Raw genomic sequence first — 72,089 nt, 5'->3', positions numbered from 1 at the left:
TGCTCTCCCCCTGATATTCATACTGATTGCACCACTGCTCAAGTTGGTTTGTGGGTACACAGGCTTTGACATCATCTCGTGTATATCAGCCAATAATTTGGAAACCACACACTTGAGCGCACACAGATAATTCATCATAGAAATAAAGAATCATTTAAGACTTGACTAGAGGGGAAAAAACACTGTTGTTTCCTTCCTTTGGTGAATATAAATCCACTACTCTCCATGGGATAAAGGGGAAAGGAGCGATAAATAAAGGATTGTGAACTATAAACTACAAATGGGAAATGCAGTTTCAGGTCAGGGGTGGAAAAGCAACTGACTCGCAGTAACAGAGAAGCAGAGAGAAAGAGAACTGTTCTTTATATTGCTGTGTTTAAATAAAGCCATCAAATCTCTACTGAGTTTCTGGCACATGAAACATGAATAATAACGCTTCAATACATTTCTTACCCCTTTGCCGAACTAATGTGTGTATATGTATGTGTTTGTGTGTTTGAGTGTTAAGTGTTTGAATGTCTCATAACACAATAACTTTATTTGCAATTCCCAAAATATGATGACTTGCAACGTTTTGTCACATGCTTAAGACGTGTGTCAACAATGTAGCAAAAGTTTAATACTATTGCATTATAGATGGTTTATTTTAGGTAATAGGTTAAAGATGGTTAACTTGAGACTTGGATGTGGTTAATGTTGTTGGCAGCCGTACCAACATGTACCCTGGCTCTGTCAAATGATGGAAGCTAAGTAGGTGTGGGCTTGGCTAGTACCTCCGGAAACCTGGGAAACCCCCAGCGAAAACTTTAGCTGGGCCGGAAATGCTGTTGCTTGGCCAGTAGGGGGCAGTCTTCCCGCTGATCCCAATTTAAAAAAAACAAAAACAAAACAACAACAAATATCAAAATCCCAATGCCCTAGTGCAGTGACGGGGACACTGTGCTGTAGGATGAGGCGTTAAACCGAGTTCCTGACTCACTGTGGTCATTAAAGATCCCATGACACTTATTGCAGAGAGTAGGGGGTTCCTCGGTGTCCTGGCAAAATTCCTAACCTGGCTCTCTCCATCTGGCTACCTAATCATCTCCTCATGTAATTGGCTCAACTATTCCTCCCTCTCCACCTCAAGCTGATGTGCGGTGAGTGTTCTGGTGCAAAATGGCTGCTGTGCATCACACAGGTGGGTGCTACACATTGGTGGTGGTTGAAGTGAGTTACCCCCTTCAATGTGAAGTGGTTTGGGTGTCTAGAAAAGTGCTATATAAATGTAATGGTTATTATTATTATTAGTAGTAGTAGTAGTAGCAGTATTACTATTATTATTAATGTTAGGATAAGGATCTGACAGACCAATTGTTAATCATAACAATCCATGTTCAACCATGTGTCTTTTGGGTAGTGGATTTCCCCTTGCTGTAGTATATTTCAATTTCCTCAAATAACTCTCACCTGCAATTGGTCACTGATGCCACATGATTTATTTTGTTTTTGTGTCACATGGGCCGCTTGTTTGAACAAGCAAGTTACTGAAGAACATTGGTTGTTGAAAACAAGGTTGCAAGTAGCATGGACTTGCGCTTGTTGTCATATTTAGTATGCTGATACTGCACATGCATCTAACAGCAGTCACACAGTACAAAACATTTCACACATTCACATTCAGTGAATTTTGGGAAATGCCAATAAGTTGTGCATGAACATTTTGTCTCTGAGATTGAGTTTGAATGTGAGTATACTTTAAATTAATAAGCTTGTGTTGTTTGTGTATGCTAGGTTACAACTTTGCATGTTGCACGTTGTTTGCTAATTTGTTATATGTGCATGAGTAATACACCTTTGTATGTGCTTGAATGAGACCTATTGCATGTGTATAAACAAGCAAATAACCCACTGAGCACAAGACCCCATTTCAATGTGGCGGCTATATGTTTGCTGTTATCTAGCCAATAATATATGTGGTTAAAAGCAGCCCCCTTTCAGATCAAACTGTTAATCTGTGTTGACATATTAATGTTATGCCCATGCAACTTTAAATGTCTTAATACACAACACAAGTCTATATATTGTGCCAGAATTTTTGATCACTATTGTTTTGGGAGCGGTGACCTAGTTTGGGGCTAGGTGAGATTTAGATTTTCATGACAAAATTTAGCCTGGTTTTAGCCCAGACAGTGCATACCATTTAGATGTCTTTTAGATAACGTTGTAGGAAGTGTATTGGGATAGTATAGATTTTGTGTGTGCTTTTGTGTAATTATATCCTGACAAGATTGTATACTTGTATGCATGGATACAACAGTGTATCCCTGTTTGTGCCCTCTGGCATGTTTACATGCTCATGTTCAACTATGAATATCTGTTTGTGAGTATTTCTATTATCAGAAGAAGAGAAGGCCACTTTATTTTTTCAGTGTATTTTTACAATGAACTTGTTCTCTGCATTTAACCAATCCTATTGTTTAGGATCAGTGGGCAGCAGCTGCAGTGCCCGGGGACCAACTTCAGTTCTTCTTTCTGGTCAGGGACACAGTCAGGGACAGGGACACAGATAGGAGTATTAACCCTAACATGGATGTCTTTTTGATGGTGGGAGGAAAACGGAGCACCCGGAGGAAACCCACATAGACACCAGGAGAACATGCAAACTCCACACAGAAATGAACTGGGATGTCCTGGGGTTCGAACCCAGGACCTTCCTGCTGTGGGGCAACAGTGCTAACCACTGGGCCATCATGCTACCCCCAAAAGTAAATGTGTTTTTATGTTTGCCTGAGTTGTTGTATGAGCATACTTGTGACAGTGTGTTTGTAGGAGTCATGGCCAAGTCCATCTTGTGTTGTCAGGAGTAGAAAACTCTTCATCATCCATCATCCCTCAGCCTCTCTGTGGCTTTCAGGTTGAAAGCAATTAATCACTGCCAGCAGTTCAACAAAAGGTTTTAAAATTTACATAACATAATAGTTGAACATCTGCATTTAGAAAGCAGAAAGAATACTATTGCCTTTCCAAGGCTCTCCTTGGCCTCCCTCTGGGCTGTTTGTGTATATGTGTGTACAAGGGTTTGCAACAGAAAACTGCCAGATCCAACTCCAAGGAGAGTATCCACCCTGAAGTCACAGAGGTGGTGAAACCTTTGTCTCTGTAACTATAGCAACATGTCAGAGTCCTTTGATGTCTGGAACCTACTGTAAATTCAGAAAGCATGCCCCCTCTCTCTAAAAACATCAATGACCTTTATTTGTCTGATGAGATTCATTCTGGGGTGTGTGTGTGTGTGTGTGTGTGTGTGTGTGTGTGTGTGTGTGTGTGTGTGTGTGTGTGTGTGTGTGTGTGTGTGTGTGTGTGTGTGTGTGTGTGTGTGTGTGTACACACAGGGTGTTGTGATGCGTCTAGTGCAGCAGCGTGTAGTTGGAGGGAAGGTGCATGTGTTCTTCCAACCCGCTTGTGTCCCTCCTGCCCTTAGCTTGCTGTCGCTGGCTAGCCTTTGTGGCGAATAGGGAAGCATCCTAGCGTGTAAGCCTTCCCTTGCCAGTACATAGCCTCTCCTTCACCAAGACTCCTGCCAGGCCTCCCCGTGGCCACACGTGGTAACTGGGGTCTTGCGGCCCCGGGCTAACTTGGCAGGGGATCTCGGAGCAGCAGTGGGCCCCAGAGATATGGTGTGCAGGCCCACCCTGGTGGACATGCCCTGGCACCTATCAACCACTGCCCAGCTGCCTTGTGGGTGAGTCTGGGAAGACATAAGGCTAAGGGAGCTCACCCCAACAGAAAAGCAAGCTGTGGCGGCACGCTTCGAGGCGGTTTCCGAAAAACTGGATTTCCGGCAGCCCCCTGCAGTTGTGTGGAGGTGCCGGTCGTCTAGGGATCCCCCTTGCCATCGGAACCATCTCCTCTACAATCAAGTCATGTGGCGTTGGGAGAAGCGCACCCCCCATGCCACTTTAAAAACCATCTCTGCGCAGGTATCTTCTGCTATCTGAGTCCTCAAAGGACCCACAAATAGAAGAAGATGGTCATCATCGGGCACGATGGACAACCAGCAAGCAAGTGTGTGTGTGTGTGTGTGTGTGTGTGTGTGTGTGTGTGTGTGTGTGTGTGTGTGTGTGTGTGTGTGTGTGTGTGTGTGTGTGTGTGTGTGTGTGTGTGTGTGTGTGTGTGTGTGTGTGTGTGTGTGTGTGTGTGTGTGTTGCTGCTTAAAACTTGCTATAGCTTTAAAACAATGTGTGGCATGGTGGCACAGTGCCTCACAGCAAGAAGGTTCTAGGTTCGATTCTTGCCTGGGGCAGTGTTGACAGTGGGACTATCTTGGAACCCGGAGCAAAGTTGCCAATGGCCAATATTTTGGGGCTTCCGGTGTGGCTGCTCTCTTCCATTTCCTATGAACCCTCACTCTTCCGCACGCCCATCATTGTTTACAGTATGATTACCAACTTCAGATGAGAGAATTGAGTTGGAGTTGAAAGACAATGTCTATGACAAGATCGTTTCAGAAGTAGTCGGCACAAGTCTAACGTTTCTCCACACATTACACAAACACCAGTACTTTTTGTAGGTGTTTTAGTTCCAGATGACATTTCAGCCAATGCTTTCTGCTTATCTCTCAACTGGAGGTCTTTCTGTGTGGAGTTTCATGTTGACCCCTTCCTCACATGGGTTTCCTCCAACATAAAAAAAGGCATGCAAAAACACTCTCATGTCCTGTACCTGACTACAACATGGATGTCCACCCGGAACTGGTCTCCAGGCAACGAAGAAAAGGGCTGCCCGCCGCTCCTGGCTGCCCCTCGAGGAAGGACAGCAGGATGGGAAAAATGTAAAAGGAACATTTCTTCAGGCACCACTTCCTGCATGTGTTTGTGTTCTTGTGTGTACGAATAAAATCTCTTTTCTCTGTTTGCCAGTCAGAAATGTTACTTTATTTGTTGTTTTACCTATTTTCTAATGTCACTATTATTATTATCTTTTTTTCACATTTCCTGTTTTACATCCTGTAGAGCTGGGTCCAAACTATGGACCTGAGGCACTATAGGGCAGATGTCACTTGATTGACAGTTCTCGTCGTAATATGTGGGCTGTTCCGAGTAGGGCGATCTTCTGGACTGCACAGATGTTGATGTTTCCTGGTTTACGGTTGGTGAACTCTTCCATTCCCTTCTTCATCAGTCCTAGAGCTCCGATGACCACTGGTGTTGTGTCGGTCTTCATTTTCCACATCCTGTTGATTTCAATCTCCAGGTCTTTGTACTTGGTCAGCTTCCCTGTGACTTTCACTGAGGTGTTTTTTTCGGATGGTATTACCATGTCAATGAGCATGCACCTCTTTTGCTTCCTGTCCTTGATAACGATGTCGGGCTTGTTGGCTTTTATCTCTCTGTCAGTGTGGATGGGCATGTCCCAGAGGATGGTGACATCATTATTCTCAGTGACTGTTTTTGGCTGATGTTTGTACCACTTCTTAGTCGTCTTGATCTTGTAACTCCTACAGATCTTCCAGGGCAGGTATGCTGCTGCCTTGTTGTGCCTGTATATGTACTTGGTCTCTGCCAGTTCCAGGCAGCGTGAGACAATGCGGTCGATGGTTTCTTCGTACGTTCCACAGATTCTGCATTTTGGGTCTGTTCCATCTTTGATGATGTGATGGTGATAGGATCTGGTTACCAGGCTCTGTTCATGTGCAGCGATTATCAGGCCCTCCATCTCTGCTTTCAGCCTGGTGCTCCTCAGCCACTGATGTGTCTTTTGTTGGTCCACGTCTGCATCTTTCATTCTTTTTGGTTACTTCCTGTGCATTGCTTTGTCCTCCCAGGTTTTTTGCAGTTGTTGCTGGCCATGGTGTTTTGCCTTCTGCTTCACTCGTTTAGCATAGATGGTAAAAATAATAATAATAATAATAATAATAAATCAATCTTATATAGCGCTTTTCTAGTACTCAAAGTCGCTTTACAATAAATGGAGTGAAACAAGATGACAGATGAACATAACACAGACATACAGGGGTGGATGGGAAGGGGGGGTATGAGAGGGAGAAGCGGCAGCCACAGATGACGCCCGCAGTACTCTCCCACTTGGACAGATATAAAGGGAAAGAAAAACAAACATCATAAATCACATAAATCACAGATGCAGGTCAAGTGCTCAGTCCCCAGCCTGCCCCAGACCAGGAGATTAGAGCGAATGGGGGGGGCACGAGAAGGCAATGGAAAAAAGGTGTGTCTTGAGATGGGATTGGAAGAGTGGGAGGGATTCTGAGTCTCTAATGATTTGGGGAAGTGAGTTCCAGAGCCTGGGAGCTGCTCTGGAGAAGGCTCGGTCACCAAAGCCACGGAGGTTGGACCTGGGGGTAGAGAGAAGGGAGGCTGGGGTGGATCTGAGGGACCGAGAGGGTTGGACAACAGAAAATTAGGTAGTTGCCTCATTTCCTGTTGGTGGGGTTTCTGTGACATCAAGCTCTTTCTTGAATTGCACGGCTTCTTTATTGATGGAGTAGATCTGATGTTTTAATATTCGGAGGAGTGGGTCATCTGTTTTTGTCAGGTATGCATCCAACCCGATAGTGGTAGTGTTGAAGGTCAGTTCAAGTTGGACTAGGCCTCGTCTTCCTGAAGCTCTTGGTAGGTACAGTCTGTTGACATCTGCTTTCGGGTGGTGCATCTTCTCCATGGTCAGCATCTTTCTTGCCTTGGTGTCTAGTCTCTTGATGTTGTTCAGTTTCCAACTGATGATGTTGAAGTTGTACATAACTACAGGTATCACTAGGTTGTTGATAGCTTCAATACTGTTAGCCGCATTGAGTTCGCTCTTCAGTACCATACGCACTCCCCTGTGGTACTCTTTCCGGATCTTCTCCTTCATGGTTGAGTGAAGTATGCCATCTTCTTCATTCACTCCTAGGTACTTGTATGTGCTATCTTCGTCTAGCTCTTTGATTACGGTGTCAGTATCAAGGTCTAAGTCTGCAGTCTTGGTAAGTCTTCCTTTCTTGAAAGTGGCTTTGGCACACTTGTCAATTCCGAATTCCATCTTGATGTCATCACTGAAGGTCTTAACAATGGTGAGTAGACTCTTCTGCTGATTGTCATCCTTGGTAAATGTCTTGAGGTCGTCAATGTAGAACAAGTGGGTCAGTTTGCTATTCTGTGATTTGTACCCATAGCTGCTGTTGTTCAGTAAATTGCTGGGTGGTGCTAGTGCAAGACAAATGAGGAGTGGTGATTGTGAGTCCCCTTGGAAGATTCTGCTTCTGATGTTAATCGGTCTCGATGTTGATGACCCCTCTGCATGCTGGGGATTCAGGGTGGTCTTCAAGGTCTCCATACTCTCCGTGATGAATTTGAAAGTTGTTGGGCAGACTCTGTAGATCTTAAGGGTTTTCTCTATCCAGGCGTGTGGCATGCTGTCAAATGCCTTACTGTGGTCAATCCATGCTGTTGACAAGTTCTTTTTCTTCGATTTGACCTCTTGCAATATGGCTTTATTGATGAGTACCTGGTCCTTGCATCCATATCTACCTTTCTTACATCCCTTCTGTTCTGCTGGTAACAACTTGTTTTTGTCGAGGAAGCTATATGTCCTCTCTGTGATGATGGAGGTGATGAACTTGTACATTGTTGGTAGGCAGGTGATGGGTCTGTAATTCTTTGGGTTCTGTGTCTGCTCTGTCTTTGGGAGCAGGTATGTGGTTCTCCATGTGAGCCACTTGGGACATTTCTTTGGATTCTTGATATAATTGTAGGCCCATGCAAGGTCTTCATGAATGCTGGGCAGGTTCTTGATCCAGGAGTTGGCAATTCTGTCTATCCCTGGTGCCTTCCAGTTGTTGGTCTTGTTGATGGCAGCAGTGGTCACAGTGGTGTTGATGTTTGACCATTATTGGTGCTGTATATGTTTGTATTGATCCTGCTGTTGCTGGATCCATGTAGCTCCCTCATTGTGTCTTTTGTTGTTCTCCCAGATCTTACTCCAGAACTCCTCGACTTCTTTGATTGTAGGTGGTTCGTTGATGTCTATCTTCTTCTTGCTTAGCTCAAGATATAATTTTTGGCATCTTCTTTGAAGATCTTGTTTTGCCAAAATAACTTCCTCCCCTTGTCGAATCTCCTCAGTCTCTGTGCCTTTGCTTGAATCTATTGTTTTAGCATCTCTTTGACTATTGGTATATCATTCTTCTGTTTGATGCTGAGCTTTCGTTCCAGTTGTTTCCTTTTTTCTCTTTGATGTTGGAGTTTTTCTCGACTTCACTCAGGAGTGATAGTTGTCTCTGCAGTTTCCTAATCTCCTTCTCAATTTTCTCCTTCCAAACCGGTTGTTTTCTCTTCTGTTTCTGTTGTTGTCTTGGTCTTGTCCTACTGTGTCTGTTATGGCTGAAGCGGCCACATATATGAGCTGGTTGATTCTGTTAGGTTCAATAGTCTTGTCATCTCTCCCTTGATGTTTTGGATGGCTTCGTTGGCGAGTCTGATGGCTTCTTTGGAGTGGTGGTCTTTCTTGATCTTTGGGATTATTAGTCATTTTTCGATAGGAATTTCTTTCAGGGTTTCCCATCTCTGCAGGATACTTACTGTCATCTCTGCTTCTTTCTCATTGTATTTTTCCTGGACTGCCTCTACTCGGTGTTGTACTTCTGGGGGGTCCGTGATGGTGGTTTCTGCTTGTTCTTCTTCCTCTTCACCAGTTGCTGCTGTCTCATCTGGTTTGTTGATATTTAGCTCCTCGATGTACGTGTTGGGGATGCCCTCTCTGATCTTTTCTCGTATGTTTTCGAGATCCAGGTCTGTTAGTCTTTGGTTTTTAATGATGTTGCGCCTGACATTGGAGAGTTTGTTGGCATCCAGATTCAATATGTCCGTGGGGTGTTTTTCTCACCAGATGTTGTAGGCAGCTTTGGACATTGACATTAGTGTCGGGTTTAGCGAAGCAGTGTAGAAGGCTTCCATGACATCTTTATACTCTTCTCTAAACCATTTCTATCTTGTTCTTTTTGTTGGGTTTTTAGTTGTTGTACATAGAAGGCCACTGTGAGGAGTGTCCTCAGTGTGGTGTTCCTCTAGTATTTGGTGGGTAGAGTTTGTTATTATTATTATTATTATTATTATTATTATTATTATAATTATCGGTGTGACAGAAGAATGCCAAATCAAATATGTGGCTCACAAAACAGATTTCCATACCGCATCAGTCGAGGCCCAGGTTACCAAAGACCGCCACCGGTACAGTTGGCCAGCAGGGTGCCGGTGGAAACTATGCTACCATTGGGCAAAGGAGAAGGAGAGAGGGAAGGCATGTCCAGAGGCAGCAGGATAGGAGGAAGGGTCGGAGTGTGGAGGTGAGAGTCGGAACTTTGAATGTTGGCACTTTGAGTGGTAAAGGGAGAGAACTGGCTGATATGATGGAAATAAGAAAGGTAGGCATACTGTGTGTGCAAGAGACCAGGTGTAAGGGGGGTAAGGCCGGGAGCATCGGAGGTGGGTTCAAACTCTTCTACCATGGTGCAAATGGGAGGAAAAATGGGGTAGGGATAATTCTGAAGGAGGAGTATGTCAAGAGTGTGCTGGGGGTGAAGAGAGTGTCAGACAGTGATGAGTATGAAGCTGGAAATCAAATGTATATTGATGAATGTTATCAGCAGATATTCCCGCAAGTTGGGTGTGAGATGGAAGACAAAGAAAAATTCTGGAGTGAGTTGGATGAAGTGGTGGAGAGTGTACCAAAGGGGGAGAGGGCAGTGATTGGAGCAGACTTCGATGGGCATATTGGTGAAGCGAACAGAGGTGATGAGGAGGCGATGGGTGTCAAGGAGAGAAATGTGGAAGGACAGATGGTGGTGGATTTTGTGAAAAAGATGGAAATGGCTGTGATGAATACACATTTCAAGAAGAGGGAGGAACACAGAGTGATGTATGAGAGTGGAGGAAAGTGCACACAGGTGGACTATATCTTATGTAGAAGGCACGATCTGGAAGGGATTAGAGACTGCAAGGTGTTGACAGGGGAGAAAGTAGCTAGGCAGCATTGGATGGTCATCTGTAAGATGACTTTGGAAACCAAGAAGAGGAAGAGAGTGAAGGCAGGGCCAAGGATCAAATGGTGGAATTGGAAGAAGGAAGACCATTGTGTGGCGTTCAGGGAGGAGTTAAAAGAGGCACTAGGTGGTAGTGAAGAGTTGCCAGATGGCTGGGCAACCACTGCAGAACTATTGAGGGAGACGGCTAGGAAGGTACTTGGTGTATCACCTGGACAGAGGAAAGAAGACAAGGAGACTTGGTGGTAGAATGAGGAAATATAGCAAAGTATACAGAGGGATAGGTTGGCAAATAAGAAGTGGGATAGTCAGAGAGATGAAGAAAGTAGACAGGAGTACAAAGAGATGCAGCATGAAGTGAAGAGAGAGGTGCCAAGGGCAAAGGAAACGGTGTATGGTGAGTTGCATGAGAGGTTAGACACTAAGGAAGGAGAAAAGAAGTTGTACCGATTGGCTAGACAGAGGGACCGAGATAGGAAGGCTGTGCAGCAGGTAAGGGTGATCAAGGATAGAGATGGAATGTGCTGACAAGTGAGGAGAGTGTGCTAAGAAGGTAGAAGGAGTACTTTGAAGAGCTGATGAATGAAGAAAAAGAGAGCGAGAGAAAGTTGGATGATGTGGGGATAGTGAATCAGGAAGTGCAGTGGATTAGCAAGGAGGAAGCTATGAAGAGGATGAAGAGTCGAAAGACAGTTGGTCCAGATGACATGCCTGTGGAGGCATGGAAATGTTTAAGAGAGATGACAGTGGAGTTTTTAACTAGATTGTTTAACACAATCTTGGGAAGTGAGAGGATGCCTAAAGAGTGGAAAATACGTATACTGGTGCCAATTTTCAAGAATAAGGGTTATGTGAAGAACTGTAGCAAATACAGAGGTATAAAGTTGATCAGCCACAACATGAAGATATGGGAAAGGGCAATAGAAGCTAGGTTAAGAGAAAAGGCGACAATTAGCAAGCAGCAGTATGGTTTAATGCCATGAAAAAGCACTACAGATGCGGTGTTTGTCTGAATTCTTGTGTAAGAAGTCGGGTTTGACATTCTTCTGTAAGAAGACGGGCTGTTGTGAAGTGTCTAGTGTGTTGGTGTAGTGTTCTGTGCCTGTCACGTCTCACTCTCAACCTTCACTGCTAGTTAGTAGAAATGTGAACAGGAGAGCTGAGCGTGTAAGTCTGTCCCTGCCAGTAAACCCCTACAGAAAATCAATTTCTACAGCACTGTTGTTTTTTTTGTTTTTGTTTTTCTTGCCCCTTTTTATCTGTTTAAGTCGGAGAGTACTGCTGGCATCGCGTGAGGCTGCCGCTTCTCCCTTTTATACCCCCCCCCTTCCCATCCACCCTTGTATGTCTGTGTTATGTTTATCGGTTGTCTTGTTTCACCGCCGTTTATAGTAAAGCAACTTTGAGTGTTAGAAAACCGCTATATAAGTTCGATTTATTATTATTATTATTATTATTATTATTATATTACATTTCGGTGGGTGTCAAACTCCGCCATGGTTGTTCCTTGTCTCCGATTCTGTTTGTGATATTCATGGATAGGACCGCAAGGTGCAGCCAAGGTGAGGAGTGTGTCAATTTTGGGAACCTCAGAATTGCATCTCTGCTCTTCGCAGATGATGTGGTTTTGTTGGCTTCATCAGAACGCGACCTCCAGCGTGCAATGGGGTGGTTTGCATCTGAGTGTGAAATGGCTGGGATGAGAGTAAGCACCCCCAACTCTGAGGCCATGGTTCTCTACCGGAAAATGGTGGACTGTTCCCTCCGGGTTGGGGATGAGTTGTTGCCTCAAGTGAAGGAGTTCAAGTATCTCGGGGTCTTGTTCATGAGTGAGGATAGGATGGAGCGGGAGATTGACGGGCGGATTGGTACACCATCACCAGTAATGCGGACGTTGTACCGGACCATTGTGGTGAAGAAAGAGCTGAGCCGGAAGGCAAAGCTCTCAATTTACCAGTCAATATTCGTTCAAACTCTCACCCATGGTCATGAGCTTTGGGTAGTGACCGTAAAGGTGAGATCAGGGATAAAAGCGGCTGAAATGAGTTTCCTCCATAGGGTGTCTGGGCTCAGCCTTGGAGATAGGGTGAGGAGCACGGACATCTGGAGGGAGCTTGGAGTAGAGCCGCTGCTCCTTCGCGTCGAAAGGAACCAGTTGAGGAGGTTCGGGCATCTGATTAGGGTGTCTCCTGGGTGCCTTCCTTTGGAGGTTTACCGGGCATGACCAACTGGGAGGAGACCCCCAGGTAGACCCAGAACTCGCTGGAGGGACTACATGTCCAATCTGGCCTGGGATGCACCAGGAGGAGCTGGAGGGCGTTGTTGGGGGGAGAGACATTTGGAGTGCCCTACTACGGCTTGCTGCCACCAAGACCGAATCCCCGGAGAAGCAGCTGATGATGAATGAATGAATGAATGAATGAATGAATGAATGAATATTATTATTATTATTATGTTTGCTTTGAGAATGTTGATTGAGGAGTATAGAGAAGGTCAGAAGGAGTTACATTGTGTGTTTGTGGATTTAGAGAAAGCATATGACAGGGTGCCGAGAGAAGAGGAGTAGAATTGTATGAGGAAGTTGGGAGTTGAAGAGAAGTATGTAGGAGTGATACAGGACATGGATGAGGGAAGTGTGACAATGGTGAGGTCTGTAGTTGGAATGACAGATGGGTTTAAGGTGGAGGTGGGATTACATCAAGGATCGGCTCTGAGCCCTTCCTTGTTTGCAATGGTGATGGACAAGTTGACGGACGAGATCAGACAGGCGTCTCCGTGGACTATGATGTTTGCGGATGACATTGTGATCTGTAGCGAGAGTAGCATGCAGGTTGAGGAAAGCGTGGCGAGGTGGAGGTATGCACTGGAGAGAATAGGAATGAAAGTCAGTAGGAGCAACATGGAATACATATGCGAGAATGAGAGGGAGGACAGTGGAATGATGAGGATGCAAGTAGTAGAGGTGACGAAGGCGTATGAGTTTAAATACTTGGGGATAACTGTCCAAAGTAATGGGGAGTGCAGAAGATAGGTGGAGAAGAGAGTGCAGGCAGGGTGGAGTGGGTAGAGAAGAGTGTCAGGAGTGATTTGCAACAGAAGGGTACCACCGAGAGTTAAAGGGGAGGTTTACAAGATGGTTTTGAGACTGCTATGTTATATGGTTTGGAGACAGTGACACTGACGAAAAGACAGGAGGTGGAGCTGGAGGAGGCCGAGTTGAAGATGCAAAGATTTCCATTGGGAGGCAAGAAGAAGGACAGAATTAGTAACGATTATATTAGAGGGACCACTCAAGTTGGATGGTTTGGAGATGAAGCAAGAAAGGCAAGATTGAGATGGCTTGGACATGTGTGGATGAGAGATGCTGGGTATATTGGGAGAAGGATGCTGAATATGGAGCTGCCAGGGAAGAGGAAAAGAGGAAGGCCAAAGAGGAGGTTTATGGATGTGGTGAGAGAGGACATGCAGGTGGCTGGTGAGACACAGGAGGATGCAGAGGATAGAAAGAAATGAAAACAGATGATCCGCTGTGAAGACCCCTAACGGGAGCAGCCGAAAGTAGTAGTAGCAGTAGTAGATTGGTGTGACAGAGGAAGATGCAGAGTACAGGAACTAATGGAAACGGATGATGAGCTGTGGCGACCCCTAAAGGGAGCAGCCGAAAGTAGTCGTAGTAGCAGTAATAGCTTATTTATTTATTATTAATGAAAATACATCTCATAAATAATAATAATAATAATAATAATCATTATTATTGTTGTTGTTATTATTATTATTGCTATTATTTATTTATTCCCCTTTTTAGCTCTATTATTCATGTAGGTGTAATTGTCTGCCAACATCACAACTTTGGACAAACCCCACATAGGTTCTGGAGTGCATACAGATGTTTTGCTTTAGAGAAGTGAAGATGAAACATAGAAATGTCTCAGTAAAGACAAATTGCTGACAGCCACATCCAGAGAAACCTGAAAACAATCAACTGGATAAAGATGATATGTCTTACTCTACAAAAAATGGTCATGGTTGGTTAACGTGACTATCGAGGGAACCCAATTTGTGAACGCTCCAGTCATGAGAGTTCGTTTCCATTGAGTTTTTTGGATGTGACTGTCACCAATGCAAAAAGTTGCATTGTTAAAGACGTTATACAGTAAAGAGCAATGGAAATTGAATTTCCAAATGCCCTGTGGTCCTAAATCATAAACATCCATCCATCCATTAGCTGAACCACTTATCCTGTTCTCAGGGTTGCGGGGATGCTGGAGCCTATTCCAACAGTCATTGGGCAGCAGGTGGGGAGACACCCTGGACAGCCTGCCAGGCCACCACAGGGCCAACACACACACACACACACACACACACACACACACACACACACACACACACACACACACGCGCGCACACGCGCACACGCGCACACACACACAAACATTCATACCTAGGGACAATTTAGTACCGCCAATTCACCTGACCTACATGTCTTTGGACCGTGGGAGGAAACCGGAGCTGCTGGAGGAAACCCACACAGACACAGGGAGAACATGCAAACTCCACACAGAGGATGACCCGGGACGACCCACCAAGATTGGACCCGGGGCTCGAACACAGGACCTTCTTGTTGTGAGGCGACCGTGCTAACCACTGCGCCACTGTGCTGCCCTAAATCATAAACAACCTTGTTTTATTTTTCTACTGATGACATAGCCTGCACAGAGGGAGAATGTTTATTCGCTTAGAACTGGCTAATCAAAACATACTGCAATATTCATAATTGATTTTTTTTTTGCAACTTTTTAGAAGTTTGCTTTGAAATTAATGCATTTCTTGATGGATCATGCCTAGGTCCTCTCTAACTGACGGACTATGCTGACAAACATCAATCCTTTACAGTATTTCTATACTCAATATGTCTCACTGTTCACAATACACATTTGCTTTCTTTTTTCTTTCTTTCTTTCTTTTTTTTTTTAACACAGGGCAGTGCCAGCTTGGGGAGAACTATGTGAGCTTAAATCTTTGGGTTCGCAAAGCGAACCCTAGTTATATGAACAACGACAAAATGGCTGAGAGGGTTATTGCATTGTGACATCATCCACAATAGCTCACTGGAAAAAAGAAAAACGATGGAGGTGCATTCCCCGTGCCAATCCCGGACAATATGACCCCCTGTGGTCATATGTCCTCCCACCGACCCCGTATTGGCATGCCCACCGGAAGCGCTATTCCTCTTTGTAAGTCGAACCATCTCCAACTAAATGAGCACCACACCTGTGGCCCGGGTAGGAGGAGAACGGCTCTATTCTCAGCCATTTTGGAGTACGTGAAATGTAACTTTGGGTTCGCAAAGTTACATTTCACGTACTCCAAAATGGCTGAGAGGGTTATTGCATTGAACAACGACAGGATTCGTGCCTCCGTTCCCTAGCCGTCCAATGAACCCTTCAAGCCCCTGGTGGGAAGGGGTACGCGTTCTGATGAGAGCATCCTAAGAGGCCTGCTCCAGAACAGCGTCGGCAACCGACCGCACCTTAACGTGCCGGTAATAATGCCGTAAGAAAGTGGTCTCACCACTCCAAACCGCCGCCTGGCGGATGACCTCCCAGTCGATACCTGACAACACAGCTATCGACGTAGCAGCCCCTCGGGTAGAATGCGCCTTCAGCTTAGGAGCTGTTTTACCCGCTTTGGTATACGCCTCCGTAATACCATCCACCAGCCAGTGTGCTAGCCTCTGGGTGGAAAGGGCATAACCTGGTTTGCTCACTCTGTAGGTCAACAGCAGCCTGTCAGACCTACGAATATCTGCTGTGCGCCGCATGTAAAAGCGTAAAGCCCGTACAGGACACGAGAGGTGCAAGCGTTTCTCATCCCTAGTCACCGGTGACGGATGAAACGCGTGTATCACCACCGGGGCCCTACGCGTCAGGACAGACACAGTTTTGGGCACGAAGCTGGGGTCTGTAAAGAGCGTGACCATCAGATCACCAGAAAACACCATCCCCTTGATGGTGAGTGCAGTGAGCTCACAACCCCTCGCTGCGGTGGTAAGTGCCAAGAGCACAGCCAGCTTAGCCGAGACATAACGCATGTCTGCCGTAGACATGGGTTCAAAGGGATCTTTCTCTAGTGCGCGCAGAACAAGGGAAGCATCCCAAGTTTCAGCTCTCGTAAGCTCCTTAGCTGACAGCTTCTTAGCACCCAACAGGTACTGCGTCATGAGCGGGTGCGTGAAAACCGTGCTACCCTCGATCTTCCCCCGGAAGAACGTGAGAGCCGATACACAGACTTTGACCGAGGAGAAAGACCATAGTCTATCACTCCTACAGACCTCCACAAAAGTCAGTATAGGGCCAATCCCTACTGACAAAGGGTCCATGTCGCGTTCAGCGCAAAATTGGTCAAATCGATTCCAGTACCCCTGGTACCTGGAATACGTGGAGTCTTTACGCGCCGCTAAGATGACACGAATCACTTGCGCACTAAGTCCCATAGCTAAGAGCCTGGCTTTGTAAGCATCCACGCCGCTAATCGGGAGCCTCCTATCCAGGGGCCCTCCCGTAGCAGCCCTCCTGCTTGCGTGAGCGCGTCCGCCCACTCCGGGACGTCGAACCGCTCGCCTACTATCCAGGGCACTATTCGCGGAAACCACGGGGTGCTCGGTTCGTACGGGGCCACGAGAACTAACCGACCCCCTGTGCACTCGAACTTGACCACCAGGTCTAGGAGGCACCTGCGCGGGGGGAATGCGTAAAGCATCTCCTCGGGCCATGGATCTAGTCCAAGCGCGTTGACCCCCAACGGCGCTAGGTCGGACGGGAGCATCGAGTACCAACGAGGGCACTTGTAATTGAGTTTCAATGCGAACAGATCCACTTGAGCTACCCCGAACCTCTCCCAGATCATAACCACTATGGCTGGGTTGAGGCTCCAATTGTCCGCATGCGGGCCGCCTCTCGAGAGGATGTCCGCTGCTTCGTTGTCCTTCCCAGGAACATGAAGCGCCCTGATTGATAGCGCGTTGCTGTTGACTCAAATCCAAATTTGCATGGCCAACTCTCTGCAACGCTTGGACTTCATACCGCCTTGGCGGTTGATGTAGGCCTTGGCCGTCATGCTGTCTGTCATTATCAGTATGTGACGGCCTACGAGATCCTGAGCGAAATGCTGGGTAGCCAGCCAAATCGTCTCCGTCTCGCGCGCGTTGATGTGGACCTTCTCCCCAGACGGCCACACTCCTCGCACTGTTTTGTAGCCAAGGATGGCCCCCCAACCCGAGAGGGACGCATCCGTATAAATCGTTACCTCGGGTCCCCTGGGGCCCATAGGGACCCCAGACATGTCCACGCAGGCTCTGTTCCAGTGGTCTAGGTCCTGCGCTACCACGCGCGGGACCAGGATAAGATGGTTGTTGTACCGGCGTTCGTTGCCGTATTTCAAGAAGTGAACTGCGAACCACAATTGCAGTCTCCTCATGAACAACAGACCTAAAGGAACAACTTGTTGAGCCGATGCCAGAAGGCCCAGCAGCCTCCTGATCATCCGATAAGTGACATATGTCCCCGGGACGAAATGTGCTAACGTGGTCCTGGTGGAATGCCATCTCTCTTGCGTAAGGGTTGCGCGCATGGATACCGTATCCAAACTCAGACCCAGATACGTTGCCTGGCACGAAGGCCATGGCGCGCTCTTCTTTATGTTGATAGTGAAACCCATGTACTCCATGAATTCCATCAACTCCTGAGTATGGAGTATTGCTTGTTCCGGCGACCGGGCCAACACGAACAGGTCGTCTAGGAACCATGCCAAGCGCATACCTTTGCGCATCAACACTCCGAGCGCTGCTTTCACACACCTTGTGAATGTCAGAGGAGAGAGGCGATATCCGAACGGGAGGCATGTGTACTGGTAACACTGACCCCGGTAACAGAACCGAAGATACTTTCTGTGTCTTTCCGCAATCGGACAATGATAGAAAGCATGTTTTAGGTCGACCGAAGTTAGCCAATCGGACTGTGTCACCATTGACAGCAGAACCGGTGTGCGTAGCATTTTGAAACTGACCTTCTCTACATACTGGTTGAAGGGTTTCAAATCTAGGATTGGGTGCATGCCCCCATCCTTCTTCGGGACCAGAAAGTAACGGCTGTAAAACCCGTCTTCTCTTTCTAGGGGAGGAACCACCGTGATTTTCCCTTTCGAGAGTAACTCTGTGAGTTCGTTGTCTAGGATTTGTGCTTCGGCCACCGACCCCGGTTCCGTATGCACTATTCCCAAGTACGGGGGTACAATACCGTTCTCGAAAAGGATTTGGTGTCCGTGGGCTATCTGATCCAAAACAGAAGCCGACGGGACCAATTCCTTCCACCTGTGTAACATGCGTGACAGAGATCTCGTTGCCTCCTGTACCTTGCTGTTCAGGTAGCGCGCGTAAGTTGCGCGTAAAGGGTCTGGGGAAGCCCCGCCCGCCATGCCCTGCATCCATGGGGGGGCTTCGTCCTTGTAAAGGAGACCCAGATGGGGGAATTGGCGTTTTGAACCTTTCCAAATTACCATTTGACCCATCAGAGAGACTAAACATTGTCGCATCATAGTCCCCTCCCAGGGGCGCATTTGCGCTCATGTCATTATTACCCAATATTTCCAGCAGGGATGTTATTACATTGTTATCATCATCTTTACCTAAAGATTCAGACAGACAATCAGACTTGCGTTTCAAACCTTTTAATACGCAATCACCATCATCACCAACATAAAAACTTTTATTCACATTCACAACCTTTGGAATAGAACAAGTAGACTGTGCATCAGAAACCAAAATAAAAGGCGCAGTGTTTAGCCCTGCGCACGCTGTGTCCCCTGAACAAGCGTCTATATCGCCGGAGACGGCTCTGGAATCAGTCTGTTGGTGTGGGTCGTAACATCCTGCCGAAACACGTCACTTGGCAGCTCCCTTCTTGGAAGTGTCTGTGCTGTCCGGCTTGGCCGCTGGTTCTGTGGAAGACTGGGAGTTTGGACGTGAGCCCTGTCCACGCCCGCGCCCCGCTTTACCACCTCTTTTTGGATAAGTCTCTCTCCATTTCTGCTTGCGCGCAGGCTTGTCCCCCTACCCTTTGCCCACCGCGGGCTTAGGGGTAGGCGGGTTCTTCATCATCGGGAGAAGCTCCTTGTGCAAGGTTTCGCGCTCGGCCTGGGCGGCCTTGTATTTGCTGATAATGTCCAGGGTCGTTCCAAACAGGCCCTGGTACCCTGCGCAGGAGTGGGCCATCCACTCCTTGCAGAATTCCTCTTTTACCCCGGCTGTCTCTAGCCAGAGACGTCTGCGCGAAAGGGTGGAGGCAGCTGCGCTAGAACCGCACTCTAGAGCGATGGAATACAGCAGCGATCCCAGGGAGTCAGCTATGCGTTCCATTTCCAAGATGTACTCACAACCTGCTTCGCTGGCCACTACGTCACCGAACTCGGCCCCGTCGATACCTGCTGTAGCGATGGCGGCTTTGCTTTGCTCGACGTTTGATAGGCTGCAGAGCTTGCGCATGTACGCCGTTATCATCCCAGCCGTTGAGACGAGTCCAGCTGCGCGTGTACTGGCGTGCCATGCATCACACGCGTAACGATCCACCTGTTGGCCCCACTGCGAAGGGTGTTTGGGAGTATCGCGAGACCCCACCTTGGTGTTAGGGTTGAACGATAAAACATCCCTCTCTGGTTGCGGAATTTTCCAGTCTTTGTAGTTCAGGTTCCTAACCTGGACTGCTAAGACGTCAACCCCCTTCTGACTGAACTTTGAGGACGATTTAAGTAGCGGATCCGCCTCCGCCCGCTTAAACGCTCGTTCGATGTGAGGATAAGGTGGTAGAGTGGAGTCCCTGACCCTCTCTGCCATTCGTGGAAAATCGGCTACCAGCGGATCTTGAGGGTTGCCCGGCTCGGTAACGATGTCGGAAGACTTGACCGCTCGCGCGAACAGATCGCGGAAACTGGCGAGGAATATTTCGGACCCACGTTGCATGGCGTCGCCATCTTTGTTTGGTTGAGACGAACTTGGCTGGTCGTCTTCCACGCCCTGATCGTCTACTTCCTCAGGCAGTGAATCCTCGGGTTCCGCACCCGCCGAATAACATGCCACGGATTCACCAGGGAGAGATAGGACCTCATTGGTCCAGTCCTCTCTAACTACCCCGGATGGTGGGATAGCCTCTGGCTCCGGAGGGATGCTAATGCTAGCCGCCGTCCCGTGACTGTAGCTAGGAAGCATCGGAGGGATGTTGCTAGCCTCCGCCCCATGGCTATAGCTAGGTAGCACCATGCTAGCCGCCTCGTTAGCAGGTGCGAAGGGATCTGCAAGTCCCCATCTTTGACGGTACAGGGCAGCCCGCCTTTGGCGCCCCGATCCTCTGATGGTTTTACAGAAATTGCAGTCGATCTCATTACGGTCTACATCCCTCAAGTAGCCCGTGTAGTGAACATGCGGGATATGGGAGACACAGTCCGGATGGGGGTCCCATTGGAGCGTCGCCGGTTTAACACACCCGCACCAAGCGTAGAATCCGGCCACATCGACCGGATTAACGAACATCTTGGCGATAAAAGGTAAGCTAACTATAAGTTAGTATCTAATATACCAGTATATCACTAGATTACTTGCGTATTTGCAGGTTTACTCTTAGTCCCAGCGAGAGAGAAACAGCCATCGACCGATCTCATTTGGTTGGAGATGGAAAGAGGAATAGCGCTTCCGGTGGGCGTGCAAATACGGGGTCGGTGGGAGGGCATATGACCACAGGGGGTCATATTGTCCGGGATTGGCACGGGGAATGCACCTCCATCGTTTTTCTTTTTTCCAGCGAGCTATTGTGGATGATGTCACAATGCAATAACCCTCTCAGCCATTTTGGAGTACGTGAAATGTAACCAATGTTCTGCAGTTTAAACCTCTAGACAAACTGCATAGCTCTTCTTCTCCCTGCTTCATTAGCTACTATAGGCCTTAGAGCAAAACACTTTGCTCTTAACTGATACACAAGTACAAGAACGTCACAATCACTTTGAAGTGTGGTTGTTGATCCATGGATCAACTCTTCCTTGACTGAGGTGTGGATGCATCCATTACCATGAAATAGAGAGTGTGTTTATCATTTCATGTGAAAAATATTAGAGAAGCAAACTGAGAACTACAAAAATCAGCAGCTTCATTCCCTTCACTAGACTTAATTTGGGCGGCTGATAATAACTGTGTAGCATTCCCTCATCCTGTAATAGTGGTCATAGTGCTCATAGGTAAGGGATTTTGCTTGGGTGGAGTTGCTAAGTACCAACTGGGTCAGCCCCTATATGTAAAAGTGTTTGTCTATGTAACTATGAATATGAAACCAATGCTGAAAAGAGCGCTTTCACTGGAAAAAAAGGAAACTAATTTTCTTCGTTTGTATTTACTCGACAGCTTATTTTACTGCTATAGGAGAGACCCGTGACTGTCTACTACTACTACTACTTTCGGCTGCTCCCGTTAGGGGTCGCCACAGCGGATCATCCGTTTCCATTTCTTCCTGTCTTCTGCGTCTTCCTCTGTCACACCAGCCACCTGCATGTCTTCCCTCACCACATCCATAAACCTCCTCTTTGGCCTTCCTCTTCTCCTCTTCCCTGGCAGCTCCACATTCAGCATCCTTCTCCCAATATACTCAGCATCTCTCCTCCACACATGTCCAAGCCATCTCAATCTTGCCTCTCTTGCTTTGTCTCCAAACCGTCCAACCTGAGCGGTCCCTCTAATATAATCGTTCCTAATCCTGTCCTTCTTCGTTACTCCCAGTGAAAATCTTAGCATCTTCAACTCTGCCACCTCCAGCTCCGCCTCCTGTCTTTTCGTCAGTGCCACTGTCTCCAAACCATATAACATAGCTGGTCTCACAACCATCTTGTAAACTTTCCCTTTAACTCTTGCTGGTACCCTTCTGTCGCAAATCACTCCTGACACACTTCTCCACCCACTCCAACCTGCCTGCACTCTCTTTTTCACCTCTCTACTGCACTCCCCGTTACTTTGGACAGTTGACCCCAAGTATTTAAACTCAGATGTCTTTGTCACCTCCACTCCTTGCATCCTGACCATTCCACTGTCCTCTCTCTCATTCACGCATAGGTATTCCGTCTTGCTCCTACTGACTTTCATTCCTCTTCTCTCTAGTGCATACCTCCACCTCTCCAGGCTCTCCTCAACCTGCACCCTACTCTCACTACAGATCACAATGTCATCCGCGAACATCATCGTCCATGGAGACTCCTGCCTGATCTTGTCCGTCAACCTGTCCATCACCATTGCAAACAAGAAAGGGCTAAGAGCCGATCCTTGATGTAATCCCACCTCCACCTTGAACCCATCCGTCATTCCAACCGCACACCTCACCATTGTCACACTTCCCTCATACGTATCCTGCACCACTCCTACATACTTCTCTGCAACTCCTGACTTCCTCATACAATACCACACCTCCTCTCTCGGTACTCTGTCATAAGCTTTCTCTAAATCTACAAAGACACAATGCAACTCTTTCTGGCCTTCTCTATACTTCTCAATCAACATTCTCAAAGCAAACATCGCATCTGTGGTGCTCTTTCGTGGCATGAAACCATACTGCTGCTCGCTGATCGTCACCTCTCCTCTTAACCTAGCTTCTATTATTCTTTCCCAAATCTTCATGCTGTGGCTGATCAACTTTATACCTCTGTAGTTGTTACAGTTCTGCACATCGCCCTTGTTCTTGAAAATCGGTACCAGTATGCTTCTTCTCCACTCCTCAGGCATCCTCTCACTTTCCAGGATTGTGTTAAACAATCTAGTTAGAAACTCCACTGCCATCTCTCCTAAACATCTCCATGCCTCCACAGGTATGTCATCAGGACCAACTGCCTTTCCATTCTTCATCCTCTTCATAGCTGCCCTCACTTCCTCCTTGCTAATCCGCTGAACTTCCTGATTCACTATCCCTACATCATCCAACCTTCTCTCTCTCTCATTTTCTTCATTCATCAGCCCCTCAAAGTATTCCTTCCACCTTCTTAGCACACTCTCCTCGCTTGTCAGCACATTTCCATCTCTATCCTTGATCGCCCTAACTTGCCGCACATCCTTTGCAGCTTGGTCCCTCTGTCTAGCCAATCGGTACAAGTCCTTTTCTCCTTCCTTAGTGTCTAATCTGTCATACAACTCACCATACGCCTTTTCCTTTGCCTTTGCCACCTCTCTCTTTGCTTTACGCTGCATCTCCTTGTACTCCTGTCTACTTTCTTCATCTCTCTGACTATCCCACTTCTTCTTTGCCAACCTTTTCCTCTGTATAATTTGCTGTACTTCCTCATCCCACCACCAAGTCTCCCAGTCTTCCTTCCTCTGTCCTGATGACACACCAAGTACCTTCCTAGCTGTCTCCCTCACTATTTCTGCAGTGGTTTTCCAGCCATCTGGCAACTCTTCACTACCACCCAGTGCCTGTCTTAACTCCTGCCTGAACTCCACACAACAGTCTTCCTTCTTCAACTTCCACCATTTGATCTTCGGCTGTGTCTTCACTCGCTTCCTCTTCTTGGTCTCCAAAGTCATCCTACAGACCACCATCCGATGCTGCCTGGCTACGCTCTCCCCTGTCACCACCTTGCAGTCTCCAATCCCTTTTAGATGGTGCCTTCTACATAAGATATAGTCCACCTGTGTGCACTTCCCTCCACTCTTGTACGTCACCCTGTGTTCCTCCCTCTTCTTGAAATATGTATTCACCACAGCCATTTCCATCCTTTTCACAAAATCGACCACCATCTGTCCTTCCACATTTCTCTTCTTGACTCCATACTTTCCCATCACCTCCTCATCACCTCTGTTCCCTTCACCAACATGTCCATTGAAGTCCGCTCCAATCACCACTCTCTCCTCCTTGGGTACCCTCTCCACCATGTCGTCCAACTCATTCCAGAATTCTTCTTTTTCATCCATCTCACACCCAACTTGCGGGGCAGAGACCCGTGACTGTAATGGTCTTTAACCTCTCTTACATATCGCTGCCACAATACATCGCAGTCACTCATTTTTCATATTCAATTATAGAATAGAGACTCAAGTGAATCTGTGTATTCTTATGATTTGTATTTTTATCTCCGCCAGAGTGGTTATTACAAGCTGTTTATTTTTAAGTAGTCTATGCCTGAATCTAAACATTTATTTTCCCATTTCAGATGAGCCACATTTGAAGCAGGTCTATTGCAAAAAGAAAAAAAAAAATCAAAACACTGGGTTATGTATGAAGAAGGTGTTCCAGCCTCACACAACTCACTTAATTGTGAAACTTGTCAAGCTTGTGCTGGAATGCCAAAGGGACCCAAAAGTGTAAATCAAAACATTAACATCACTTCAGTTGCCCCAGCCTGCTCTCCCACCAAACATTGCACCAGTACCCAGACCTTCAAAGCACAAGGTAACTGCAAAGTTCAAGAGTTGCTCTTGAATTATGATCTTGTGAAGGCTAAAACTAAAGCTTACATTTTCATAAGTTAGATCGATTTTGTTGTCATTTTGCTTCATTGTCATTTTTCTTGCATAGCATTGCAACCTGCAAATGTTTATCAGTGGCTGAATAACATTTAGAGTGTGTTTTTATAGGATGGTATTATGATTGTGTTTGGGTGTGTGTGTGTGTCAGAGGAAGTGATATCCACACTATAGCATCCCAGGGCTAAACACCATCAAAGCCAGTCATTGTCAATATGATTGTGATATTGAAACTGATGATTTGCTAAGTATGGACTTTGCACTGTAATTGGCATTTGTATGTACATGGCCCTTTTATACTTTAGTTGCTATGTGTAGCTATCTTTCCATCTGACCTGAAGAGTGTTTTCTCCACCAGTGCACAAAGACCATTTCAAGTCAAAAGTATTAATATGGTTGTTCGCCGTGGTGTAGCGGTCTAAGCATCAGCTTTGTGTCGATGCAGTTACCCACTGGGGACCGGGGTTCGCGCCCCAGTCTCGTCAGTTCTGACTATGGCCGGACTCGATGAAGCAGCAATAATTGGCAACGCTGTCTTCGGGAGTGGGGCGGAGTCGACTTGTGTTCATCACATGAATGCGTCTCTGTGTGTGTCGGAAAAAAGCAGTGGTTCGGCCTGGATTCGCCTTGTCACGAACATGGCGAGGCATCTCCTTCGAGACTGCCGGCCGGAGAGATGCAGTTGTCAAACACATACAGTACGAGGGTGGGAGTTCGAACTAAAATAGGGATTGATTGGCCACTAAAATTGGGAGAAAAAGGGAAAAATCAGAAATAAATTTAAAAGAAAAAAAAGTATTAATATGGTTCCCACATCATGGTATCCTGGATGTTATCTTATTCTTTATGAAATCACATTACTACTAATACAGGTAAATGAGCACCCCCTCCCTTTTTCACCTCAGTTGTACCTGGCCAATCACCCTGCTGTCGCTGCTCCACCCCCTCTGCCGATCCGGGGAGGCCTGCAGACTACCACATGCCTCCTCCAATACATGTGGAGTCACCAGCTGCTTCTTTTCACCTGACAGGGAGGAGTTTCACCAGGGGGACATAGGGCATGGGAGGATCACGCTATTCCCCCCAGCCCCCCCCCCCGAACAGACACCCTGATCGACCAGAGCAGGCGCTAGAACAGCGACCAGGACACATACCCACATTCAGCTTCCCACCCGCAGACATGGCCAATTGTGTCTGTAGGGACGCCCGACCAAGCCGGAGGTAATAAGGGGATTCGAACAGGTGATTCCCATGTTGGTAGGCAACGGAATAGACTGCTACGCTACCCGGATACCCATACATACGCATTTTAACTGAGGACTTCATACATATGTTCCCTTATTTCTGGTATATGACAATGCCTTGATACAAGAAGCACACCACAATAAACTTGATTGGCACACATAACACAAACATACTGAGGTGAAATGTTTAAAACTTAATGAAAAAAGTACTGAAAATGTACACCATATATACCTTTTACTATGTACACCATTTTATTTACAAAATGATACTTCATAATGAGAACTGACCTAGGGATAAAAACAATCACAAAAACATGATTAAGCACTGCTACCTGGTAAATGAGAAAATACATTCAAGGCATCAGTTGAAATGGTTTTATCTACAAAATGCTGAAATAAATAAATGAACAGAAAGTGTTGTTGAATTCCAAACAGAAAAAAATACCTCTAGTAATTCAAACATCAACCCCAACCCTGTATGTCGACAAGCTGAAAGTTCTTTACAGTTCATCTTTAGCATCATATATTACTGTGAATCCCAGTAATGTCCATCTAGTGATGGACATTTTGCTCTGATTAACTGGAAAACACATGAAGCACATAGAATGAAAGGTGTCTTCTGCATTTAACCCATCCCATTGTATAAGAGCAGTGGGCAGCTGCAGCTCCTGAGGACCAATTTCAGTTCTTTTTGGCATTGCCTTGGTCAGGGGCACAGACAGGAGTATTAACCCTAACGTGCATGTCTTTTTGATGGTGGAAGGAAACCGGAGCACCTGCAGGAAACCCATGCAGATAAGGGAAGAACATGCAAACTCCACACAGAAGGGACCTGGGACAGCCTGGGGTTTGAACCCAGGACCTTTTTTGCTTTGAGGCAACAGCGCTAACCAGTGGGCCACCATGCCGCCCAGAGAACAGAGAAAGTAAACAAACGTATGAAAATCTTAAAGTCCCCCCCTTGCAACTTTACTCTGCGGAAGATTCTAATTCTAACATTATATTAGTCACAACATTCAAAATAAAATTTCATTTTAGTATATGCTCTAACATGTAATGTTCATTAGTATAGTCTGGACAACTATTACACTTACTCAATGCTACACTGCAGATTTGGCCCCACTGGCTTGGGTTGTTCCAGTTTCTTTTGGGAATCCTGAAATATCCTGAAGCTCACCCAAAAGAAAATGCATGGTGGAATTTGTGACAAAAAAAGCAAATTCCATACATCTGTGAGGACGTCCCTGGTCAAACCACACTGGCAGTGTGCTTAAGGTGGCGAAATGATGGCTCTTCTTCCTCAGACGAGGTTTGTCATGGACTCCAGTCTACTGCTAGTTTCAGCTGCTACCGTTAGGGGTCGCCACAGCGGATCATCCATTTCCATTTCTTCCTGTCTTCCGCATTTTCCTCTGTCACACCAGCCACCTGCATGTCTTCCCTCAACAAATTCATAAACTTCCTCTTTGGCCTTCCTCTTGTCCTCTTCCCCTGCAGCTCCATATTTAGCATCCTTCTCCCAATATATCCAGCATCTCTCCCCCACACATATCAAAGCCATCTCAATCTTGCCTCTCTTGCTTTGTCTCCAAACCGTCCAACTTGAGTGGTCCCTCTAATATAATAATTCCTAATCCTGTCCTTCTTCGTCACTCCCAGTGAAAATCTTAGCATCTTCAACTCTGCCACCACCAGCTGCGCCTCCTGTCTTTTCATCAGTGCCACTGTCTCCAAACCATATAACATAGCTGGTCTCTCAACAATCTTGTAAATCTTCTTTTTAACTCTTGCTGGTACCCTTCTGTTGCAAATCACTCCTGACACACTTCTCCACCCACTCCACCCTGCCTGCACTCTCTTCTTCACCTCTCTACTGCACTCCCCGTTACTTTGGACAGTTGACCCCAAGTATTTAAACTCAAATGCCTTCATCACCTCTACTCCTTGCATCCTCACCATTTCGCTGTCCTCCCTCTCATTCACGCAAAAGTATTCCATCTTGCTCCTACTGACTTCCATTCTCTTCTCTCCAGTGCATACATACCGCCACCTCTCCAGGCTGTCCTCAATCTACACCCTACTTTCACTACAGATCACAATATCATCCGCAAACATCATCGTCCATGGAGACTCCTGCCTGATCTCGTCCGTCAACCTGTCCATCACCATTGCAAACAAGAAAGGGCTCAGAGCTGATCCTTGATGTAATCCCACCTCCACCTTGAACCCATCTGTTATTCCAACTGCACACCTCACCATTGTCACACGTCCCTCATACATATACTGCACTACTCCTACATACTTCTCTGCAACTCCCGACTTCCTCATACAGTACCAAACCTCCTCTCTCGGCACCCTGTCATATGCTTTTTCTAAATCTATCAGATCCTCTATACTCTATACTTCTCAATCAACTTTCTCAAAGCAAACATCGCATTTGTGGTGCTCTTTCGTGGCATGAAACCATTTTGCTGCTCGCTAATCGTCACCTCTCCTCTTAACCTAGCTTCTATTACTCCTTCCCATATCTTCATGCTGTGGCTGATAAACTCTATACCTCTGTAGTTGCTACAGTTCTGCACATTGCCCTTGTTCTTGAAAATCGGTACCAGCATGCTTCTTGTCATGGACTCCAGTATACTCTGCAAATTCTACAGATGCACCATCGAGAATATCCTGTCTGATTGCATCACCACCTGGTATGGCAGCTGAACTGCCATTGACTGCAAGGCTCTACAGAGGGTGGTAAAACCAGCGCAACACACCACCAGGATTGAGCTACCAGCCATGCCGGGCCTCTACACCCAGAGGTGCAGGCAGAAATCCCAGCAGATAGTTGGTGACACTTAAGTCAACATGTTATGTTGACTTAAGTTATGTTAGCTTCTTTTTATTTGCTAGTGGACGGGCATTTTTGTTGCCGGATTTTCTCTCCAACTGCCCTCCCACAGTGTGGGTCTAATAAAATTGAGTAAATCCGGCCTGTAGTCTGAACACGGTCTCAGCTGATCACCAGATGAAATAAATTATGTCCTCCAGTGGACAATTTCCAGAGCGGTTTTGAGATTTCAAGACAGAGAAGGTGGTGGGGATTTTCATGGCAGTGTTTCATATGTCTTCCCCACATTAGAATGACAGGATTCAGGCTGAAAATTTGTGAAGTTTTCATTTAGGTGCTTTATGAATGTAGATAAAATGGACAATGAGATGTGTCTCATATTAGCTAATGTAATTAATATTGTAAGTCACGGTTTTACTCCAAAATGTTGCAGTATCGATTTGCAAGAGATAAGACATCCATACAAACTAACAACAGGAAAACCAAATAGTTGTGAGCTGCAGCATCTTTTTCACATGATGCTTAAAGCACCAAGTTGTTAAAGTCAACCCTTACATCTTTAATTACATCTTTCAGGCTGCTTGAGGTTCAGCTGTGGAACACTGGAAAGGAAGTCACATGGCAAGATGAAACCCAGCGGGACAATACAACTGTAGATTGTGACAGGATGGAGACTGATGATGAATATATGGGTGGGGCAGGGCTGAAATATTTAATCAAAATTCTAGAGTGTATGAAAAAAGCATGGAAAAGAAATATCATCGGGGATAGAGACGCTGAGCATTTTTTCAATATTGCCTCTGACCAAGATAGCCCTGGGATTAACCTCCACTCCGATGTGGAGTTGCTCTTTATGCTCTATTCATGTTTGCTTGACTTCACTTCAAGTACTCTGGTGTTCTTCCAAAGCCATGCATGAAAGGTGAATTGCTATCTGGTGTGCATAAGACTGAGACAAATGTCTGTGTGTCCTACAATGGACTAGTGCCCCACAGAGGATGCCTTTCTACCTCATGCATAATGCCTTTCCACATATCTAAATTTGATTAAGTTAGAACTGAGAAAGAATAAAGAATATATGTTGGTGGGGTGAAGGGTGGAACACTAGGATGGTGCAGCAGACTTATATGCACGCGCTCCAAAGCTGAAGTTCATAGTTCATGCTCCAACATTGCCTTTAGTTCAGCTGGGCTATCACAGGGAAAAAAGCTGGTGATGCTCTTGGGTGGGAAGATGGTAAGGGTGACATGTTCCACCATCACAATTAAATAGAGGTGGTGGCTTTCATGCGTGACTTTGGGTGGATCTGGGGGAAATGGTACAAATATGGTTTGTGTTTCCCTGAGAGACCTGCAGCTGGCACAAAATCATTGAACATTCAAGTTTGTGGTGTCATGAAAAACAAAATATATAAATATATAAGCTACTTTATTTGTTATTGTATTCTTCCAACGAATTGTATTCTTACAACAAATTTGTTCTCTGCATTTAACCCAACCTATTCTATATAGCAGCAGTAGGCAGCTGCAGCACCCGGTGACCAACTCCAGTACTTCTTTCCATTGCCTTGGTCAGGGGCACAGACAGGAGTAGTAACCCTAATATGCATGTCTTTTTGATGGTGGGAGAAAACCGGAGCACCCGGAGGAAACCCACACAGACACGGGGAGAAAATGCAAACTCCACACAGAAATGATCTGGGACAGCCTGGGGTTTGAACCCAAGACCTTCTTGCTGTGAGCCAACAGTGCTAACCACTGGGTCACCGTGCCGCCCATCATCATAAAAATCAAATTAACATCAGGAGAGAAATTACACCAGTAGCATGAATATAATCATGGGATATCACAAAGTTGTTGCAAGGTATTTGGTGAATGAGTGACTAATTCTAAAATGTTAAAACTCCATTTGACAAAACACTTAATATTACTTAAGAGTTATTATTCAATATAAAGATAATTTCATGCTCAAAATGTTAGCTATTACTGTATATCAGCAAAGGACCCCTAATAATTATTTAATAACAAATAAAAACTTTTAAGTATCCTAAAAACTGATTTACCGGTAACATTTTAGGTATGAACATTAACTATTTCAAATGGTGGACACCCACTACTTCAGAGCAATGATAAAAAGTCCCTTTCCTCGAACCTTCTGGATACTCTGCTCTATGCTGGACTGTTACAATCTGTAACAAGATACGGAAACAGCAGCAATATATTTCATTCTTAGCGTTTCAGTAGTATCTATGAGCAGCAATATATTCCATTCATTAGCATGTGATAAATGTGGAATGACCTGGAACCGCTGCATCAATTAATTTTAAAAGAACAACAGTGAACAGGGAAACACTCACTTCTGTGTTTACAGTGTTGATTGGCAAACCAATCATGTAACTTGGATGAAGTTGTTGGTTGTTGGTCACCTTATGCAGCGGCCCAATCTTGTCAAACATGATCACTCAGTCGGTCACTCTAAACATGGTCACCCAGCAACATTTGCATTTGTAGGGGTGGCCCACTGATCTGGTCCAGCCAAAATAATAATAAAATAAACCCAACTATAACAATTCATTCTGAATTGCCCAAATAGCCAATGGTCAGCTGCGTCCCTTCTGGTATTTGCCCAAATACTAGATGGCCAGCCCGTCACTGGAAACAAGCAAAGTTGCACTTGCATTATGGTAGGTTGGTTGACTGCAGTGATTTGGGAACAAATGGGCTTGGAATACTTTCTAATTTGTAACACATCAATAAGAGGTGTCACCTCAGTTGCCACATAGCCCAGGAGATGCTCTTACCATGTCCTGAACATTCTCATCCCAGAGCTTGGTATATTGATGCTATAGCCAAAACACTGATATATGATGTGCAAGGTGCTCTTCAGCATCTGCATGAGATATGGCAGGTTAACAACAATTTTCATGTCTGTATTGGGCTGCAAGTTTATTATTAGAGCCTCTGGAACACATGTCTTTACTCTCATACAGATACTGAAAAGTACTTTGCACATCAAATATTGATGATGACATGGGATGAGAATGCATTGAATGAGAAACTCTGGAGCACATCCTGAGCATCTGCACCAGAGTTGTAGGCTGGTAAACCTGATGACCTCGCCAAATCCTAATCTCTATCACAGAAGCTCAGGTGTTTGAAAAAGAAGGCTGATGATTCACTAAGCACACATGTTAGAGTCAGCATACTGTAGATTCTGGGTTCTACATGTGACCTGCAGATTGGTAGACAGGGAGAAACAAACTAAATTACTCAAGCCCATTTCAGTAATCACTTATTACCAAACACAGTGCTGGTGTTTCTCTCCAGCAAACAGGGAGTCTTCTTGGTCTAAAACTTCAGCAGAAAGATCCCCTAAATGACACCTATGTCAGGTAACTCACAAGCCGGGAAGCACTAAAAGACAAGTCAATGGGACAAAACAAGAACATGAGCATCAAAGAGGCAATAAGATGTATGCCCATCTTGTACAATGCCTGTTTAGGGCCTTTAGCATGCTGAGAGTAAGGATGCCAGCCCTTCCTTCATTTCCTTCAAATCTTGCTGTGTTGAGGGTAGAGCTGTTCCCCCCGGTATTTTTTGTTTGTTTGGTTTTTCCCCCCCTTTTTCTCCCCAATTATACCTGGCCAATTACACCACTCTTCTGAGCCATCCCGATCACTGCTCCACCCACTATGCTGATCCAGGGAGGGCTGCAGACTACCACATGCTTCCTCCCAGGGAAAGTAGTTCCTCCCCAGAGAAACCTGCAGCTGGCACAAAATCATCGAACACTCAAGTCTGTGGTGTCATGAAAGACAAAATATATAATTTTATATAATTGTTTATACATAGATCTATAAGCCACTTTATTTGTCATTGTATACTTACAATGAATTGTATTCTTACAACGAATTTGTTCTCTGCATTTAACCCATAGGCAGCTGCAGTGTCCGGGGACCAACTCCAGTTCTTCTTTCCATGGCCTTGGTCAGGGGCACAGACAAGAGAACTAACCCTAACATGGCATATTGGCGTGTCTTCCACCGCCCCCCCTTTTTTTTCTCCCCAGTTGTTCCTGGCCAATCCTCCCACTCTCTCGGAACAGACCGCTATGCTACTCGGACACCCCTCCCCCACTTGTATTTAGAGAAATTTCTAGGGGAACAGCTTAATTGCCATGGTCTTCACTGAAGTGTCAACTAGTATCATACCATTTTTTTTAAATTGATACATTTGGTGCCCTTTCTGCCACCCTGACTGCCCTACCCAACTGTTGACTGGTCCTGTTTGTTCAACCACTTCATAAGGTCCAGGCCATCATGGCAGGAACTTGCATTCACCATAACCTTCTCCCTTAGTTGCGAGTCTGTCTTTTATTTATTTTAATTTGCATTTGCATGTGATGCTTATATGCTTTCACAAAGCATATGGACAGGATCTCAAGGTGCAGCCAAAGTGAGGAGTGTGTCCTTTTGGAAACCTCAGAATTGCATCTCTGCTCTTCACAGATGATGTGGTTTTGTTGGCTTCATCAGAATGTGACCTCCAAGGTGCACTGGGGCAGTTTTCAACTGAGTGTGAAATGGCTGGGATGAGAGTCAGCACCTCCAAGTGGTTCTCTACCGGAAAATGGATTGTTCCCTCCAGGTTGAGGATGAGTTGTTGCCTCAGGTGAAGGAGTTCAAGTATCTTGGGATCTTGTTCATGAGTGAGGGTAGGATGGAGCAGGAGACTGACAGCAGATTGGTGCAGCATCAGCAGTAATGCAGACATTGTACCGGACTGTTGGGGTGAAGAGGGAGCTGAGCCAGAAGGCAAAGCTCTCAATTTACCAGCCGATCTTCGTTCCAACCCTCACCTATGGTCATGAGCTTTTGGTTGTGACCGACAGGGTGAGCTTACGGATACAAGCGGAAATGGGTTTCCTCCGTGGGGTTTCTGGGCTCAGCCTTAGAGATAGGTTGAGGAGCTTGGACATCCACACATACTTAGCTTCTTCTGTGTTTTGAAATAAGTATATGTAATGTCTATACACAAGTTCATATATACCTTTTTGTACATTACATTCATAATTAAATGTCAATACGGTCTTTTTGAAGTGTTAGCAAAGGTTCTCTGGCACACCCATTCAATTTATGGGCATGCTGCATTCAAGGTATGTGCGGAAAGGCGAATTTGGGTAGTTAAGAACATTTTGTGAATCTGATGTTGATTTCTCTCAGGCAATTGTAATACCAATTTGAAGACAAAGTCAAGACAAATGTAAAATAATGTTCTCATATGGGGCCCAGTGCCTTGTTTCTTCCATCAGCAGAAACGCTAATTGTGTCTTGAAATAAACTGAGTAGTTTCTCTCTAATTACAGTCTAAACTTGGAAGATTTGGTCTAAGCAGTTTAGCAGTTTGGGGTATTTTTCTATCATAAAGAATCCTCTCTGGACAAATGTTCCACTTCTACTTAGTGAGGTTATCAAGGGCTAGCACACCAAATAACAACGGGACATCTTTCCCTTTGGTGCAGATGAGTACTTAAGTATTGCCTGAGGTCTATTCTAGGAGACTGGCTCTCCACCGACAAAAGAGATCACTAGCAAAAGTAACAATTGACTTTTTTTCAATTTAAATTCACCTCATTCACTGTCCTTCAATAACTGGTCATTTTTGCTCCTTCATTCAATTTATAAAACTCATTGAGTTTGTCATCCAAGATCCTAGTAATTCACAATATGTGGGAGTACATAATGAATTATAACAAGTACAAAATACATGGTATTGTTACATCAAAGGCACAAGCACTAAAAAAGAAAAAAAATGTGTTTCCAAAGGGAAAGCTTTGGTTGTAGTCTTCCCCCACTGTCTGCCTGAATTGAGGGGATTCATTTCATTATGTGGTACTCAGTGAGGAGTAGCACTTCAGCTCTATTGAGTGAGTTTCAGTACCCTCATTAATTTGTCTGGCTGTTAGAAGCAAATGAGGCGAGGGGGTATTGTGTAAGATGTAGTATTTGTGGAGACTGGCTTTCAGTTTGTCCTATGTTAAAGCTATCCATTTATACTTATTTTTACTTTTTTTAAAATTTGGACATTATTACTAATGAATGAAAAATGGTGCAAAAAATATCTATCCTGTTATTTATTTTTTTTAAAGTGCATTCAATGATATTAAGATATTTTTCTACTGTTTCATGGTAGAAATGTCATAGGTCAAAAAGTGGAAAACTAAATTTGCAGTCAACTCCATTTTCTCATCATGCGGCACCTTCTTTTTCTCTCTTCTCAGTTGTAGCCCTCAAATCCTTCTGAAAAATTCTCTTAGCCCTCATTACACTGTCTGGTTCTAAGAAGCATGTGGGGACAGGTATTTTTGCAGGTCTTCTCCAGGGGACCAACTCATTGCCACTGACAATGAGTCATTGTTCATGTTTCAAGGTGTTGAACCACAAAGCCTCCTTTTTCCCCAAAACTACCATGCCCATGATAGAATGAAGGGATTTGTGTGTGTACATGTCTGTGTGTGAGAGAGAAAGAGACAAAAACACAGACGCTTCATCTTACCACCTTGTGCTTATAGGACATTTTGTGAGTGTGTGTGTGTGTGTGTGTGTGTGTGTGTGTGTGTGTGTGTGTGTGTGTGTGTGTGTGTGTGTGTGTGTTCCATACCTATGTTGACTTTATACACGAATCACGGACAAAAATGTATGTACTCTCACAAAAGTTATGAGTACATAAAGCTCATAAAAGTTGTGTAGGGCTGGTCTCCCGGTCAGCTGGTCAATTGGTTGGTCAATATGCTCTCGTCTAACTAAATTATCATTGGTTGGACAATTGCTAAATGTCCAAATGACATGACAATGTCCAAAGACATGTAGGTCAGGTGAATCGGCCATACTTAAATTGTCCCTAGGTGTGAATGTGTGTGTGTGTGTGTGGGCCCTGTGATGGACTGGCGGCCCGTCCAGGGTGTCTCTCCACCTGCCGCACAATGACTGCTGAGATAGGCTCCATTATCCCCGCGACCCAAATTCGGATAAGCAGTTTGGATAATGGATGGATGGATGGATGGTTGGACAATCGCCGGTGTTAAAGCCCTTTCAGACATAATGCAAATATGTTACCACTGCGCTCTGAAACCCATAATTTCCAATGTCTTGCGCAGCCAATAAAAACGAGGCAGCCAGCCAGGCACAGAAGGCAAAATAGAGGAAAAGATAATATAAAATGAAATAAACAATATAATAATATAAATAATATAAAGATAATGATGAACTTGTCCCACTGGAGGTTTTGAAAACTCCACCTATTTTGCTCTGTCCTCTGCGACTTCTCCTATCACCCAGGCCCAATCCCAATTGTCCCCACTTGGCCCCTACCCCTAGTTTTTGGAGGGCCCTCCACTGGGTAGTGACCCTTCGGACTGGAGCAACAAGGAATAGGGTGTGAAATATTTACTAAGGAAATTGGACAGCCCTCGTTACGTCATCACAATCATCATTATGTCTGCTAATCAGATTTTATCAGTTGCCTGGTTTGCTCAGGACATGGTTATAGCATTATAGTAGGATACATTTTTCTTCAGAGTGCGGGAACAACAAAGTGCGAGGGCATGCTTCCAGGAGAGGGTGACTACTGTAACCATATTTCCGCCCACTGCGGGATTTGATCCAGAGTTGTACTACACCTCGAGGTGACATCGCTAACCACTCGACTAAAGGGGGCCGTGAGTCTTTTTGTAAGTTACATTACCATTATCAACTATTATAGTGACAAATCTGACCAAATGTTGCAGGACAGAAGAATTGATTGATCAATCTTTTGACAATAGCCAGGCAACATGTTTACAAATTGGCTATTTCAGCGAAGTCCTGCCCATAGACATATCTCCCTTGGGTCACACAACATGAAGGAATCTTTATGAACGTTTATGACTGTTGTCATTAAGTGTCATTCTGTCAATTATGTAATTTTAATGCAAAGTTAACATTGTTTGAGATGTATTTGTTGTAGCGACCCCACTGGGACCAAGCCACTGGATTTGATATATTTTGCACATATGTTGCTCAAAAACAGACATCTCAAATTATGTAAATTTTAATGATAACAGTCAAACATTCATAAAGACCCCTTCATGTTCATGACAGGGATCATGTCATGGTTATGACGGTGTCATGTTAGTCTTATGCACACCCCATTCAAATAATGTGCTACCCTGCCCTGTACTAATATGAGATGAGCAGGGAAGTGCAGAACATTTGCAGCTGAATAATCTTTCCAGCTCCGTAAATGGGACTGTACAGTCACTCATAAATCGTCGTTTACACTAAGTTCTATTGACATCTTGAATAGCAATTTTTCTGAAACGTTTGTTAGAACAATCAGTTTACATATTCATTTGCATCTACATTAAACTAAGATATTCCAAAGGATTAAAAGAAAATGCATTATTTGCGGAGACATACACATTTATGTGCTTCTGTGTGACATGTGGGCGGCATGGTGACGCAGTGGTTAGCACAGTCACCTCACAGCAAGAAGGTCCTGGGTTCGAGCCCCGGGGTAGTCCGACCTTGGGGGTCGTCCCAGGTCATCCTCTGTGTGGAGTTTGCATGTTCTCCCCGTGTCAGCATGGGTTTCCTCTGGGTGCTTCACTTTCCTCCCAAAGACATGTAGTAGGTCAGGTGAATTGGCAATACTAAATTGTCCCTTGGTGTGTGTGTGTGTGTGTGTGTGTGTGTGTGTGTGTGTGTGTGTGTGTGTGTGTGTGTGTGTGTGTGTGTGTGTGTGTGCCCTGTGATGGCCTGGTGGCCTGTCCAGGGTGTCTCCACACCTGCCACCCAGTGACTGCTGGAATAGGCTCCAGCATCCCCGCGACCCTGAGAGCAGGATAAGCGGTTCAGATAATGGATGGATGGATATGTAACATAATAATAATAATAATAAATCAAACTTATATAGTGCTTTTCTAACACTCAAAGTCGCTTTACAATAAACGGGGTGAAACAAGCCAACAGATAAACAACACAGACATAAGGGGTGGATGGGAAGGGGGGGGGGCTACAAGAAGGAGAAGCGGCAGCCACACATATTCCAGCAGTCATTGGGCGGCAGCCGGGGAGACACCCTGGACAGGCCGCTAGGCCATAATAATAATAATACTAATAATAATAAATCAAACTTATATAGCACTTTTCTAACACTCAAAGTCACTTTACAACAAACATGTTCCATGTTACACAGCCTCAGTTCATAAAACATTCTGGGAATTTTCTTCTATCACTCCGTTTGGAGTCTGCATCTGAAAACACTGTTGGGAGGGCTAGATGACCACTACCCCTCGATCCCCAAAAGAAAAGGGACACCCTACCCCACGCAGCCACGTGCATAATTGAGGGGTAGGGCCAAGGGGGGAACTGGCCTTGGACACTACTCAGATGTGTGCTGAACCCAGCAGCGAGCGCAGTGCAAATCGTGTTGTCTGAAAGCCACTTCACTTTCATATGGAGAGAAGTATTACATCAATAGCCTTCTGGTGGCGGGAGGGACAGACTACCTGTGAAATTATATCAGTTTTGAGCATATTGATGATTTAAAATCCAAATGACTGGGCCCGTTTCTGTTATAGTGTGGCAGGAATGAGGAAAAACACAGGAGAGCAAGGCGAGTTTGATGTTTATTCCTCAACTCCAAAAACCAACTGCAGCAGGAACAACCCTGCCCCGGCGAGCCCGGGAACATAAACCACGCCCCCAGCTCACAGTCCTGCTGGGTGAGAGGCATAGCCCCTAGTGTCCGCCACACAGCCCCCCCCCCCCGAACACCCAGACGGGACTCCTGGAAAGAAACTTAGTGTCTCACTGGAGGCTTAAGCAGCCTGCCATAACGGCTGCGCCGTCCCTCAGCCGAAACAGTAGGTGAAACACAGTCCAAAGTCGGCTGAGAAGCAGAACGCTGAACCTGTGAAGACACTGCCGGGGTCCTGGAAGGAGGACGACCCCGACGGGGAACCTGGGCCGGAAACACAACTTCGCCTGCCACCCTATGCGCCGGTTTAAGCCTATCAAGCGTGACACGCTCCCTACGCCCACCCATATCTAGCACAAAACCCTTAGGACCCGTCTCAAGAACCCGAAATGGGCCATCGTATGGGGGTTGGAGGGGCGAGCGGTGAGCATCATGCCGTACAAAAACAAAACGAGCCGATATGAGCTCCGCAGGCACGAACGACCGCGGAAAACAGTGGCGAACGGGGCCTGGAACCCGAGTGCTGTCGGACAAAAAAGGATAAACGGCCGGACGGGGTCGAGGAGCGGAACTCCCAGGCAAAAATTCCCCAGGGACGCGGAGCGGCTGACCGAGCACCAGCTCAGCGGGTGACGTGTCGAGGTCCTCCTTAGGAGCCGAACGCAACCCGAGCATAACCCAAGGTAAACGATCCACCCAGTTACTATCCGAGAGCGCAGCGCTGCCTTGAGCGACCGGTGAAAACGTTCACACAAGCCGTTAGCCTGTGGGTGATACGCGGTAGTGCGGTGTACCTGCACACCCAAGGATCGCGCAAGTGCCGACCAGAGCTCTGACACGAACTGGGGGCCCCTGTCTGAGGTGATATCTGACGGAGTGCCGAAACGGGCGACCCAGGAGGAAAGAAAAGCGCGTGCAACATCCGAGGATGTTGTGGAGGATAGAGGGACAGCCTCTGGCCCCCTGGTGGTCCGATCTACCATTGTGAGCAGGTGCGTAAAACCCTGTGAAGAAGGTAGAGGGCCCACCAGGTCCACATGTACGTGGTCGAAACGTCTGGCCGGGATCGGAAACGGTTCGAGGGGCGATTTAGTGTGCTGGTGGACCTTAGCGCGCTGGCACGCTACACATGCAGCTGCCCACCCCTTGACGTCCTTGCGGAGGCCAGGCCAGACGAACTTGGAACCGACCAACTTCACCGACGCCCGAACTCCAGGGTGCGAGAGGGAGTGAATCGAATCGAAAACTCGACGGCGCCAGGCCACTGGAACAACGGGGCGGGGACGGCCGGTGGAGACATCGCCGAGGAGGGCAGGACTGCCTTCCTGCATCACAGCGTCCTCTAGCTTGAGACCGGTACGCGTTGACCTAAGGGCAAGGACGTTCGGGTCGCTGGGCTGGTCGGCAGCCATAGCGGAGAAATCCACACCGAGGTGCACAGAACACACAAGCACACGCGACAGACAATCAGCAACAGGGTTGGACTTCCCGGCCACATGCTGAATGTCCGTTGTGAACTCGGAGATCGCCGCTAGGTGGCGCTGCTGACGAGCAGACCACGGCTCAGTCACCTTGGACATGGCAAAAGTCAGCGGCTTATGATCCACATAAGCCGTGAATAGGCGACCCTCCAGCAGGAAGCGGAAATGCCGGGTTGCAAGGTGCAGTGCCAGCAACTCCCGGTCAAAAACGCTGTACTTGCGCTCGCCATCCCGCAGTTTGCGGCTAAAAAATGCGAGTGGCTGCCACGCATTCGCCACACGCTGTTCAACCACAGCCCCCACGGCCATGTCAGACGCATCGGTTGTTAAAGCTATGGACGCCGTGGGTGGGGGATGGGCGAGGAGGGCAGCGTTAGCCAGGGCGCACTTAGCTCCGTCAAAGGCCTGGACCTGTTCGGGAGTCCAGTCGACAGGGTCGTTAGCCTTCTTAAGCCGCAGGGCTTCGTAAAGTGGCTGAAGAAGGTGGGCAGCGCGAGGGAGGAAACGGTTATAGAAATTCACCATGCCCAAGAATTCCTGCAATGCCTTAACAGAGACTGGGCGGGGAAATTCCGCCACCGCTTGCACCTTAGAAGGCAACGGGACCGCGCCTTGCGGCGAAATGCTGTGACCCAAGAAGTCAATCACTGGCAGTCCAAACTGACACTTGGCCGGGTTGACTATCAGGCCGTGTTCGTCCAGACGACGGAAAACCTGTTTCAGGTGCGCCAGGTGCTCTTCAGCTGACGGACTGGCCACTAATATGTCGTCGAGATAAACGAACACGAAAGCAAGGTCACGCAACACCGAGTCCATCAACCTCTGAAAGGTTTGCGCTGCCCCCTTCAAGCCAAAAGGCATGCGCATGAACTCAAAAAGCCCAAACGGGGTGATCACTGCGGTCTTGGGCACGTCCTCTGCGGGCACGGGAACCTGATGATAGCCGCGCACCAGGTCCACTTTAGAGAAAATAGTGGTACCTGTCAGGCGTATGGAAAAGTCCTGTATGTGTGGGATGGGATAGCGGTCATTGGCGGTGACGTTGTTCAGGCGGCGAAAATCGCCGCAAGGCCGCCACGATCCATCCGCCTTGGGCACCATGTGAAGCGGCGAGGCCCATGGGCTGTTGGAACGCCTCACTATACCCAGACGCCCCATGATGGCGAACTCCTCCTTAGCTATAGCCAATTGTACCGCGTCGAGGCGCCGCGCGCGCGCAAAAACTGGCGGTCCCAGAGTGGGAATGAAATGTTCTACCCCGTGTTTAGTAACCGCGGTGGAAAAGGCAGGTGTAGTCACCGATGGAAAACCCGCCAGCAAACGCTGAAAAACATCCCCTAATGCTAAAAAGTTAGCGTGTGTTAACGGCCCGGCTCCCCCTGTCTCGCACGGAACAGTGGCGAAAGACACAGCATCAATTAAACGGCGGTTTGCAACATCAACCAGCAGACCATTAGCACACAGAAAATCCGCGCCGATAATAGGAACAGTCATGGCGGCCACTACAAAGTCCCACTCAAAATGGCGCCCGTGGAAGCAAACAGTCACCAACCGTGCCAAACGTCGCAATGGACGAACCGTTAGCTGCACTTAACTGTGGGCCGCCACCTTCGGCCGACCTGTCTGTCTTAGTAGGAGGGAGTAGGCTCTTTTGCGAGCTTGAGTCCACCAGAAACCGTCTTCCTGACATCGAGTCCTTAATGAAGAGCAGCTCACTACGTCCGCCAGCGCCCACAGCTGCTACTGGGCGCTGGCCCTGGAGTTTCCCGGCGCCTCAAACGTGCACGGAGGGACGCAGCGCCTCGCCTTGCCGCCGAACCGCTGGTGGGAGAAACAGAGGCCTCTCCCGCGCCGTCTCCGGGCAGTCACTTCAGCCACCACTGCCGGGTCCGCGTCCTCCGACGTCGGCTGCAGAGGCTCCGATGCCACACTCTGCACAGAGAACCGTCTGGTAGCCAGCAGGACCCGATCGGCCTCCTCAGCCAAACCTCGGCAGTCACCAGCGGCCAGACACGGGGAGTTAGCCAAAGCCGCGCGCACAGGAGACAGGAGCTGGCGCAGGAAAACGTGCGGGAAAAGGAACCCACCTTCGTCTGAGCCTAGCAGCGACAGCATATTGTCCATGAGATCCACAGCCGTCCCGTCGCCCAAACCGGATAGGGAAAGGATTCTATATGCACTCTCTGCGGCAGATAGGCTGTACCTCCGGAGCAGAAGATGTTTGAGGGCGACGTATTTATCGTGTTGCGGAGGGGCGCGCAACAGCTGCATGGCCCGGCGTGTGGACTGCTGGTCCAGCGCAGCGACGACCAAATAGCATCTGGAATCGTCCGCGGAGATTCCACGCAGGTGGAACAGCGCCTCGACATGCTGGAACCACGAGGCCGGGTCGCTCTGCCAGAACTCTGGGAGTTTCACAGCCGCGGCGAGAACGGCCGGCTGTGAGAGTTGGGGCGGCGTGGCCGAAGTGGATTCACACCCCTCTTCTGCTCCAAACATGTTCAATTCGGGGTCACCAATGTGGCAGGAATGAGGAAAAACACAGGAGACCAAGGCGAGTTTGATGTTTATTCCTCAACTCCAAAAACCAACTCCAGCAGGAACAACCCTGCACCGGCAAGCCCGGGAACGTAAACCACGCCCCCAGCTCACAGTCCTGCTGGGTGAGAGGCATAGTCCCTAGTGTCCGCCACAATAGGAATTTTATGTAGCCTCAGATGTTCTCACCTTGAGCTGGTTTGTTTGATGAATGTTCTTTTTAAAAAAGGGACTTGCCTCTTTTTTTCTTTTTAATAATAAAAGCTTTACATTAATAGTTTTTTTTTAGATCTCACCCACGTAGCTCTTTGTTCAAAGTCAGACATCATATAGTGTGGGCTGGTGGAGGGTACTGTTTATTATTTTTATTATAAAATAAGACAAAAAAAATCTTAATTCACGAAGTCCATTGCTCTGTACTGGAGGGGAGGGCTTGCATTCTCCAGCGCATAATGATAGTCTAAACTTGATTTTTGATTATTGCCAACATGTCTGGTTACAGACAACGTTTCAGACATGCCATGACTACCACTGAGGTGTTACAGTGTTGCATTGGACAGCGGACAATTTAAATTGTTTGAAAAATAGTATTAAAGTTGTTGAAATGTTAATCGTGGTGTCAGTCGTTTCTTATCAGACATACAGTGCATCCGGAAAGTATTCACACCCCTTTACTTTCCCCACATTTCATTATGTTACAGCCTTATTCCAAAATGGATTAAATTTCTTTTTTTTCTCATCAATCTACATACAATACCCCATAATGACCAAGTGAAAAAGGTTTTGTAGAAATTTTTGCAAATGTATTAAAAATAAAAAACTGAAATATTGCATGTACATAAGTATTCACACCCTTTACTCAGTACTTGGTTGAGGCACCCTTGGCAGCAATTACAGCCTCAAGTCTTCTTGGATATGAAGCTACAAGCTTGGCACACCTATATTTGTGGTATTTCTCCCATTCTTCTCTGCAGATCCTCTCGAGCTCTGTAAGGTTAGATGGGGAGCGTCGCTGCACAGCTATTTTCAGGTCTTTCCAGAGATGTTCAATGGGGTTCGAGTCTGGGCTCTGGCTGGGCCACTCAAGGACATTCACAGACTTGTCCCAAAGCCACTCCTTCGTTGTCTTGGCTGTGTGCTTAGGGTCGTTGTTGTGTTGAAAGGTAAACCTTCGCCCCAGTCTTAGGTCCTGAATGCTCTGGAGCAGGTTTTCATCAAGGATCTCTCTGTACTTTGCTCCATTCATCTTTCCCTTGATGCTGACTAGTCTCCCAGTTCCTGCTGCTGAAAAACATCCCCACAGCATGATGCTGCCACCACCATGCTTCACTGTAGGGATGGTATTAGCAAGGTGATGAGAGGTGCCTGGTTCCCTCCAGACGTGACGTTTGGCATTCAGGCCAAAGAGTTCAATCTTGGTTTCATCATACCAGAGAATCTTGTTTCTCATGGTACGAGAGTCCTTCGGGTGCTTTCTGGCAAACTCCAAGTGGGCTGTCATGTGCCTTTTACTGAGCAGAGGCTTCCATCTAGCCACTCTACCATAAAGGCCTGATTGGTGGAGTGCTGCAGAGATGGTTGCCCTTCTGGAAGGTTCTCTCATCTCCACAGAGGAACGCTGGAGCTCTGTCAGAGTGACCATCGGGTTCTTGGTCACCTCCCTGACCAAGGCCCTTCTCCCCCGATTGCTCAGTTTGGCTGGGCGGCCAGCTCTAGGAAGAGTCCCGGTGGATCCAAAATTCTTCCATTTACGAATGGAGACCACTGTGCTCTTCGGGACCTTCAAAGCTTTAGAAGTTTTTGTGTACCCTTCCCCAGATCTGTGCCTTGATACAATCCTGTCTCGGAGGTCCACAGACAATTCCTTTGACTTCATGGCTTGGTTTCTGCTCTGACATGCACTGTCAACAGTGGAACCTTATATAGACAGGTGTGTGCCTTTCCAAATCATGTCCGATCAATTGCATTTACTACAGGTGGACTCCAATCAAGATGTAGAAACATCTCAAGGATGATCAGTGGAAACAGGATGAACCTGAGCTCAATTTTGAGTGTCATAGCAAAGGGGTGTGAATACTTATGTACATGCAATATTTCAGTTTTTTATTTTTAATAAATTTGCAAAAATTTCTACAAAACCTTTTTCACTTTGTCATTATGGGGTATTTGTATGTAGATTGATGAGAAAAAAAATAATTTAATCCATTTTAGAATAAGGCTGTAACATAACAAAATGTGGGGAAAGTGAAGGGGTGTGAATACTTTCCGGATGCACTGTATGTAATGCATTAATAACTCAATTGGGTATTTATCTCGACAGAACACAGAGTTTAAAAACCGTGGGCGGTCATCCATGGTCATTCTAGTAGTTTTCAGATTCAGAGTCAGACAACTTTATTTGTCCCAGAAGGGCAATTCAGTTTCACAATCTACCCAGACCATACACAAACTCACAGACAAGTGGCAATCATCAGTATGTTACAGACAATAGAAAGATCGGTACATGGGCAAGAGATGGGCACTGTCACCCTCGTGTGGCCTTGCATGCAGACTCACATGAGGACCAATTTTTACCAGGGTAAAAATTAATATAAGTTAAAAGAGTAGAATAAATAAATGAAGCATTCTAAGATGCATTGCACATTACATTCCTCCACTACATTCAGTGACCGTACAGGCCCACAAGCCATGCAGAAAACAAACAAGGTATACACCAGCTATTTTGGTTTAAAACAATATAAAACATTTATTTAAAATGACTACCCTCGGCATTTAACAGCCTGATAGTAGAAGGAATGAAGGACCTAGAATAGCTATTTGTTTTCCTAGGGGGCGCTTTATAGCGCCGGCCCAAGGGCATTACAGTGAATTCACTGGACAGGACGTGGTCAGATTGGCTAATAATTCTTTTTACCTTCTGGGCCACACGTTTCTCCCAGAGGGAGCACAAGTCTCTCTGCCGGACTCCAATTACTTTGGAGCAGATGATACTGTTTAGGCTATTCCTGTCCTTCACAGTCAACCTGTTAAACCAGCAAATAGAGGAAAAAGTTAACAGACTTTCAATAAATGACTGGTAAAAAATACAAAAAATGGGGTTACATACATTAAAGGAGTAAAGCTTCCGCAGTAAGTGAATTCTTTGTTGTCCAGACTTGACAATTAAATCTGTGTTCACATCGAACTTGAGTTGGGATTCTAACACGGTTCCCAAGTACTTATAAGTGTCAACAATTAGAACATCCTCACCATGTATAGTGCTAGCTTTGGGTTTATCACTGTTCTTCCTAAAATTAATGATAAGTTCCTTAGTTTTTGAAACATTAAGGTCAAGGAAGTTATCATCGCACCAATCAACAAAGGCAGGTAGGACACAACCATGATCTGACTCCAAGCCCTGAAGAAGAGACAAAAGTGCAGTATCGTCAGAGAACTTCACCAGGTAGCTACCCTCTTTAGAAGACCTGCAGCTGTCTGCATACAAAATAAAAAGCAGGGGGGAAAGAACGCAACCCTGTGGTGAGCCCCTGTTTGAGACCAGGGCATTGGACATATCACCATTAACTAAAACCTGATGGGTTCTGTCTGTTAAAAAGTTTAAACGCAACATTAAAAGCTGATTGTGTAAATTACAATAAGAAGCTAAGTTCTGGTCGTTGTTTGATACTATTTCAATATCTATTTTCAGTTCTTTTTTTACATTTCACGTTTTATAGTCCTTGTTATGTTTGTTAGATTAGCAATTGTTCTGATCTGTTATTCCCACCTATATGCTTATTTAGGTGTCATTAATTATAAATGATTAGGCACACCGTTATTACACAATGCCTAACGTGGCTTGCTTTATTCCACCGTATTGCAAGACTGCCCGAATAATATTCCTCGCGCTTCTCCCCACATCAACAGGTGACGTCACATACATACGGGTGCCCTTACATGCCAAACCGGTACATGACATCCCTCCTTTTCTGGGAAATAAACGTCAGGTTATTTTCAATTCAAAAATATGAACCCATATAATCACAGTATCAAAACATTCCTAACCAAAACACATACCACATATTCTGTATGCTTTCACCTTAATTAGAACCATGTATTAATTCTCCATTAACACCTATTCACTTATGAACAGTCTGTAAACATATAAGACCTTTTAAAATGTTAATTTCACATTTGCATCATCAAACAACAATCGTCATTGAACTTGACCCAACAGTTTTTTTTTAATTTCTCCAGTCTATGTCATGTCATAATCTGCCAGCCTCCATGGCAAGCGTCTCTCTCTTGGAGGCCTGTCTGCCCCCGGGTCGTCATTGCTGGTGTTGCTCCGCTCTGCGTTTTGAGCACCCAGTGTCTCTCTGTTTGATGTGCAGTCCTCGGCATCCTGTGATGCTTCTGCTCCGGCAGGTGTCTCCTGAGTACTGGTGAATCGCTTCACGAATGTTGTGTTCCGGGTGTATCTGGCTCCGGTTGGAGATTCGACGACAACTTGGTTTCCTGATTTTCTCACCACCTTGTGTGGCGTTGTGTTGAATAGTGTTGTCAGTTTATCAGTCTTTTCTTGTCTCACCAGGACCGTGTCACCCGACATTGACATCCGAGTACCTGGCGTGACGCCGTTCGTCTGCATAGATCTTTGATTGTCCTTTTTGTTCTGCATCTCTGTCTCTTACCTCCAGATCAGCGTGTGCTGCTGTGATGCTTGGCAGCTTCCCCCTCATCTTTCTTTTGAAGAACAACTCCGCGGGACTCTTCCCTGTGGTCGCATGATCGATGCTCCGGTATATTGTCACATACTTTCTAAGTTCTCGCTTCCAATTGAGTCCATCTGAAACAGCGATGCGAATCCTCTTCATCCGCGAGGCGTTTTGACGTTCTACCTCGCCGTTCGCCTGCGCCCATCGTGGCGTTGTTTTCACATGCTTGATTCCGTTGGTGTCACAGTGCTCACTGAACTCCTCTGATTTGAACTGAGGACCCTGGTCCGACTTCAGTGTGACGGGAAGTCCATGTCGACTGAAGATTGTCTCTATACTGTCTATCACTTTTGACGTGGTTGTGGACTTTGACACGTCATACTCATAGTAGCGGCTGTAGTAATCAATTACAACTAGAATCGAGTCACCTGTCGGCAGGGGTCCAAGTAAGTCAATGGCAATATCTTGCCAGGGCCCCTCTGGTTACTCTGTTGGTCTTAACGGTTCCGGTGCGTCTGGCCGAGCAACAACTTGGCATCCGTGGCATGACCTACAATGTCTCTCGGCTGCTCTGTCCATTGTTGGCCGCCAGACTTTGCTCCTGAGGTGCTGTTTAGTTCCGACAATTCCTAAGTGTCCTTCGTGTGCTAGTGAGAGAGTGCGTTGCCCGCAGTACTTGTGGCAGCACAATACGCGTTCCACGTAGAACCAACTGTCCTATTACACATAACTCACTAGCAACCGCAGCATATGCTGCGCACTTCTCAAAGTGTCCACTCTTAATAGCTTTACGCACCTCGATCAGCTCCTCGTCGTGGGCTGATGCCTCCTCCACCTCGCGGGTTGTCAATGCTCTGGCACTCACTGCAACGAATCTTACGTACTCGTCGGATCCGTGTGCATGTTTCTGTTTCAGTGCGCTGTTCCCCAGCAGACACGATAGTGGGTCTGCTATGTTCTTTTTGCCCGAGATATGTACTACTTTAAAATCATAAGGCTGTAACCTTAGGACCCATCGCTCTATACGAGCGCATGGTTTTGAGCGTGGGCTGTAGATAGATTCAAGAGATTTGTGGTCTGTAACCAAGTCAAATCGTCTACCATAGATGTATGGGTGTAACCTTTCACACGCCAATACCAGACCTAAGGCCTCTTTCTCTGTTTGAGAATACCTGCGTTCACAGTCGGTTAGACCACGACTGACATAACAAATGGGAACATTTTCTCCATTCTGGGTCTGTACAAACACTGCTACTAATCCCACTGGACTAGCATCTGCAATGATTTTGGTCGGTGCACCTTTGTTAAAGTAGGCTAGTGTCCCTGCTTTGGCTAAGCCCTCTTTCAGCGCCTCAAACGCTTGTTTCTGTTCTGGACCGAATTCAAACGGAGTGCCTTTTCTTGTCAGGCGTCGCAGCGGCTCTGACACTGTTGCAAACTGTGGAATGAATATGCTGCTGTAATTTACGAGCCCGAGGAAGCTTCTCACCTCCGATGCGTTTTCCGGCTCTCTCGTCTCGCTCACGGCTCTCACTCTCTCCTCTGTAGGACCGATTCCTTTTTCAGACAGCAGGATTCCCATGAAAATCAGTCGATCCATGTTGAACTGACACTTGGCAGGTTTTAGCGTCAGTCCGCACTCCTCCAGTCTCCTCATGACTGTGTGTAGTCGCTCGTTGTGTGTCTCCTCATCCTTAGCGTGGACTATGACATCATCTGAGATGTTCTCCACACCTTCTATACCAGCCAGTGCAGCGGCGATTTCATGCTGGTACTGTTCGCTGGCGGAAGACACGCCGAAGACGAGTCTCTTGTATCTGTAGACTCTGTTGTGGATGGCGAATGTGGTGATTCCGCGTGATTCTGGGGTCATTTCAAGCTGGTGGTAGCCCCACTTTAAGTCCAGTTTACTAAACACCACCGATCCATTCATCCCTTGTAGTAGCCCATCCACAGTGGGTATTGGATATCTCTCTCTGATGATGGCAAGGTTTGCCTGTCGCATGTCTAAACACAGTCTTATTTCTGAGTTTGCCTTGGGCACGATGACCACTGGATTTACCCATGGTGTTGGTCCATCGACCGGTTCTATTATGTCTAGATCTAGGAGCTCTTTTATCTTGGCCTCCACAGGCGCCCGTAGGTTGAAGGGTATACGCCTGAGTGGCTGTGCTACTGGTGTCACCTCTGGGTCTATGTGTAGCTTTATCTGTATTGTTTTCAGCTTCCCTACCCCCTGAAATATAGTCGGGTACTGCTGTTGAAGTGATTGGTTCATGTCTCTGACGGCTGATATGTTGGCATGTGGTGGACACGTATTGGGGACAGAATTAAAACCCAGGAACTAAGGGTTAAGTCATGGTTGCCCTGGCAGGTTAACGCAGGGTTAAGTTATGGTTGTCCAGCCAGTTTTCTGATTATTCTTGCCACCTCCGCTCAGTCGAGCTGTGGTTTGGTTGCTCTCTGATTTACCGTGGATTAAAGAAAGTTGCCTACACGGCTAAAGTGTGAACCTACGGTCTTCTCCGTTCCTTCGGCTCTACACTGGTGACCCCGACGTCGGTTTTCGGATAAGTTTTCTGAAACCACACACATTATGGCTACGAACGCCGTTGCAATTAAACTGCCGGAGTTTTGGGAGTCTTCCGCGGCTACATGGTTCGCGCAGGCTGAGGCACAGTTCGCGCTCAGAGACATAACAGCAGACGAGACCAGGTACTACTACGTAGTGGCAGCGCTGGGGTGCGCTACGGCTTCCAGGATAAGCGGTTTCATAACCAACCCACCGGCCGATGGTAAATACGCCGCACTTAAACATCTCCTCCTTGAAACTTTTGAACTGTCAACAACGGAGAGAGCACGTCGCCTCTTCGCAATTCAGGGCTTGAGAGATGGCAAACCATCGGAGCTAATGAGCAGGATGTTAAACCTACTGGGTCAAGAAAAGCCATGTTTCCTGTTTATGGAGCTGTTTCTGCGCAACATGCCGCCCCACGTCCAGACTGCGCTCGCTAACTCCACCATCACTGATCCCCGTGAGCTGGCAAAGGAGGCTGACCGATTCTTCGTCGCTACACAACGTTCCTCCCATGCCGGGGTGCTGGCTCCTACCTTCACTGGCCCCCCGCCGACATCGCGGGCGTGGCCCGACGGTGGCGCCACAGCATCAGACCGCTACAAGCCCTCTGGACTCTGTATGTACCACGCTCGATTTGGTGCGAAAGCTAAACGGTGCCGCCCCCCCTGCAACTACAGGCCGACGGGAAACGAGAGGGCCAACACTCAGTAGTGGCCATGAGTGTTGGCGATACGAGCAGGCTACTCTTCATCCTCGACACCATCTCCGGTCGGCGATTTCTTTGTGACACGGGCGCACAGAGAAGCGTGCTCCTTGCTACTGACGTCGACATCATGGGCGGGGAGCGGGGCCCCCAGTTGGCGACGGCTGACGGCAGCCCTATCCACACCTACGGCGTGCGGTCTGTAGAACTGTGTTTTGGTGGACAACGTTTCACGTGGGAGTTCGTCATGGCCAATGTAACGCTTCCCCTCCTCGGAGCTGATTTTTTGTGCGCTTACGGTTTACTAGTGGACATTCAGAACAGCCATCTGGTCGATGCCTTAACCTTCTCCTCCTTCGCATGTACGCGGAGGGAAGCGGCCTATGCAGGTCTAGCCAACTCTCTCTCAGAGGCAGACAAGTTCAACCGCCTCCTCGCTGAGTTCCCTGACCTCACCCAGCCTACCTTCTCTGCACCCACCGCTAAGCATGGGGTGGAGCATCACATTGCTACGAAGGGGCCCCCGGTCTACGCCAGAGCCAGGCGTCTCGACCCCGCCAAACTCGCCATTGCCAAGTCTGAGTTCGAGCACCTGGAACGCATGGGGATCATCCGCCGCTCTGACAGCCCGTGGGCGTCCCCACTCCACATCGTCGCTAAGCCTGATGGAGGTTGGCGCCCATGCGGGGACTACCGCCGACTAAATGACGCCACCACGCCCGACCGCTATCCTGTCCCGCATATCCAGGACTTTTCTGCAAACCTGTCTGGCAAATGCGTCTTCTCAAAAGTCGACCTGGTCCGTGGTTATCATCAAGTTCCCGTGCACCCCTCAGACATCCCCAAGACAGCGGTGAGTACCCCATTCGGCCTATTTGAATTCCTACGAATGCCATTTGGACTCAAAAACGCGGCCCAGTCCTTTCAGCGGCTGATGGATTCAGTGCTCCGTGGCCTTCCTTTCCTCTTCGTCTATTTGGACGACATACTCATCGCCAGCGCCTCCAAGGAAGAACACCTGTCCCATCTTCATGCCCTCTTCACACGCCTCAGCCAGCATGGGCTGATCGTCAACCCGGCGAAGTGCCGGTTCGGGCTGACAGCCATTGATTTCCTCGGGCATCGCATCACTGGGGACGGGGCAGTCCCCCTGCCCTCAAAGGTGGAAGCGGTGGCGGCCTTTCCGCGCCCCCAAACAGCTCGTGCGCTCAGGGAGTTCATCGGGATGGTGACATTCTACCACCGCTTCATTCCCCGAGCCGCCTTTATCATCCGGCCACTGTACGAGGCGCTGAAAGGCATGTCCCCCAACCAGGCGGTCGACTGGACAGCAGAGCGGGACCGTGCGTTCACCGAGACTAAAGCTGCGCTCTCCCAGGCTACCCTGCTAGCGCATCCTTCACCTACAGCGCCTATTTCCATAACCACGGATGCATCGGACTATGCTGTTGGTGCGGTTCACGAACAGTGGGTGGGGGGGGCTTGGCAGCCTTTGGCCTTTTTCAGTCGCCAGCTTACACCCCGAGAGCGCAAGTATAGTACTTTTGACAGGGAACTCCTCGGTCTCTGGCTCGCTGTCCGGCATTTCCGTTTCCTGCTAGAGGGCCGCGAGTTTACTGCGTACGTGGACCACAAGCCCCTCACGTTTGCCATGTCCAAGACGGCCGAGCCATGGTCCGCTCGCCAGCAGCGACAACTCTCCTACATTTCGGAATTCACTACCGACATCCAGCACGTCGCTGGTAAGTCTAACCAGGTAGCTGACTGCCTCTCTAGGGCAGTGATTGGAGCGGTCCACCTAGGCCTTGACTATGCACAGATGGCCGCTGACCAGGCCACGGACCCGAGCATCCTCCGTCTTCGGGCCTCCGACACGGGGCTCCGCCTGCAGGACGTTCCTTTCAGCGACACAGGTGCCACCCTCCTGTGTGACGTCTCCACAGGACAGCCCAGGCCCATCGTCCCGCACAGCTGGAGACGCCCCGTATTTGAAGCTGTGCACGGCCTCTCTCATCCAGGCGGTAAGCCATCCGTGCGCCTGACCTCTGCTAAGTTTGTGTGGGAGGGACTTAAGAGAGACGTGAAAGCGTGGGCCGACTCGTGTGTTGCCTGTCAGCGGGCTAAGATACACCGCCACATTAAGGCGCCCCTGGAACGCTTCGCAGTGCCGGAGAGACGATTTGACCATGTCCACGTCGACCTGGTTGGTCCCCTACCCCCCTCCCATGGGTTCACCTACCTCTTCACTGTGGTGGACAGGACTACGCGCTGGCCTGAAGCTGTTCCCCTGGCATCCACGACGTCTGCTGATGTGGCCCGGGCTTTTATTGGGTCGTGGGTCTCACGTTTCGGTACGCCTTCCGACCTTTCATCTGACCGCGGGCCACAGTTTACCTCAGAGCTATGGAGTGCTGTGGGTGAGGCTCTGGGCGTCAAGCTTCATCGCACTACCGCCTACCACCCTCAGGCGAACGGCCTATGTGAGCGCTTCCACCGGTCCATGAAGGCTGCGCTTCGGGCTACTCTCAAGGACTGCAACTGGGTTGACAAGCTCCCATGGGTCATGCTGGGCCTGCGGACCGCCCCGAAGGAAGACCTACAAGCCTCCTCTGCGGAGCTGGTGTACGGCACGCCGCTGCGAGTCCCAGGCGATTTCATGCCCAACGCAACGCGTCCCTGGTCAGCTGTGGACCAACGAGCCTCCTTGCTGGACGGGGTCAGAGCTTTCACACCCGTCCCTACCGCCCAACACGGCGCGCCGGTGTCCCAGGTGCCCCCAGGTCTGCAGTCAGCGGACTACGTGTTCATCCGTCACGACGCAGACCGCCCCCCTCTGCAACCCCCTTATGACGGCCCCTTCCGCGTCCTGGAACGGGGAACTAAGCATCTGGTGGTGGATTTTGGGGGCACGGCCGAGCATGTTTCAGTGGACCGAGTTAAACCCGCACACCTGGACTTGACGCAGCCGTTGGAGTTAGCCCAACCTCCTCGTCGCGGTCGTCCCCCGGCTCCGCCTCCTCCCCCCGTGGAGGCCCGAGCTGCCTCTTCTGCTCCTCAGGCCGACCTCCACAGGCCCGCGTCAATGCCTCCCAGAGACACTCCGGCCCCTGTTATCCGGAGCCGCCGCGGACGGCCTGTTGTCCCCCCGCGCCTGCCTGACTTCGATTACTAGGGCGAATTCTGGGGGGGCTCATGTGGTGGACACGTTTTGGGGACAGAATTCAACCCAGGAACTAAGGGTTAAGTCATGGTTGCCCTGGCAGGTTAACGCAGGGTTAAGTTATGGTTGTCCAGCCAGTTTTCTGATTATTCTTGCCACCTCCGCTCAGTCGAGCTGTGGTTTGGTTGCTCTCTGATTTACCGTGGATTAAAGAAAGTTGCCTACACGGCTAAAGTGTGAACCTACGGTCTTCTCCGTTCCTTCGGCTCTACAGGCACCTATTTTCAGTACACCTAGTTTCATGGCCAACTCTTTTCCTAGTAGTGGTTCTCCATCACCTCTGATTACTATGAATTCTGCTTGTTCAAAGCATTCTCCTATTTTTACTTTGCATGTGAACGCCCCTTTAATGGGTAGAGGTTGGTTAGATGAATAGGAAAATGGTTTCCTTTCCGGCTTTGGGACATATGAGTGGCACCTAATTTTCTCTGACTTTAAACCCTCCCAGGTCTTTTTATCTATCACATTGCAAGTAACCCCGGAGTCGACAAGCATCTTCAAGCTAACTCCTCCCACATTTATGTTGAGCCTATCTGACTTGTTTGTATCACTCAATACAAAGGCATAATCATGTTCTTCTATCTCTATTTTCTGCACTTTTTCCTTTCCTGTTGCACCTTTTCTTTTGCATTGCTTTGCGAAATGGTCTCTACCATTGCATTTGCGACACGTTTGGCCGCGCGCGGGACAATTGGGGTCTTTCGCAAAGTGGTCTGAATGTCCACATCTAAAACACATTTTGTCCATTTTGTCCGTTTTTCCTCAATCCGCGCCCGGTCTCCCTTGTCCTCTCTTCTGATATTTCCCTCCTTTCTGTGAGACACGACTCACAGTCGCCTCTGCTTTCCCCTCCCTCACAGACATCTCCGCCATTTGTTCTTCAATTTGTTCACACTGTACCGCCAACTCGAGAGCGCGAGCAAGCACCAAACCACGCTCCTCAAGGAGTCTACGGCGAATATAACTTGACGTTCATTTGCTTACAATTGCATGTCTAATCTGATCGTCTGTATCTCCACCAAAACCGCAGTCTTTTGCCGCACGTCTCAAGCGTGTAGCGAATTGTTGTACTGTCTCCCCCTGATTCTGAGAGATTTTCTGAAATGTCTGGCGGGCGAATGTAGCATTTACTTGAGGCACGAAAAATCTGCTCAAAGCTGCAACAGCGGCATCATAATCAGTCACCTCTCCGGTGCCGTCCAAAGTTGAAAGGATGTCCCGTGTGTCTGGACCTGCGTGATGCAAAAGAAGTGCTCTTCGGCGCTGCTTCACTGCATCCTCGATGTTATCATCGATGATCAGACCTTTTCCATCAGTTAACAGTTCAAATGACATAAGCCATCTTGTCCAACGCGGCCCCAAAGTCGCCGGGTCGGAGTAGCAATCAAACGCCGGTATGCATGCTGTCTTTTCCATGCTGCCGCGCTAGCTAGCTACAACTGTTAGCTACACTTCAGATCTAACTAAACGTTACGAACTTTAGCTCATCACTTAGCTTAGGCTCGGTACAACACTCGTCGCCATTGTTCTGATCTGTTATTCCCACCTATATGCTTATTTAGGAGTCATTAATTATAAATGATTAGGCACACCGTTATTACACAATGCCTAACGTGGCTTGCTTTATTCCACCGTATTGCAAGACTGCCCGAATAATATTCCTCGCGCTTCTCCCCACATCAACAGGTGACGTCACATACATACGGGTGCCCTTACATGCCAAACCGGTACATGACATCAATAATGTTTTCCGTTTTGTTTCACTTTTTCAATTTTGCTATTCAACTTTGACCATATCTCTCTGAAGTTTAAATTGTTTAAAAATACAATTATAGTTGTTAAAATGTTAATTTTGGTGTCAGTCATTTCCTAACAGACATACTAACATATGCAATTCATTAATATCTCAATTGTGTGGTGACCCACATCTATATAACGAGAGACATTCACCTAAGAGGACCGTGTACCTTTAAGGGAAGAGGCGAGGGGTCAGATACTGCACTTCCGCTTCCGGTAGACAGTTCAGTGTCGTTGTCGAATGTATGACATGCTAAGTTGGAGCTAGTAAACTACCTCGACTACGTCTACTCTCACGTCTCCTGTCTCGTTGTTTTCTAACTCCACATTGGTGACCCCGACGTGATCGAACTACTAATACGAGTATGTCTGACAACGAAGACGCCGGGAATAATGCTGCCGCGGTACCCGCAACAACATGGCTATTGCTAACGCTAGCATTTACGCCGCTACTGTGAAGCTACCCGACTTTTGGCAGCATAATCCACGGCCGTGGTTTCAACATGTGGAAGCCCAGTTCCAGCTGAGAGGGATAACGCAGGATGCAACGCAGTACTTCCACGTAGTGGCGGCGTTAGACGCATCGACAACGGCGCGAGCAATGACACTGTTGGAAGCTCCGCCAGCTGCTGGCAAGTACGATGCTATAAAGACATTCCTCCTGAAACTATTTGAACTGTCGGAGCTGGAGAAGGCAGACCGTTTACTGTCCCTGAATGGCCTCGGCGACGGCAAACCGTCTGAGTTAATGGAAAAAATGCTGTCTGTGCTGGGATCGGCTGATCCGGCCTTTCTTTTCACACACATTTTTCTGAGGCAGCTCCCCGCACCTGTACGCACAGCACTGGCCAGTTCTCCTCTCGCCGCCTCCAAGGACTACCGTTCTCTGGCTGCTGAAGCAGACAGGGTTTTCCTGGCCAACCGGCAACAGTTTGTGCATGCCCTGCTACCCCACCAGACCGCCCCACCACCACCTGTGTACGACTATATGGACACCGCGGTGACGACGGGCTCTGTTATTACCATGCCAGGTTTGGGGCAAAAGCAAAACGGTGTCGCAAACCCTGCAGTTACAGGGTTCAGGGAAACGCCAAGGCCGGCGCTCGTTAACGGCTATGGGCGCCGGCCGTGACTGCAAGTTGTTGTTCATCAGAGACTCCTTGTCGGGCCGGCGGCTGCTGGTTGACTCTGGCGCTCAACGCAGCATACTACCAGCACAAGCTGTGGACACGATGACCGACAGTCACGGCCCCCAGATGGACGCCGCCAACGGCACGTCCATTCGGACGTACGGTATCAGACATGTGGACGTGTGTTTTGGCGGCCGACGTTTCGGCTGGGACTTTGTGATGGCTGCTGTATCCACCCCGCTCCTAGGTGCGGATTTCCTCTGTGCTTTCAACCTGCTGGTGGATGTTAAAAACTGTCGCGTGATTGATGCCGTCTCTTTTGCGTCATACCCCTGCACGCTTGGGGGCGCTGGAGCGCTGTGCCTCGCTAACACACTCTCCACCGGGGATCCATACCAACGCCTGCTCGCAAATTTCCCCGAGCTCACCACACCCACCTTCTCCTCGGCGGTGGCCAAGCACGGCGTGGAACATCATATCACCACAGTGGGCCCCCCAGTTTACGCCCGGGCCCGACGCCTCAACTCGGCCAAGCTCGCAATAGCGAGGGAGGAGTTTTCGACTATGGAGCGCCTCGGCATTGTCTGCCGTTCTGACAGCCCGTGGGCTTCCCCTCTTCACATGGTTACTAAGGTCGACGGGGGTTGGCGCCCGTGCGGGGACTACCGTCGCCTAAACAATGCCACGACCCCCGACCGGTACCCCATACCGCACATACAAGATTTCTCTACCCACCTGGCGGGCGCTGCCATCTATTCCAAAATCGACTTAGTGCGGGGGTATCACCAAGTGCCGGTCCACCCACTGGATGTCCCAAAAACGGCTGTCATCACACCCTTTGGGCTCTTTGAGTTCTTACGTATGCCTTTCGGCCTTAAAGGGGCGGCGCAGACGTTTCAGCGCCTTATGGATTCTGTGCTCCGCGACATGCCATTTTTGTTTGTGTACTTAGACGACATCCTCGTGGCCAGCGCGTCGGCGGAGGAACACATGACGCACCTCAGACAGCTGTTCGACAGGCTCAGCGAACATGGCCTCATCATCAACCCAGCTAAGTGTCAGTTCGGGGAGTCGTCCATCACCTTCCTCGGGCACCACATCACTCCACAGGGGGCTGTTCCCCTCCCTGCCAGGGTTGAGGCTGTCACCATGTTCCCCCACCCCCACACTGTACAGTCGCTGCAGGAATTCCTGGGCATGGTGAACTTTTATAACCGTTTCCTGCCCCGTGCCGCCCACATCATGCATCCCCTGTATGAGGCCCTGCGGGGTAAGAAGTCTAAGGACGAGCTGGACTGGTCTTCGGGGATGGACGAGGCTTTTGTGGCCGCCAAGACCGCGCTGGCCAACGCTGCGCTGCTAGCTCACCCGTTGCCTGCCACCCCCATAGGCCTTACAACGGATGCCTCCGACTACGCCGTGGGGGACGTGTGTGAGCAGTGGGTGGGGGGGGGGGGGCTGGCAGCCGTTGGCGTTCTTCAGTAAACAACTCTGTGAGAGCGAGCGCAAATACAGCACCTTTGATAGGGAACTACTGGGTCTGTTCCTCGCAACCAGACACTTTAGGTTCCTATTGGAGGGCCGACAGTTCACCGCTTTCGTGGACCACAAACCGCTGACGTTCTGTATGGCCAAAACCTCAGAACCGTGGTCTGGGCGTCAGCAGCGCCATCTCGCAGCGGTTTCCGAGTTTACCACGGACATACAACAACACGTGTCGGGCAAGGATAACTTCGTCGCCGACTGCCTTTCACGGGCGGTTGTTAACGCCGTTACCTTGGGACTCGACTACGCCGCTATGGCAGCGGACCAAGCCAAGGACGCGACCGTTCAAGACTACCGGTCGACCCCTACGGCGCTACGGCTGGAGGACGTGACGTTCGACGCGGCCAACACCACCCTCCTCTGTGACATCTCCACCGGTCAACCGCGCCCCCTGGTGCCTACTTCCTGGCAGCGCCGAGTTTTTGACACCGTCCACAGCCTTTCCCACCCGGGAGTGAAGGCCTCGACCAAGCTGGTGAGCATCAAGTTCGTTTGGCCTGGGCTCCGTAAGGATGTTAGAGCCTGGGCCGGCTCGTGTGTGGCGTGCCAACGCGCCAAGGTGCACCACCATACCAAGGCCCCTTTGGTGCCGTTTGTGGTTCCAGAGAGGCGGTGTGACCACGTCAATGTTGACCTGGTGGGTCCCCTGCCCCCCTCCCGTGGTTATACGTTCCTCCTCACTATTGTGGACAGGGCCACCAGGTGGCCAGAGGCTATTCCCTTGTCCTCCACGACGGCAGCAGAGGTAGCACGGGCGTTCATCGGCTGCTGGGTGGCCCGTTTCGGCACGCCTGGTGACATCACGAGCGACCGGGGCTCCCAGTTTACCTCGGAGCTCTGGACGGCGGTCACTGAGCACCTGGGGGTGAAGATCCACCGCACTACGGCGTACAACCCGCAGAGCAACGGACTTTGTGAGCGGTTCCATCGGGACATGAAAGCCGCTCTGCGGGCAAGCCTCACTGGCTGCGACTGGATGGACCGACTCCTGTGGGTCATGCTCGGCCTGCGTTCGGCCCCGAAGGAAGACCTCCAGACCTCCTCCGCTGAGCTGGTGTATGGCCAGCCCCTGCGGGTTCCGGGGGAGTTTCTTCCGGATGCTACGGCTCCCTGGTCGGCCGCCTCTCACCTCAGTGCGTCCCGGAGCGCTGCCGGTGCCTTCGCTCCCGTTCCGATGTCTCAACACTGCCTCTCCCGGTCCTACGTCCCCCAAGGATCTGCCATCGGCGAGGTACGTCTTCATTAGGCACGACAGCCATCGGTCCCCGCTGCAGCCCCCATACGACGGGCCCTTCCGCGTCCTGGAGGCGGGGGATAAGAACTTTGTGGTGGACATGGGGGGCAGGTCGGAGCGGGTCGCTATAGACCATCTCAAGCCCACTCACTTGGAGATTGGGGAGCCAATGTAATTGGCTCTACCCCCGCGGCGGGGGCGCCCTCCTAGGTCGGCCCCGGCACCTGCCTCTGTTCCTGCTTCGGCCCTGCCTATTGCCCGGGTTTCGGCCCCATCTGTTTCCCCTCCTGTGAAGCGCAGCCGTTATGGCCGCAGGGTCCGCCCCCCGACTCGTCACCTGTTTTCCCCGTGACTTTGCACTATGTCATTGACTGTTCTGTTGTAGAGTCTATTTTTATGTTCATGACTTGCACTTTTGCTGTTTTGCATTGTTTTGTGTAGGTGAATTCTGGGGGGGCCTGTGTGGTGACCCACATCTATATAACGAGAGACATTCACCTAAGAGGACGGTGTACCTTTGAGGGAAGAGGCGAGGGGTCAGATAATGCACTTCCGCTTCCGGTAGACAGTTCAGTGTCGTTGTCGAATGTATGACATGCTAAGTTGGAGCTAGTAAACTACCTCGACTACGTCTACTCTCACGTCTCCTGTCTCGTTGTTTTCTAACTCCACAATTGGGTATTTATCTTGACAGAATATAGTTTAAAAACCGGCCGTCTATTTGACCACCCATGATCATTTTATGTAGGAGTGAAATCCTGGTCATTCTAGTGTTAAAATTATTTTGTATATTATTCAGTAGTTCTTCTGCTGGGATTACCAGTTGATATAGTTCTATTTTCATATGGATATGGGCAGGCCACGCTGGTCAGCTCTAAGTCTATTGTTATCATTTCAGTATAAAATAATTAGGTTGAAATTATTCAATATACTGCAAATACTAGCTTTTATGTTTATTTATAATTCATTTAGGCTAATAAGGCTACCAGGTAGAGTGCGCTCAGTACACTGTGGCGAATTTAGTTAATTTAGAGATAGTGTAATCCTTCTTTTCTGCGTTAGCAGTGTTCCCCAGTTCTTCTTGCATGTGGTTAATAAGCGGGCTACAATTTCTCTTTGTGTATTTTAGTCAATCATCTTCAAATTACACCAACACGGTAAGACAGTACAGATCATCCAACTTGACTCTCTTGGAGTTCACCGAACATGTCACTTCACTTCTGTGACACTCATAACTGTCCCTCCAAAACAATTGCAGGTAGGAACTAATATTCACTCGTAGGCAAGGGGACATGAAATAACTTAAATATTACACATGTAAATATATAAATATAATAATAGTTAAAAGGTGTACAGTAACTAGGTTACAGTAGTAACGTGCAGAATATTTTTGCCCCTAAGACCAATCGATTGGTTGAAGAGTAGGTACGATTTCAGTCGATCAAATTTTCTTTGGTTGACTACAGCCCTACTTATGAGTGAGGGAGGTGAAATGCCCAATGACATATCCCAATTCAAGCCATCATAAATAGACCACAAGTTGTGATTTTAAGCTTTTTACAGTAGCGAGCAACCTTTCACAAGGTTACTGTGAAACAACAAGAAAAGATGTGGGCTGAGATAATGTCGCACCCACACCCTCATTCCAAAAAGCCACATCCCACACCAATCACACAAATCCCTCATTGACTTCCAATCACCTGTTTTTCTCACTACTTATCTTCCCCTGGTTCCACAACACCTCAGGCAGTATTGATGTCTCCTTGACATTCTCACCATTAGCCTTCCCTCACTGTTCCAACTGTTGGTTTTTTTTTTCTATTGCTATTTTAATCTACATGTTGCTGAACTCTTTTCTCCACCTAACTTCATTTTTGCTGTGTGATCTTGTACTTCCGCCTGTACTTCGAATAAACAACTCCGCTTGTACTCGTACCCTGCCTGAGCGTCATTACTGAAGAGGAATTTTTAGAATGCTATTTTTATACATGCCATGTTAGAGGAGTGTGAACGATAGAACAATTGTTTGAATGACAGAAATCATACGCAGATTTCCTGGTACCGCACAGTGTTCCACGTGCGTGCGCACACACACACACACACACACACACACACACACACACACACACACACACACACACACACACACACACACACACACACACACACACACACACACACGTATACAGTATGCACAAGCACACACCCAACCACGTACATAACCATAAACACATTCACACACTTGTCCTTGCTTGAATCTGTGTATCACAAAGACTGTTAACATGAACATAGGATCTCTACTCTTCTCTGCATGTTAACCATTATTTCAGCTTGAGACAAAGGAACCAGGAACAACAACAAAAAGAAAGACACCCCAGAGTAACCAAACTGTACAAGTCCTGGCCAGATAAAGGGCCCTGTTGGCTGTCTCCATATCCCACATAAATTTAAGTCTGCAACTCATCTTAAAGGGGTGGCACGGTGGCGCAGTGGTTAGTGTGGTTGCCTCACAGCAAGAAGGTCCTGGGTTTGAGCCCCGTGTCTGTGTCGGTTTCTTTCGGGTGCTCCGGTTTCCTCCCACATTCCAAAGACATGTAGGTCAGGTGAATCGGCCATACTAAATTGTCCCTAGGTATGAATGTGTGTGTGTCGGCCCTGTGTGATGGCCTGGCAGCCTGTCCAGGGTGTCTCCTCGCCTGCCGCCCAGTGACTGCTGGGATAGGCTCCAGCATTCCCGTGACCCTTAGAGCAGGATAAGCGGTTCGGATAATGGATGGATGGATCTCATCTTAAAGTTCCCGCTCCTCCAGCTCTCACTTCATCGTACTTCCCTCTTTTTCTTTCCCTCTGTTCCTCTCAGTTGTGTCTCTCTGTCTCACTCTTTCTATCCTGCTCTCTCTCTTTCGTGCCCCCTCCTTCTTGCTCCTCACTCTCCCTGAACTCTCTTTCTTCCTCCACCAGAAAATTTATTTCAATAAAACATGAGGAAGCAAGACATGTGACTTGTCCATCACTGTTTCGTCCATGACATTCAGAGCTCGTCCATGAGATTCAGAGCTCGTCCATAAGATTCACAGCTCATCCTCCCCCCTTCTTTTACTCTCCTTTCCTATCTCGAAAGGACTTTCCCTGTTCTTTTCTACTTTTCTGTTGTTGATCATGCTCTTTCCAATAGTTATATTAACCTAAAATAGTGAAAATTATGTTGATGTGGGTTTACTCAATTGCAGCACCCTAAACCGTTGCCTAAATTTGGACTCTTGGCTATTTCATCAGTACTAAATGAGTAAGTGGTTGACATAAATCAGTTGTTAATAAAGCCATGAGGATGCATTGGTTACTGCAATGATGATGCTTTCCATCAAAAAAATTGTAAATTGATTTGCCATTGCCAATTTGGTAAATGGCGTTTTGATTAATTGAGCCAATATAGATGTAATTTGTGCTTGCAAGAAAAAAAGGTTTGTCTAAAAGCCACTTGTGCAGCCCACTGCCCACACGACAGACAGCTACACCACTGAGAGCATTAGTATAGCACTCCAGTATAATGTATAATATAGCACTTTATAAAATATACAGTATGTCTACCAACTGAAGTGTATCTTTTACTCAATTTTATTTCAAGAACATCCGAAATAAAAATACAGACTATTTTGACACCTGCACCTTTGGCAGAGATAATAAACCGGACCTATCAGCCTAAACTACTGGACCTATCAGCCTAAAATTGTATGTGCACAGTTATGACTGACTGATGAAGAACCTCTTGTGGTTGTGGTGATTAAAAAACCTTCAAAAAAACATCTGGTCTCGTTATCGCCGCTCCCTCTCTCCATTCACTTTCTAGCTTGCACAACCAATGCTGCTTTCTGTCACTGCCTGAGCTACGTCCACCATGTGCATGTGTGACTCACACCAACCGTTGAGTCATATCAAGGCAATGTCAAAACTAAAACATTATGTATAAGCAGGGATGGGCACAAATATATCAAAAAGTATCTTGTTACAAATTGCAAATACTTGCTCATCAAATGTATCAAAATAAAATACAAAATACTGTATTTAATTAATGTATTTAATTAAAATAGAAATTATTTGTTATTTGAAAATACAAAAATAAATTCTATACAAACTGATATCACATTTTAGGCACTTAGTAGCCTCAATATGGGTCTGACCTTAACCCCCCTACATTGAAAAGATAAGTTCTGCTAATTTCCCCACATCATAGATTTGAAGTGGCCAATCAGGATATCCTGGAGGTGGAAGGCTGTGAATTCAGGGGTGCATGCTGGGTGGCTTCTGTCTGTCAAAGTGACCATTGACTGACAGAGTGAACAGCCAATTGAAATACAACTGGGGGAACTGAACAGTTAGGCCACAGTGATGCACTAGTTCTTTCAGAAGACAATAAAACTGGGCATTTAGCAGATGCCTTTTTCAAGAGTGAAAAATATAAATGCAATGGAGTAAGTACATTTCTGAGATCTCCAACTTTACAAGCAACCAATTGAATGAGTGCAAAAGACACATAACAGTCAGCACCAATACAGCAGGAAAACAGTATACTCCTTTGTGTAACCCCTGAAACTGCAGTCCTTCCATTTCCATTTTAGTTGTTTTTCAGCACAACTAATAACTATTTTTTTACATTTCAGTTTTAGTTGGTTTTCAGCATAACTAATTTTTCTATCACTTCAGCTGTCTTCATGCCTGCTCAATAATCCAGGTAAGAAAATCAAAGAAAGTTGAATCAGTTCATGTGGACACAATGTTTATTGACTGAAATGTTTAATCACTCATCTAAGTGACCTCTTCAGTCTAAACTGACTGCAGGTATCCCCACCCTTATAAACAATACAGTTGCATAACAATTGCATCTGTTTCATATGCAAATAGGTGTGACCATTAACTAGAGTTTCAATGACCATGTGTAGTGTTTACAGAGGATATGGGGATGTTTGCAATCACAGCATTGTAAGATGGTGACAGATGTAGTCTTAGCCCCGCCTCCTCATACTTCACATACAGGCAGCAGTGCTATAGGCAGGGGCATGGGTGTGCAATGGGTTCCCCAGTTTCACCTATAGTGGCCAACTTGTATATGGAGGGAGTGGAAAAGAGGGCTCACCTAACACTATAAGACCAGACAGACCAACCTGAGCACAGCCTACAAGAAAGCCTATGATTCAATGCCCCACACCTGGTTGCTATGGTACTTGGCACTATACAAAGCCAACAGGACACTAATAGCTTTCATCAAGAACTCACTGTGGCAGCGGTAAACAACACTAGAGGCCAACTCAAAGGACTATCATACAGGTAACCATCAAATGTGGCATATATCAGAACCAGAAACACTTTTTGTCATTTCATTTCATGCACTTGCACACATGAAATTATATGAAAATCGTTTCCCCCAGCCCACAGCAGTGCAACACAAAGACAAAAACAGATATCCAAAAACTACAAGAACACATATATCCAAACTAACACATTTATTTTAACTAAAAAAATAAAATAAAATAAAATCACTGTCCAGGAGAACAAATGCCAGCCAGGATGACTGTCAGGACTGCCGGTCTGCATGGGCGAGCAGTTCCCTTACCCTTCCATGTGCTGTCAGACCACCCTCGGTGTTTCCTCTTCGGGCGCAGCTATGGTCAGGGCCTTGGTCCTTAGGCCCGCAGTACGCAGCAGACCAAGCTCCCTCAGCTGATCCAACGCCAGCTCTCCCAGCTAGATACCTTCGACACCTCCCTGCACTCCACACAACAACACTAAAAACACAGTCAAGGCTAGGCGAGGCTGCCGCCAGACAGCCCTTGGTGTTATTGGAACTGCCGGTCTGCATTGGCTAGTAGTTAGCTTAGCCTGCCCCGCTTTCGCGTCCTGTCAGACTGCCCTCGGTGTTACCTCTTCGGGCATAGCTCCAGGCAGGGGCCGTGGTCCCCAGGCCTACAGGACACAGCAGACCAAGCTCTCCCCGCCGATCCAGCGCCAGCTCTCCAAGCCATCAAATGAAGACAAACTTAGATGCAGATGTGGACAAAGAAACTGCATGGATGGTACTGGGTGAGGCCGCTGCAAACATGAATTTGCGCTGCCATCTTCTCACACTGCAAGTGGATACACCAAGGTGATGCACTGTCTCAGCTACTGCATGGACGGTACTGAGTGAGGTCAGTGCAAACGTGAATTCGCGCAGCCATCTTCCTACAACGGTACTGAATGAGGTCGCTGCAAACGTGAATTTGCGCCGCCATCTTCCCACACTGGAAGTGAATACCAAGTGGATATACCAAGGTGATTCACTGTCTCAGCTACTGCCTGAACCCTCTCAAACCCTCTCAATCATCTCAGGTCATCACAAAGAGTGGATATGGATACATGTTCAGAAGTGGAGTTACCATCAGCCACCTCCTAAACATGGATATTAAGCTGTATGCCAGGAATGAGCGAGACCTTTACTCACTGATCCACCTCACCAGGATCTACAGTAACAACATCGGGATGTCATTCAAACTGGACAAGTGTGGTCGGATGGTGGCAAAAAGAGGAATGGTGGTGAGCACTGAAGGGGTTGAATTACCAGATGGCAGGATAACAGACATACAGGGCAGTTACAAGTACCTGGGTATTCCACGGGCAAATGGAAACCACGAGGAGGCAGCAAGGTCAGCTACAGCCAAATACCTCCAGAGAAGGAGGCAGGTCCTGAGGGGCCAACTCAATGGGAAGAATAAAATTCAAGCCATCAACACGTATACCTACCAGTCATCAGATACACAGCTGTAATAATAAGTTGGCCAAAGGAGGCGATAAAAGCTACAGATATCAGGACACGGAAATTCCTTACAATGCAGCAGCCTGAAACTGTATGATAAGCAAAAAATGGGGGCTGTGGGTTAACAAGTGTCAGGGCCACTGTCCAGGTTGAAACAAGGAACATCCATGGGTACATCAGATAGACGCCCCCTCCCCCCAGGAAGAACCGCTGAGTGAGCACACTGAAAAAGAAGTGTGTTGGATTTACATAAAACAATTATGTACATCGGTTGCACATATTAAAGTTATGTTTTCTAAAAATTATTTATTTATTTATGTTTATGAATGAATTTATTTATGTTTACTTATGAACCATGTCATTTAAAAGAAATGCATTTTTGTAAATTGTACAACCCCACCTCTCCCCTTTTTCAGTGTACCTCAGGCAGCAAAAGACCGAGAGTGCAGAGGAAGAAGAAGAAGAGGAGGTGTCACGGAAGATCAGGCCCCTCCATGGGATGTACCATCGACAGACAGAAGACATAGCGGATATCGAGAAATCCTACCAGTGGCTAGAAAAGGCTGGACTGAAGGACAGCACAGAGGCTCTGATCATAGCAGCACAAAAACAGGCACTCATGACCAGATCGATTGAGGCAAGTGTCTACCACACCAGACAAGACCCAAGATACAGGCTGTGCAAAGATGACCCTGAGACAGTCCAGCACTTAGCAGCAGGTTGTAAAATGCTATCTGGGAAAGCATACACTGAAAGCTATAACCAAGTGGCTGGGACAGTGTACAGGAATATCTGTACTGAATACAGACTGGAAGTCCCCAAGTCCAAATAGGAGACACTACCAAAGGTGATTGAGAATGGCAAAACTAAGATCAAGACAAGCAGGTGCTGGCTAACCAACCAGACATTGTGGTGGTCGACAAGGAACAGAAGACAGCAGTAGTGATTGATGTATAGCAATCCCAAGCAACGGCAACATCAGGAAGAAAGAGCACGAGAAGCTAGAGAAATGCCAAGGGCTGAGGGAAGTAGACATTTATCAAGTGAAGCCTCCCATCCCCTTTACCATGAGAGGACCACTGCCGTATTTTGGCAGCAACTGGTGCAAATGAATGGAGTTGCATCTGTATGTTTTCTTACCATTGTCTTATGAATGAAAGTCAATCAGCTTATGAATGAAAATCAATCAGCAGATCAGCCATTGGCCTTAATTCATTTTTTTTATCATGAAAACCAGAATGGTTAAACACATTAGAAGTCTTAATAAATTATGATAGCCTGATCTCTGATCTGTCATTTCATGGCAGACTAGGTCACATTCATGGGACAGTCCGCCTAGGAGGCTAATTATTCACAGACTGAAATGCAAAACGTTTTCATTAGGTAGAGTTTTTAGCTTTAAGCGCTGCATATTAAAAACTTTTTTTCCCTCCATATTTCCTATTCAATTGTTTCGGGCACTGCACAAAAATCTTATAACGGCAGGAAAAACACTTTTTTTCTCTCTGTGTGTGCATGTATTTCCCTTCTCTTGGTAGGCCAAAAGAAGGGGTGGTTTGACCCCAAGTTCGAACACTGGAGAAGGGGAGATATGTATGCCTGGTGCATATTTACACTCTAATGAGTGCACTCATGCAGTTTACATTTGATCTTGGGAAATTTGATGTGTAGATGGAGGATACAAATAAGTATATACCCTGTTGAAATAACAGAGTGGCTCTGAAAGCAGGAAGCTATTCTGTCAAAATTCCCTTATTTTCAGTTCATTCAACCCAGTGCCTTCTCCCACTACCACCATAACAATCTGAGATCTATTACTAATGAGTAAACAACACTGGGTCTCTAGGTCCCTGGTGGCCATACCACAAGCATGACCCTCTAACTCAAATCTTTACTGCAGGAACAATGAGATTCACCTTAACCATGTTGCTATAGTGACAGTTGAGAAAAGTGGCAGTGAGTTATGCCGGGGTTGTCTAACAGTTGGTCAGTAAATGTGTCAAGAGCGTGCGCGCACACACACACACATACACACACACACACACACACACACACACACACACACACACACAGATGAAGATGCCAATAAGCATAAACACAGTTGTGAGCATATGCCATTTTGCATATGGTTGTGGTACTCATTTGCTTCAGTGTTGAGATTTTGGACACAGGACCATAACTGGGCACAACTTGTTATTGTTACAATGGCTTATGGGGCATTGGAACATGAGCACTAAACGTGTTACAATAAGTCCAATTTCATCTAATTGCCTAAACCACATATGATGAATATGATAGTGCAAGTTGAAAGTTGTTAATTGAAACGTCCAGTTTTATCAATGGCCAATCACTCTGATGAGCTATTTCATTGTTCAACTTGGAGGAATGACCAGCCTTTACCTACCACCAGTAGTATTGCCCTTTGCCTAACTACCAGCCAACACAACTGACCTTTCGCAAAGTCCCGCCTCCCTTAGTTACTGTTGCTATGCCCGTCAAGCATTTCAAAACTATCCAGGAAGTAGCCGAAAAACACCAAAACATGAAGGAAGAAATCAGCGCATTGTGTGGGTAAAAGTAACAGTAATAATACGTTAGCTGTATTAGCTATCAATAATAGCTAGTAGCAAGCTTAGCTTGGAGCAGACAGGTATTTTTGTTGATTTTGGATGGATTAAGCTGGCCATGGGGTCTGCTATACTGCAAAATCTATTGCCGACATTGCGCTTCTTGCGTTCTGGGTTTCGGGAAGGTAAAGAAAATTACACCCCCTCCAAACTTTTCAGATATCTAGTATCCGATTTGCAGATCCCATAGGCACACCGTTTCAGCATTTTGTTGTGTGTTTGAAAGCTTGATGGACCGTTGCTAAGGTAGGATTGGACAAGCACCGTTCTGGGGCGGTAGTTTGCAAAAGGTCAATAGAGAAGTCATAGATAATTGGGTTTTTTTGGTTTTTTTTTTGGAAAGGACAGGTTCAAGGCTAGTATTTGGTTACCATGTAAAACACCATTGTAAAGTTCTGGCTAGCAGTGATTTCTTGTCCAGAATCTCCAAAATGACACCAGTGAGTAAAATGATATCAAAGTCAATATGCACAATGGCAAAACTGAAAATATGACCCAGGTTGTAAAAAAACAAAAAAAAAACAAAAACAGAATTGTCCTTTAAAGCATGCAAACACTTCCCCACATTTCCACTCATACACAGTGTGAACACAAGTGCACACACAAACACTAAGACATACATGGAGATACATACATACAAACTCATGCACACAACACACTGATGCTTGCAAATACTAACAGTTGCATACATTTGTGCTCACACTTATATAACACTCAAAAGTAACCCAACAGAATTACGTAGACACAAACACAGAAAAAATAAACCACATGCACAAACAACAACGTGGGAAATTAAAAAAAAAACAAACACATACACACACACACGAAGTAGGAACGTATTAAGTTTGGGTGCACTTTTATTATACAATAGTTTTCAAACAGGAAAATAAGCTGAATTTTCAACAATTCTACCTTGAGATAAGGGCTTTAGAAACTTAACTAAAATCCCACCTGGGTACTGAATTAATGTACGAAACCCTCAAATGGGCTGGAGTCCCTGCAAATAATGAAATTCTGATTCTATGTTATTATCTCTCCTACACAATTTTTCCCTATATATTTTTGTCTTGTTTTTCTTTTTTCCTCCTCTATTTTTGATGTCTATCTCTTACTCTGTGGACTCTCACACTCTGTCTCTCTCACACCTTCATTTTGCCCTCCTTTTTCCTTGCTCTCTTTCCCTATATATTTTGTCTTTCACCGGCCTGCTCATTAATTCTTTATTTATGTGACTTCCCGACTTCACCATTCTGTCCTGTTTCCTCTCTCATGTGTATGTCTATTTGTATGTCCTTCTCCCAGTATCTCACTGAAGCACATTTCAACCTTCACAATACCCAAATGGACTGATAGGTTTCAGCTTTTGCAGTCACAGAGGCTGTATTTCTCTGTCATTTCCTGTTCTCTGTCGTCTCCCTCTCACACAATTTGTCTAGCCACCTACCCTCGCTTTTCTCACCATTATATATATATATGTATAGCGTTTTTTTCCCTGAAACCATCGATGGTGTTATAAGTGCTCAACTAATGAGGAGCGGAATAGCAACACAAATACAGGAAGAAAAAGTTTTAATACATCGCGCACTCATCACTGATGAATGTGCGTCGCACGAAACAGGCCTGTACTGCAATGTATTAAAACTTTATATATATATTCACTGATGAGCCTAAACATTATGAATAATGTTGATCATCTCCAAACAAGGGCACATTTCAAGGTCTGGGCAGATTAGATGGTAAACGGACAATTAGTTCTTATACTCAAGAGGTTGAATGCAGGAGAAATTGGCAGGATTAAAGACCTGAGCAACTTTGACAAGGGCCAAATTGTTATGGCCAGACGACTGGGTCAGAGCGTCTCTGAAATGGCAAGGCTTGTGGGGTGCTCCTGGTCAGCAGTGGTGAGTACCTACCGACAGTGGTCCGAGGAGGGACAAACCACAAATTGATGACAGGGTGTTGGGTGCCCAAGGCTCATCGATGCACGAGGCTATCCCGTCTGGTCTGAACTGACAGAAGGTCTCCTGTGCCACAAGTCACAGAAAACTATAATGATGGTTATGGGAAGAATGTGTCATAACAGTGCAAACCCTGCTGTGTATGGGGCTGCATAGCTGCAGATCGGTAAGATTGCCAATGATGACTCCTGTTCACCATTGGAAGTACTTACCATGGGCATGCGAGCGATAGGGTTGCAAGCAGAAAGAGAGGGGGTGTGGGTCACTAGAGAGCAGATGTGATACCAAGGCTGATTAGTGATCAGCCTATGGTGTGCCAGACTAACAAACTACTCTTTATATTCTGCAGCAAAGCTGGGTCCTGGACTGGGACACTGACACTGACACCGCAGCGAACACAGGCAAGACAATGAGAAAGATAGAGAGAAAAGTCTCTGGTGAAGACAAAGAAGAGAAAGACAACGTTGGAGATAAAGTTGGATAAATAAGTCTCTAGCACCGATGAGTATCGGCCAGTACAGCATGTGAAAGGAACATTGAATTGTGTAAAATTAAACAGTGTAGATAAAAGAAAGCCTTTGTTTTCGGCAACCCTGTGTCCATCCTCCATCTCTCAAGCCACTCCCATGGCATGAGCCTTGCCACAGCCTGGTCCAATAAGTCTCATTTTGTTTTAGACCACGTGGATTGCCGTGTACGTGTGCCTCGTTTACTGAGGGAAGTGATTGCCCTAGGATGCAGCATGGGCAGACGCCAAGCCAGTGGAGGGAGTGTGATGCTGTGGGCAATGTTCTGCTGGGAAACCCTGGGTCCAGCCATGCATGTGGACATAAATTTGACACATACCACCTACCAAAACATTGTTGCAGACCAGGTACACCCTTTCATGGTAACGGTATTCCCTGATGGCAGTGGCATCTTTCAGCAGGATAATGTGCCCTCCCACACTGCACACATTGTTCAGGAATGGTTTGAGGAACATGATTAAGTGTTCATATATATATATATATATATATATACTACATTATTTGCATAAAATGCAAGCAGCAAGCAGGAATTAACACAATGCCACTGAAAGTAATTCAAGCCAATGAAAAACAAGCCATGATTATTATGTGCATGTTCACCATAACACAGTAATTTAAAACTCAGTCATCATATTTCACACATGGTACATATCTATGTCCCCAGGAATGCATATACTTAAATGCACAGATGAAAGCTTAATAGCTTACACTAATCAACACAGATGTTGATCAGTGTTAAATAGTGACACACACACACACACACACACACACACACACACACACACACACACACACACACACACACACACACACACCGGCATGGATGCCTATGTGGTCATATAAACAACAAGACAACCTAGAGCTGGGCAACCCATCTCCTGGCATTG

Source organism: Lampris incognitus, chromosome 2, assembly GCF_029633865.1.
Source record: "Lampris incognitus isolate fLamInc1 chromosome 2, fLamInc1.hap2, whole genome shotgun sequence".
Taxonomy (NCBI): Eukaryota; Metazoa; Chordata; class Actinopteri; order Lampriformes; family Lampridae; genus Lampris; species Lampris incognitus.
Note: the sequence above shows the minus strand (reverse complement) of the source record.